The sequence below is a fragment of the Corvus cornix genome, chromosome 2, assembly GCF_000738735.6.
Source record: "Corvus cornix cornix isolate S_Up_H32 chromosome 2, ASM73873v5, whole genome shotgun sequence".
NCBI classification, from domain to species: Eukaryota; Metazoa; Chordata; class Aves; order Passeriformes; family Corvidae; genus Corvus; species Corvus cornix.
In genome coordinates this window covers 23,154,280-23,226,368 of record NC_046333.1, presented here as the reverse complement: position 1 = coordinate 23,226,368, position 72,089 = coordinate 23,154,280, and the positions used below count along the sequence as shown (strand labels likewise).

General features: G+C 39.0%; 1 protein-coding gene across 1 annotated transcript; it reads right to left on the bottom strand.

Moving 5' to 3' along the window:
- Positions 1–25,660: 25,660 nt before the first annotated feature.
- Positions 25,661–66,752, bottom strand: RAMP3 (receptor activity modifying protein 3). The gene is made up of 4 exons (XM_039549245.1): positions 66,597–66,752; positions 50,086–50,115; positions 46,956–47,088; positions 25,661–27,554 (listed from the first exon to the last, which is right to left on the bottom strand). The coding sequence occupies exons 1-4, from the start codon at positions 66,646–66,648 to the stop codon at positions 27,299–27,301; spliced, it is 471 nt and encodes a 156-aa protein (XP_039405179.1). The 5' UTR covers positions 66,649–66,752; the 3' UTR covers positions 25,661–27,298.
- Positions 66,753–72,089: the final 5,337 nt, after the last annotated feature.

Sequence of the window (72,089 nt, the reverse complement as noted above, 5' to 3'; positions counted from 1 at the left end):
TAAAAAAAAAAATGCCCAAAGGTGTAGAAGATTATGCTTCAAGAATATTGTTACAAAATTTCAACAGACACAACTTATTTTGCTTATAGGAGTTTTGGCACATTTTAAAGGACCACTTATGTATGAGTGTCACATGAAAGTAATTTCAAAAATGTGGAGCAAAGCACATTCTTCCCCAGGCAAGATGGCATCTAGATTGTGTCCTAGAAAAATCTGAAGCCTGTATAAAGGAGCCATAGAATCACAGAATGAGTTGGGTTGGAAGGGACATTAAAGACCATCTCATTCCAGCCTCCCTGCCATGGGCAGGGACACCTTGCACTACATCAGGAGTCCCATCTTGGACTGGCCTTGAACACTTCCAGCAATGGGACACCTGCAACTTCTCTGGGCAACATGTGCCTCACCATCTTACCAATTATTTTTTTTTTCCTAATATCTAATCTAAACCTACTCTCTTTCAGCTTCAAGCCATACCCTCCTGTCCTGTCACTACATGCTCTTGTAGTCTCTTTCCATCTATCTTGTTGGCTCCCTTTACGTACTGGAACCCCATAGACTGTTCTGTCCTTTCTTTGCTAAAAGTACAAAATGTCAGAGGTGATCTAGTAGCTCAGTGAATCAGAGAGCAGCACAGAGTACAAACTGTCCTGAAGAGTTACATAAAGAGTTGCAAAGGATATATTTGGTCTCCATGCATTCTCTTCAGTGATTAAAATATTACCTACTGCAGACTGGAAGAAAAAAACATGAGAAATTATAACTCCTTGTTAAGGGATGAACTCATGAACTTTGCATAGACAATGAAGAGGCACATGCAACTATACTAGCTAAGTCACCAGCTGTGGAACTTGTTCTTTTCTGTAAGCCTCTCACAACTTGATTTTATCAGATAGGGAAAGTCTCATCACCTTGAAAGTCTGGATCACAGGATCTAGTTTTCAAATTCTGTTTAGTGGAAAAGGGACAGAAAGAGAGATCATTTCTCTCTTTTGCTATTTCAAAGTCAGTTTAGTGTATGCATAACTATGAGTCAATATGATGTAAACACATTCAGCCAAACAAAGAGAATCTTTCATATCCCAAGCAGGCAAGAAAATGGAAACAGATGAAACAGGAAAGGTATAACATCTGAATGGTCCAAGACACTTGAGACCCAACAACACCCTCAAGACCTGATCATTAGCAAATTACTCCTTATGAGCATTGCCTCCTTACATTACTGAGAAGAAAGAAACCTTCCCGAGGCTACGTTATTGAGAAAATAGAAGAGCCAACCAACAGACAGCACACAAGCACCAAGTTATTAATTTGTTAATCAGTTCAGCACTGATACTGTAATGTGGTGCTATTTCCTTAGTGTATTTTTTAATACATCCATTATTCACTTCATAAGTATATAAGATCTCATGTTAAACTGCTATTCTTTTTATAATGAGAATAATGAACACTGAAAACTTTTTGGAAAGGAAGTCAGACCTTGCTGAAGGAAAGTCTTACTTCTTAAGTAATGGATATATAATGTTTCCTTCTCAGTGTGCTCCAAAATAACTCTGAAAAAGAAATCTCTGTAAGGTGCAGTAGATATGAGGTAAAAGATCATGCTTTGCTTTGGGATTTTCTAGGTTTCTTTGAGCTTTCATTTTTATTATTGTCTGTGAATTGCTTGGAAGGAAGCATGGATTGCAAGAGTTTAAAATTACATAAAAACAAATATGTAAATACACAATTCCAGTATAACCTGAAGATTACAAAGATGTTCTCCAGTTTGGTCTCTCTAGTTAAGATTGCACTTTCTTATACACCTAATGGACAAAAATTTCATAAGAATATTTTTTAGCTTTTCATGTATCAAGGTAAAAAAATCTAAGACTTTCAATGCTAGCTGAAAAAGCCACTAAAATCTACTGTAGACAGCTGGGCACACTCAGACAGAGCACTAGCCAAAACAAGAGATTTTCAAAACTGAGCATCAATATTTTGGACAGGTCATCAGCAGCTGTAAATCCTTGGAAATAATTTGTATCAACTAAGAGCTGCATTGGAAACATCGTTCAGATCCCTCTGTCTTTGGGTTATGAAGCAAAGCACAAACTCTAAGCAGCAAAGCAAAACTCTGATCAGCAAAGTACTCGGTTCTTCGCATTATGAGCTTCTGATATCGATGGCTTCCATTGGTTTCCATCCAGAAATATAGCTCAGGATACGTTCACGTAAAACATATCCTCTCATTTGTCAGTCAGAATTCCAATGCTCAGGACTATTAGGAATGAAAGATACCCAGTCTGTAGGCAGAAAGCTGATAATTTGCAAACAAGATGCATGTTGAAAGTTTCATTGGGACATAGTTGTGGACTTAGCAATAAATCGCACTTTCTGAAAAAAGATCATCTTCATCTTAAGTTGCTTAATGTCTGTAGAGCAATTTGAGGTGATAAGACTGCAATACCTTGCAAAAAATAAAAGCTATTTCTATTTTCATCATTACTATGAACTTAGAGCTTTTATTTTACTTCCCTTCTGTGGCTCTTTGTGTCCTTTAATTGCCTTTGTCTCTCACTGTCTTTGCCTACTTAAGATTGTAACATCTTCAAGACAGGAACCATTACTTAACACTCTGCAGCTTCATTGCTTAACACTCTGGGCTCCTGACAGCTACCTAAAATCTCAAAAGTTACACATATTCTATAATGTCAAGACTAATTCTCCAAGCAGTTTCTGTTTAAAATAGACACAAGGATTATTTTTCAACTAACATAAAATACTTGCTGGTCTCTATCACGGATACAGAAACAAAATATTTTGCATCAATCTGTAATTGTAAAGCCCAAATTTTATCTGATGAGTATAACCTGTATTTGTCTTAGAGTTCATACTCAGGTAAATTGCTTTTAAGTATAGCTAGAGAGACAGGTAGCTTCTATATATGGTGGGAAAGATCACAGCATGGCTCTTCTGCTGGTTTCACTATTTCCAAAATTCAAAAAGAATGTGCATATTTAACAGGACAGGTACTTTGGGTTTTAGCACTTGCTACTGCTAGAGCAGTGGTTACTTCTGCACACCAAATTTTTCTCCCCATAGTGGTGAGAACACTGCATTCAGCTCTTCAGGAAGTATGTACAGGTTTCCATTTCAGCTCTGGCCTTTCCCTTACCCGTAACAAGGGCAATCAGGCCTCAGTCACGTAGTAGTCCAACAGTCCTCACTGAAATACTTGCCTTTGCTAGCACTGCAGACAATGTTTTGCCAGCCTTTCAACCCATTCGTTTTCTTCCACATTTGCTGTCATATCTCAACACCCATAGGTGCAATGACTTACACTGGCACATGTCTGCAGGGACTGTCAGGTGCTGAAGCCTTTGAAATAGGTCTCCCCACCCTTGAGGGAGGACTTGTTGCCCATGAGTGAACATGATTTTATGAGGATTCTGACTGTGAATATCTCCTGAAAGCATTAAAATTGAAATAATGTTTCCCTTTCATGTTTAAAGTTTTGGGGTTTGGCAGTTTAAGTATTTGAACCAATCCAGATGTTAAATATTCTCAAAGGGAAAGAACCATGTTACCTTTGGATCTGGATTTTCTGCAAGAAAACATTTTACTGGATCAAGACCATAAAGAGGGAGTTAAATCTGAACTGCAAATATGAAATATGCAGTACAGATGCAAATAGTGTTCTAATTCTCAGACAGACTTTGTAATTATATTAATGATTTGACTCTGTTGTTCTAGCAAGGCTGATTCTGGGTTTGTGTGCAATTGCAGGGCATATTTTACTCAATTCTAACACTTCCTAGATAACTTCTGCTCATAGAAAATTATAGAAATTCTGACCTTTATTAAATTTTGCCTTGAACAACATACAGAGATGTGACCCAGGAGTAAGATATTAATGAGAAGTCTTCTTTCTAGAGGTAATTTCTAGAAAGTAACAAAGGAGTCAAGCAACTAAGAAAATTCTCAGACATACAACATACCTAACTTAGAGGTAGGTAAAGGTATAATGTGACCACACCACACCTGAAATAGTTTCATATGGTATTGTATACCAACACAAATTTCTCAAATGATATTTGTTTTCTTTTTCTGAATAACCCTTCCTTCTTACATTGTTGATGATTTCTCTTTTTTATAGCTCCATAAACAAAGGCTGAAAAAAAGGTAAATAAAATTGACCAATTAATTTCATTCCAGATTTTTCCTAAAAAAATCTAATTTGGGGGTAGCTATACCATTTGCACATATCTGTGAATTTAAGTGAAGGCTTACAGTTGAAATGATAAGTAGAATCAAAGAATCAGTTCATCACCATGGTTGGAAGCTACCTCTGGATACTCCGTGGTCCAAACTTCTAGTTCAAACTTGATCAGCTAGAGCAGGTTACTGAGGACCAAGTACATAAACAGATTGTTTGATAACTTAACGGTTTAGCTGTAGTTACTTGAAAGTCTTAGTTGACAACAGACCAGAATTTACAGCTAAAAAGCTGATCTTTTCTAGAAAGTAAAATCCTGAAATTAAAACATGGATACTGATAATGGGAATTTTTTTTACTTTTAATAGTCACCACAGTTCTTAAATGGAATACATGAATGTTCAAGAAGTACTAACAGGAAAGCACAAAGTAAATAGTCAAGATTCCTTGCATTTTAAAATGGGTTTCCATATTAAAATCAGCTTTTAATGTGGCCATGATTTTGTTTTACCAAACACGAGGCAAGTGTCAAGCTGCAAACAGGAGAGAATCTGTATTTATTTTCATAGCCAGATTATTATACTCACACCCATATATTTGCTGACAAGTAAATTAACGGGTAATTCTCACCACAGAAGCTGTAGGTTAAATTAATCTTTTAATCCACAAAGTATTGCCCTTCTTTAATTGGATCACATTTATGCACATTTTCAATGTCAAAAACCAGAGATTGTGTTGTATTTTGCAGCAGGTATACCCAGGTTATGGCAATAGCAGGAGTGCTGTACTTGTGCACAGAGCTGCCTATAAGCACTCTCCATGCACCATTGAAAGAGCAAGCATTACTTACAGCAGCTGTTCAATACAGCCATGGAGGAGCAGGAAGACTGTTTCTAATTTTAAAGACTGGAAATTTGGAGCTATAAATAATAAATGCAACAAATCTGGCCAACTCCTTGATTAGGAGCAGCTATGTAATTTACATAGAATATACACTTGGATCAGTTGCTACTCAGAAAAAGAGGATTCATCCTATTCCAATTTAATTTCTGTACTAATCTTAAGTAATAACAGCCATCTAAGATGAGAATATACAGACAATCTTCTATTCTCTTCAGTGAACGATATATGTAGATTCTAAATAATAAGGCCTTAAAATAGCCTTGTTTTGAATGTGTTGTATGTTTTGATACAGGGAGCTGACTTCATCTACTGCTAAAAGAAGGCTAATCTGATTTGCACCACAGCACAAAAACTATATCAGGTTGGAGCCACTACAGACTCTAATGATACCCTAGAACATCCACATTTACTGTAAAACCTGTTTTCACCTACAGCAGAATAATTTTATGCTGTCACAGTTCTACTGGAAAAAGGGAAAAACGTAAAAAGGACTGCAAGTGCAGCCATATGAGATCATGCTACTTAGGAAGAAACAGGATGGAAACCTCTGGAGATGTAGCTGGAAGTGCTTGTATTATAAGAAATTGAATTGAATCTTTTCTCATACAGCCTGCTCTTCACCTTACTCAGAATAAGTCAGCTTGTTCTGAGGGTCTGGGCCAAATTATCAAAATGCAATTCAGTCTTTTGCATACTCTTCTTTGCTGATCACCTCCTATAAATAAACTCAATAAAAAGGGTTACCTCTTGCCTACAATTAGTATTTTCTTTCACTAGTTCTCCAATTCACAATTCAGTTCCTGTTTTGCAAGGAGATTCATTGTGTATTTAAAGAAAAAGAGAGACACATTTGTGTCTGGCACTGCTTTGCTTCCAGCAATAAAAACAATAACTATAGTTCTCTGTTATGCATTACAACAGGACTGTAGTCATTACGTCATTTCATTATTCCATATCCACTGATGTCTGATTAAGAATGATTTTACCCAGTCTATGATTCCAACATCAATTTAGTTCATAAGAATTTGTTCCTGTTTGCATGTTTTTTTAAACAGAACAACAGCATGGCAGATGCTTATCTTTGCAACATTGGTTCAAGAGAACAAGGATCTTGGAGGTAATGCACATCTATCTAACTTGGTTATACTGCAGGGAGCAACAAAAAAGAAGGTAGTTGTTTGAGTCTGATGAAGGAGATAATATATTGAAATAATGGTTCTTTTGTTTCCTTACTTCCCTGCTAATTCAATTAGAATGTAAACTTCCCCTAGTAGTAAACTAGCATAGGATCCAGTGCCAACAGCAAGCCTGGCTTTTTGAAGACACCACATTATCAGACATAAAGAAGAATTGAGTATTTCAAATAAGAATTCAATCAAATGGGATGTTGCTATCCTTATCTGTAGGACTAAAGCTAAGATACTTAAATGATTCAATTTTGCTGGAGGTTTAATCCTTTTGGAATTAGTTTTCATACTGAGATAGGGACCTTACTTCTTTTTGAACTTTGTGCTATAATAAAACACCTAAGTTTGTTACTCACCTAGGAAGTATTGATTTTCTTCTCTTTTTGACAAGTTTCCTTACAACCACAAAGCTGTCCTTTCCATTTTAATAAAACCCATTGGAAATGTTATCGTGGAAATGCTGTTGTACCACTACGCATAAGAATTTTCCTGTGCTATTGTTCTGTACCACTATGCATAAGAATTTTCCTGTGCTATTGTTCTGAACCTCTGGGATTAATAGGTCAGCTACAAACATTTGTTGTTCAACCCCCACATTCCTTAAAGTGGCTAAATAACTATAGGATGCTGTCTGCTCGTGCTGGAGTTAAGTGCATTCAGAAAGTCTGGAAGGTTGAGAATGGATGAATGTATGAGCATGTCTCCTTTTGGGACCAAAACTAAACAACTCAAGTTGACTCAAGTTCAGAGGGATCAGAGATCACCACTTTGTATCTACATAACCAGAACAACATCTTTATCATGCAGTAAACATGAAGTTATTTTCATACAATCAAGTTCTTCCGTACTTGAAAAACACTTTTGTCCTTTAGATAAGGGAAATCTAAAGCAGAAACTGTCCTATTCAGGATCATACATTCATTGTGAGACATTTGTATAATCTTCCTGCAACCTACTGAGCCAATTCTAACTTCATTAACATTGTAAGCTTCTATAAATTGCAATATTTTCCCTTTCTTCTTCACTATATTTTTCCATTGCTTTTACATTGTTGCCATAGGGTCTTATATTCCACAATGTGATGGCATGTACTGCATTCTTTATTACCTCTATAATCCAATGGGTTTGATTTTGATTTCTGTAGTTGCTTTTAACTTGGGCTGTTTCCATTGCTCTTCTAATACGGCGATGTTCTTTGTCTGTGTATTAACTATGATAATGTCATCACTTACACCTATACACTTGCAATGCAACCAAACATTCCCCATTCCTCATAGGCTGCTGAATCTTTTGCCTAGAAAATTTTATTCTAAAGTAGAGAAACAGCAATTTATGGTAATGGTACATATGTCTGTGTCCTCTTCATCAGTTCTGACTTAATATCTACCTCTCTACTACTCTCAGGGAATCACAAAGGTAGTCAATTCTGAAGACTGGCCTGCCTACAGTTTAGATAGTGGTGTGGTAATACAGTGAGAAAGCTAGAGCAAAAAGACATTATTCTAGAACACCTAAGTATCATTCAACCAAAAAAACTCCATGATTTTTATTGACTGATACAGTCAGACACATTTAATCCTGCAATTGCTCAAAGTTACTAATGCTTTACATCTTTTTTCCCAACTTTATGCTGTAAAATGCTGTGTTTTAATAGATGCCAAGTAGTAGAATGTTTTTCTAAAGTCAGATGAAATTGAGATAACTCATTAGTTCACAGAAATGACCTTTAAGACAGATCTTACCCTAAAATTATGATTCCCGCATTCAGCCTTTGACAGTGAATTAAAAAAATGAAATCTTTTCCTGTTTCTGGAAAATCAGGATGTGATTCATAAACAAAAGTGCAACATTTCCACTCCCCATGTGATAGCTAAGAACTGTACTTGGGCTCTTCAGTTTCACATAAAATGAACAGAACCCAAAGCCAAACATCGTGCTTGGATCTATATACTCAGCACACCACTGAAAACCTTTCCAGAACATAATGCTGTTCCTTGCAGACTCTATGACAAAATTAAAGCTGATCTATACAGCAGTTTTGCTATCCCCATGCAGCAGTCTGAGTACAGGATTTAAAGCTTATTTTACAGCTACTTCTGCCCAACTACGAACTGAAAAAATAAAACAGCTCTTCTGTAGCATTTTCTAAAAGAGAACGGGTTCCAAAGCAAAGATACTGTAAACTCCCTGAGAACAGTGAAATATAGTCAAATTACATTTGGATCCAGCTTTTCCATTACAAATCCCATAGGAAATTATAGTTTGCAGATGGAAACTAAATGTCTCAATGAGACGTGATCTAAGTGGTCCAGTGAGAGATTTTTATGAAAAGAGCAACGAAAAAAAATAACAAAGATATTATTGATTTTCTCTTAATTCCTGTTTCTCTCTCACACTCATTCAAAGTCTTACTTTAATTCATAAAGCAACCATTACTTTCCAGGGATGTTTTAATTTCTATTTTACAAAAGAAGCGCAGTATCTTTTCATTAACGTGATATCCTCAGGACATACCAAATAATATGTTTCATTTAATGAATGAAAACCCGTATGTGGAATGAATCTTTTTAAAGATTGCTCTAATGCTGTCTTCACAGATTCAGAGAAATCATCTTCTGTTGTTGGAGAAGTCACTGCGCACACCCTGTCATAGTAGTCAGTCAAGTAATGTGCTAGAATCCCAATCGGGTTGTCAAGCACTTGCATTAAAAATACGTCAGGATTATTGTAAGTGAAAGACCTCAGATCCCTGCAAAGGTCTGCTTTATTAAAAGTCTTTTAAATGTTTTTGCTCATGCATACCCAAACTTACTTTGGTTTGGTACCACCAGTGATAAGAGTGGCAACAACAGCTTCACTTTCCTTCACTGTTCTCTTCAACTTTATAATTTCTTAAACCAGAAGCTCACCTTCAATAAGCAATTGTTGTATTATATCTCCAGAGTTTCCAAACAAGGACTCTTCTCTGCTAAATCAACATTTCAACAAATGTATGTATCACTGCCCCATCTTTGTTCATCACTTAGCTTCTCTTGATTATTGCAGCAACTTCTTGCAAACTAACTATGCACAGGAGAGTTACTGGTTTACTTACTTTGGGGGCCATAGAGCAAGTACATGTTTTTCCATGCAATTACTCACAGTTATAATTTAAGCACCATCCTAGGTATGTAACAAAGATACATTCATGAGCTTTCCAAGGGAAAAAAAAATAGATCAGGCAGATACAGACAAAGAATTCATCTCAGAAACTATGTTAGACCTGTCACATCCTTATTACAAAAAGTCTATTGCCTTGCTTTGATGCAAGAGGAAGTGAGCACATGGAAGACTATAATATGGAGTAACCCATCTGTAAATAGCATACTATATTCACAGTCCCCTACCCAGGATTTATCTGATGCAGAAAAAAGTCACAGTTCGAATCAAGCCAAATAGATTTTTCTGAAGTCCAAATAAATTTTGGATTATGTGTCTGCCATGATGTAGAATCTTCATACTTCACAGGAAAAGGCTTGCAACCCAAAACTCTGCCTCCCAGGGAAGACAAAATTCAGTTCTGCTGCAGACTGCAAACTGTGAATATCAGGATTCTGCACCACACACAAGTATAAAATGCCAAATGATGGATTTCTCAACAGGCAACTAAAATGCTGTAAAGAACTGCAACATGAACAAACCTATAAAAATCTTCAGCATGCCACAGAAGGGGGCATATTGTAGCCTAAAGACTAATACAAAACCAGGATATATGCCCTGTAAGATCTACATTTTTAATTTCTGACACAAGTCACTAATATTTTTTCCCTGTACAGTTTGCAACATAAATGTGGATGTTAGCAGTTCTGTGCACAGCAACAGAAAATATCCATTGAGTTGTCCATCCAAGTCATTGTAACTGTTGTTATCCATACACAACACTTATCATTAATTATCTGGCACTATTAGCTTAAGTTGTCATACCTTTACTGATTCCCAGAAGACTACACTGGTGAAGTAAGACATATCACAGGGTTCTTCCTCATATATGGCAAAGAAGAAAATGCTTTGTTAAAACCATGTAAATATTACTTTTTTTCTTTTAATAATGTAGCACTCTTTGTGAACAGTCCAAGGGAATTTTTATGTTCCTTACATACTGAATCCATACAGCGAACTAGTAAAATACAGCTGTCCTCACTTGGGGGACCACTTCAATAGACATGCCTACAAAATCACAGTGTGCTCTTTCGGTAAGCAAAGTAGAAGCCAAATGAGTGTTTCAGTTATTAGAAACATAAAGTCAGCAAGAGTCAATTGTCTTAAGTTTATTTGCAAAATTAAAAACTAATTCACAAGAGGAAGCTGAATTAGAACATAAAGAATGTGTCTGTATCCAAGAGGGAATGAAAGCATTGGAAGTAGTAGAACAGGGTAAAAATTTACAGAGTTGAAAAATTAATTGGAATATGCCATGAACACCCAAGGGAAGATGGTCCTGGGGACAGGGCACTAGAGCTAAGTACAGAGGGCTTGATTCCACCATTAGCCTTAAAAGACCCCGGTTTTAGGAAGTACTGAGTGTCCAGACTCTGAGAAGTTGGCCAATTGAAGGTAATAGGAAATCACAGACCACATCAGTTGATTCTGGAAGCTCCCTCCTTGGTTATGGGAACAAAATATACCCAAGATACAGTTCTGAATTTATTAAAATATAATCCCTTCCCTAGCTCTGCTCCATGTACCTCTTTCCCAAAAGATATATTAATATATTTCCAAAGAGGTCCTGAGACAGGCAAGAACATCAACAGCAGTACTTGCAAAGCAAATAATTCACTGAGCTATCCAATCCAACCCTCTACACTCTTAATGTTTTTATTTTAACTCCTGCCAGGTTTGCATCTTTTACATTCAGGGAAAGTATGTTTCTCCACATAACTACTCTGTGAAGAGCAAACATTATTTACTATATAACTTCTATATTCAGAAAATAAAAAGAAAAAAACCACAAAAACCCTAATTCATCACCACAAATCTTTATTTCAGAGTCGCTCAGTCAAATCAGTGGATTTACTGCAGAATAAAATTGGCATATTGTGATGATGAATCAAACTCTTACAATAATTTCAGGTTATTTGTGGTCAGTGAAATGGAAATACTTACAAAATCACTGTAGCAATCATCTTTTAACCTTGGTTTCCCTATAATTTGCAGCATGATTTAGAAGAAAAATCACAAGGAAATGTAGGCAGGTGTTAATCTAATGGGAAATGAGGACCGTGTAGATTATGTTATATAAGCAAGCCTGTGACCAGGCAACAAAGAAACAATCTTCACAATTCATGACAAAAAAAAATCAGTTGCCTTACTGAGAAGTTTTGAAAGTGGTGAATAAAAATATTAAAAGGAAAGTCAATACCTGATCCACAGTCACACAGGGTTTGCGTTCTTCTAAAGTCACGTTACTTTTGTAAATATTGTTTCATATATGTGAGTATCAGCATAAATATCTTGGGGAATTTGGGAGTCTGTTTAAACCAACACAGTCCAGGAACATAAATACAAAATCATCAAACCACTTGATTCACAATGCAAGAAGTATTTTTAATTGAAAAAACAAGTTTAAGCCAGAAGAGACATAGAAACATAGAATCACAGAATGGTTTGGGTTGGAAGGGATTACCAAAGATCATCTAGTCCCATTCCCCTGCCAGGTGAAGGGGGATTTCATACTACATCCAATTGCTCGAAGTCCCATCCAACTAGACACTGAAAACTTCCAATGATGGAGCATGCACAATTTCTCTCGGCAACCTGTTCCAAGGTCCCACCCTCCTCGCCACAAAAAAATCTCTTCCTTATATCCAGGCTAAACCCACGTGCCTTACATATAATTTCAAGTCTTCTCAAAGACTGAAACACATTTTGCTGGCAGACAACAAAGCTATTGCTTAATGCAGAAATACTTCAGATTTACAGATCTAAGTGAGCAGTAACTACTGGTCACCAGAGCCATCCCAACCCCATTCTAGGATTGCTGGCACTTCACATACACTGCAAACATGTAAAATGTTAGCTGACTTTTAACCTGCTTGTTCTGTGAGAATAAGCATTCAATGCCTCACAAAGCAGAATTACACTAAAATACCTCAGACAGCTACTTCACAGCCAGGCCAGGCTTGGATGTGTCTAGATTTTTTTTTTTTTTTTTTTTTTTTTTTTTTTTTTTTTTTTTTTTTTACTGTCACTAGTTTTCTTTTGGAAAAACAGGGGAATGTTTGAGGCTGTATTTGCTAAGAGCTCTTTTCCCCTTCTTTAATCCTTCTTTTCACCCTCACAGAAATCTGCTGTGGCCAATGCGCAAAAGCAGCTCCTTTGGGGAAAATTTCGCTTTGGTTGTAGGTACAATTTTCTCTAGACTAAATGACAGCTTATTATTTTCTCCTCCGAGTTCATACTCAGGAAAGTTAGCTCTTCTCCTTTTAAAATGTCTTCTCAATCTCCAGCAGTCAACATATTTATTTGACTAGGAAAAAAACCCCAAATATATAGTGGATTAAAGAGACCAAATGAAAGTTGAAAGTTATACATTAATTACAAGCATTCACACAATTCTTTGCTTCTACGTCAAAGTCACTCTCCGCATTATACATTTTTTTATTTAGATTTCAAGGCAGAAACCTACATGCTCTCCAAAATTACCATTTGGGAATTACCATACTCCTGTATGCCTTGGTAACATTAATATTCTTGATTTCCATACAGTAAGTCATTTTGGTTTTTGCTGCTGCTATCTATCTCAACAAATTCCTGGGGCAATAAATTCCACAGTTTAACCATATTTTGTGTGAAGAATATCACGGGATTAGAATTTTGTACCTATTAAATCTGCTTAATATTTCCAGAGTCTATCTTATGCACCAGAGAAAATGTAGTTAATAAAAAAACTAATCTGAAAACCCAAGACACTTCACAGCATCTACTGCATTTTGTATAAAATCTATGATGTATTCTTTGGCACCACTCTGTCATCAGTGGTTTAAAAAAACTTGGGCAGAAACATGAATGGAGATTTTTTCTACCAACAACATGAATATACTTCCTTCCAACTGAAAACAACTTTGTTTTGAACAAAACAAAGCAAATTATGACCAATTACTACCAAATCTACTGTGTGCTTTTGTTTCCATTCGGCTAAGCTCACTGATCTATGACATCATCATAATTAATAAAGAATAATTCCCAAATACTATCACTGTGCAATTCTCATCTTTTGATCACCAATAAATATTCCCCAGAAAAATGAAAATTTTTTCAGTGTCGTTGGACTGTGCAACTCCAATACTATTACATATGTATTTGGTAAGTGGCAAATTTCTTACTTCTGCAGACTTTTATTTTAAAATAATTATCATAGGCACACAAATAATTAATTTATTATTTTAGGGCTTTTTGGTGCAAATTTCTGTCCCCTTAGAGCTATGTTTCATTAATGGATTATCTTGGTTCATCTCAAAATTCTCCAGTATTCATAACTGAGGGTTTGTTACATACACACTCACACACACGTTTACAGCACACCAGGACTCTACGTTCTGACCACGGTTTCCAGCTAAATAATAGTAGTTCATGCTCTGCAGTAGCCATACCAGTTTATATGCATGATGTGAAAGCAGGCAAGCATGATCAGTGTTCCGTGGCCACTTTTCTTTTTTTTCCCTTATGTAAGAAATAATTTTGGAAGAGTATATAGCCAGGGATATAACCAGTTATCTTCAAAGACCAACTAATACTATTTGTGCGCCTCTAATAACATATGTACAGGTGCAGGACTCCCACTGTACAGACCTGTAAAGTCAATAGAAAGTGGTAGGCTCCTCTATTCTAAATATTTGCCATGGGTTTATAACCTGGGTGCCACCCCTAATGTCCTTGATATTGACTGTATTGGCAGAGATCCAAAACATGGTATCTTACTGAGAAAGGATCAAATCACTCCCCTGAGCTCAGTAGCTGTATTATACACCTTAAAGCAAAGTAGATTTGAGGCACTACAGTGAATAAAGGGTCAAACATATCAACCAGGCCAACATTCCATCCCAGTCCACATGGACAAACTGGTGTGTGGGAAACCTGGGGAGTGCCTGGTTTGCACTCAAACATCAGCGCAAAGAACCCAAACCAAGGTAAGAGACTAAGGACATTCACATGAAGTGTTAGTGGAGTCACTTATGTATGATATGGTCAGAGTGAACTTGCTTGGGATTCTTCTTGTTTTTTGGACCCCCCCCCCCCAAAATACAAGCCAGTTGGAATAAAAACTACCTAACTTTCTTCTGAATTACATTATAAGCCAGCTGCAGTAAAAGTGACCCTATGCCATCATGTAGGTTTCTTAGGAACTGCATTGTCCTTGTCAAATGCTTGACTCCTTGTCAATCTAATCCCAGTCTCAAAGGAGGACTGTAAATAGAGAGCAGTTACTGCACACTTCTGATCCACTGCAGCAGCCAGGAACCCTGCAGTTTCTTAAGAGAGAAACACATAACCCAAAGCTATAAATATTTTTATTTTCCTTCTTTCTCATGCACTTTTTTCACCCAGAGAGTGGAAATAAAACTGAGGAAGCTGATCATATTACCCTGGGAGAGCTGAAATGATTGCTCTGATGTGAACAGTCCAAAGACTGTGGGATCCTAAGGAACAGTATGCATTGGTGACATTAGCAGTAGTCATTAACTTTTGGTCTTGATTATCGGTCCCAGGAAATGTGTGGCTTGCAGTATGCTTCATAGTTACTGCTGCTGATCTAATATATGGTTTACCACTACAAGCAATCTTCCATTTTGGAAGGCATGTGTGTGTCTCAGATACATCATGTTTAGTGGGAGAATTTAACAGGAACTTGTACTCAGTTTTCAAAAAAAGGAGAAATGTTTGACACAGATTTCTGTGATTTCAGGTGTATTTTCTGTTACTATCTGTAAAGCTGTAAGACAAAATATTGTAAGGGACAATATAGTTTCAGCCCTTTTTCTTTCTATGACTGTAAATCTCATGTATTTCTTCCTTCAAAAACAAAACTTTTTAACAGGCTAGTGTCTACATAATGACCACTAGCATACACACTAATAATTTCCACAACGACTGATGACTGATGAGAGAGGAAGGTATCTGGTTTGAAAGCCCTTCTGCAGCTGGAAGTATTCCCTTGCGTTTTAATTCCCTTCGGTCACCAAAAAGGGCAAAATTTCCTCACAATATTTGGGGCTGCATTTGTGATGGCGCTCAAAAGACCAAGTTTGGGTTACTAATGTTGAATCAAAAATTCAACATTGGTCAAAGGCAAACTTTATTTTGGCATTGCTCTCTCTCTTCCATCAGTTTCAGAGCTGGATCCAAATTTTGCTCTATACATGTCAGAGTTCTGGCATGATCCAGCCAAAGGCAGATCAGCAGATCAACTCAACTGATTTCACTAGTGCATAAGTAGATTCTGAAGTCATTTAAGAACAAGTCAGGAAAGAACCATGGAAATGTACAAGCTTACAAGCAACTGAATCCATCAAAGACACTAAAAGTTTGAGCAAAAATAAACAGCTTCCCAGATCAGGGATTATATGCCACCCTAGGAGTACTGACTGGTGTATTGCATTATAATAGATTGCACTTCAATGCATGTTTGCTTTCCGGCTTCTATTCAATTAAAACACTCCCAGGTTAATCAGGCAATTTAACTTTACTGCTCTTATTACCATTAACTTATAAACATTGAGTGACATTTGCCCTGGAGACTGCTCTTATGTTACATACTGCTAATGCATTCCTTCACTCAGATTTGTAGGGGTATATTTAATGGAATGGAATGGGACAGAAGTGTCTCACTGTTGCTGGTAATCACAGGCTTTTGAGAACAATGTCATGTCCCTTCGAGGCATGAAAGCACGTATAGTAAGTTAATCCGTGTTTCCCTGGTGTCCAGGTGTCAGGGAGCAAGGGCAAGGCAGTGGGCCCTCATCCCTGTGGCACATAACAAGGTGTGGTGGCAGGGACCTACCAGGCTACAGGGACGCCTGGGATGTGACCTGGCTGGCAAGATATGGTGGCAGGAAAGACCTTCTAGAGAAAACTTTTCTCTTAATGTCATACTTGGTTTTCATCAAGGATGTATTTTCTCTGGGCTGGATATCAGTGAAAGGTGGTACTTCCCAGAAGTCATACTTTAAAAAATGAATTGGAAACCCTACTGCATGAATTACAAGTGATTAACCATCTACCCTAAGGACCAGATTCATTCTCTATAAATAAAGTGCATTGCAGAAGTGCAAAACAGAGCCAACTTTTGTTGGTTGCTCATTACACTGTATGTCTGGCCATTTTCAAATTCCACCAGACAGTTAGGCATCAATTCCCTTGTCTGTATCCTTGAGCACTGAAATAATGCTTCATAAGAGACACCATGAACTGTATTTTTTTTTTTCATTTCAAGGCTTTTACTTTGGATAGTACTTTACAGAAGGGTAAATGGTGTGTTCCATTTATAACAAATATTTGGAAGAACAACAGCCACATTTTTCCCTCCAACTATGTATCCCGAAAGAATAGCATATATTCAACAAAGAGAATGGTGCTCTATTTTTGTCTGTGAGCTGGGTGGTCCAATTGGTTACTGCACTGGCCTTTCTTCTCTGAACATTTTGATTTTAATAATAGCTTTGGGCACAACAGAACATGAGTATAACAAATTCATCCTACTTGTCCTGACTTGTATTACAAAACCTCTGTACAATATACAGTGTTCTTTAATATACTAGGGAAGTTTAGAAACCAAGGGAAAACATCAGTCTATAACTTTTGCATTCATTAATTTTACAAATACAATAAAAATTTAAATTAATACATACATTGATTATGTGATTTTTGACGCCACACTTGTTACAGGTGCTGTAAAATGTCTGTCAAATTTTACATCAGATGGAAACTGCCATTTTTTTCTCAAGAAAACATGTCTGTTACTTTTTACTTCTTATATACATCCTTCTAACCTATCTAGAAGTCAAGATAAAGGGGAATAGGTAATATTTTCCATCTGCTAACATTTATAAATACCAGCAACATTTCAAAGGAACCTTAAATGCCACTTGGTGTATTTCTGAAGGGCAAAAGTTTTTAAGACTCTGTAGACTGCACTGAGAATGCAAGAGAATTAAGAAATGCAGTGGGGGAGATAATGTTTGACCAACATTTGTTTAAAGCCATTGAGCTAAAATGAAGGTTAACTTCTTTAAAGGAGACTGTTAAGACAGGCACATGCTGTGGTCCAAAAGCAAAGTTCTTGTTCTTTGAATTCTCCAGACTGCAGCACATCTTTGTCACTGGACTCAAAGGCATTTAAGCCAAACAGAAAGGATGCACTGCTCTACTTCTTACCACACCTCTCCCTGAAACTTCTCATCATGGCAACTGGAGTGATATTAATTGCACAAAAAAGGACACCTCCAGCCACTCTCCAGACAAAGAGCTGACCATTTTTGTTACTCCTCTGAGAGCAAGGAAGTACAACCCTGATTTCTTACCAAAAAGTACATTTGCAGAAAATCAGCATTTTCATAACACTCTATAAATACCATACAATTAGAGAATGAAAAACACAGTTTGGACCTGTATAATTAACTCACCTCTTACCAAGTGAAATCAAAACTTTCACATTTGCAAGCCTAAAGTGAGGCATCCAAGTTAAAAGTAACTTGATTTTTAAGTACAGAGAAACTGCAATTCTTAACCAGCCTCTGTTTCAACAGCTGATGATGTTGTACCCCAGAGAAAAAAATGCATCATCTTTCAATTCTACTACTTGTAGCGGGTTCAGTTCATAACCAGGCGGAAACACCAATTGAGTGTAGTGGTTCGGTTCAAAATATCCATTACTTACTGTGCTTCTGTGAGATAAAAATTAGGAGAAAGCAAAGCAAGCACAAAAATTAAAAGAATATAAAGAAGTTTATTAACAGACCTAAAAGGAAGGGAAATAAATCAGACTAAACCTTCAGAACACTTTCCTCCCCCCACGTTTCTCGCTTCCCCCACTGACAATGTAAAAAGACAATCCTTGAGATTTTCAGTCAGGTTACCACCTCTATACTAATGTTTTTCAGTTCACTTAGGGAGAGGAGTCTCTCTTGCTCATGCTATGGAGACATCTCCACAAGAAGTTCTACTATGGCTTCAATGTCACCGCGATACAGCCGCCCGGGTTGGTTCTCTGCTCACATGTGAATGTCCCTTCCCTTGACTTAACAGCTTTCCCCACAATTGCTTTCGAGGGTCCAATCTTGAGCTACTGGGGTACCATTTTAAGGTTGAGCTGTTCAGAAACAAAGGTTCTCTTCACCTATCTCTGGGAGCATCTACATCTCTAGGAACAGAGGCCCTCCTCCTCCCCTGGGAGCAAGGGTCCTCATCAAATTACAGCTACTGTCATTTGCTTATTTCAGCACAAGTACTTTTGCTCACAATTACAGTTTGAATGCTCCAACCCCTCATGCTTTCATGAAATTACAATGGGTACTCTGATATATCATAGTCCATCACCACCCTAGCTTTACAACAGAATTTCAGCTTCTAAACTGAAGCATCTCCTCTTTCTCCTCCCTCAGGGTTTCAGCTCTTCCGGCTTCACTGACTTTGGCGTCTTTACGGCGTTTTCTTCACTTGCCTCCACCTTCCCTCTTCCTCTGACTCGGGAAAGGATTGATGTCTGCAGGCTTCATCTGTTCTGGAGGAAACTTACAGCACTAAAAAAGGGTTAATCTCACCCGGGATTTGCAGGTGGAGTTCGCTTATTGCTGTTGGTCACATGATCTTTGCTGGGCAGCGGGGCAGCGGTCTCAGACGAATTTCGGCCGCACCAGGGGCTGCCTGCACGGAGCAGGGCTGTGGGGGGCCCCGGGTGGAACCACGGCCGGCCCGGCCCGGCCCCGCCCCGCTGGGCCATCCGCAGGCCCCTGCCGCTACCTGTCTGAAAGCCGGAACACGAGAGAGCTTTCCCTGGCTCTGTTCCTTCTTAAATGTGGATCACAGAGGCATGTCAAGCTTCTTAAGTGGCTTAAAAAGTTGCCAATATTCAAACTAGCCAGTTGATAGGTTCTGTTGGGTCATAGAGGAAGCTGTAAGCACCTCTTTGCAAGAGAATCACTTCTGTGGCTGATGAAGCCTTCTTTACTAAAAAACCAAACTATGCTAAACCATGACACTACTCTAGACTTTAGATTTCACTTCAAGTCAATAGACATTCTGTGGTTAAAATGGTAATACAACAGATAACATTAGATTCTGACCAGTGATATTTGCGAAAAAAAAAAAAAAAAGAAAAAGAAAAAAAAGAAAAACTGATGAGCAATGGGGGTTTTTCAATACAGAATTGACTGCATTACGATCTCTGGAGTACACATTACTTAAGTTGCACTGTTTTCTACTTGATTAGCTGTGTTTGTTCTCTTGAATTTAACGTTCTTAAAACTTCTGGAATCCAGGACAATTAATCATAGCAATCCACAGCAGGGCAAAAACATTTGACACACTCAAATCAAACACTGTTTACATCTGGGAAATATCAGCAGCTGACGCAAGTCTAGGTCTTTGCTTTCCCAAGTATTCATCTAACTATATCCCTGCTCTTCATTAGGGTTTGAGTTTTATTTTCTAATGAAAGCCTCAACTGGCATCATAAACTATCGTATTGGATCCTTTATGTAAGCAAATACAAAACTATTGATTTTTCCTTAGCAAACCCTCCTGTTTCATTAGTACACTTTTGTAGTATTCGAAGTATTTGTGACCTATTGACAGTCCTTGATTTCTGTTTCTAAACTGTTACCCTCAAGTATACATTGACAGTACGGCATATTATACAAAACATCATATCCTTCAGTCTTATAATCTACCAAAGTATTCAGCCATAGTCAGAAGCATTTTTCTTCACTTTTTGCAACTAAATAAAAATTTCATAATTATTTCAGATTAGATACAGCATGCAGATGGAGAGGATCCAGTGATCAATCACCACATCTGAAATACTGAAATTATGCTTAATGGTTTGATTTTCATATGCTCTTTGCAGGAAAAGAAAGTGTATATAGTAGATTTATCAGAGTGTTTTTTGTTAAGTATTAAGGCTTTAGTTATTAGAAAGGACTGCCAGTTCTGCTACTCGGCTCAAGAAAATACTCCTAAAACATGTTATTTTTGCTAGCAAAACCAAACTGTTGAAAGACAGAAAAAAATGGATAGTCTGCAGATATTCTGCCAATGTGATTGTCAAATACTGGTGTTTATCCAAATGTTTTAAAAAGTAGTTTTAATGTCCAGATTAATACTTTAAAAGGGTAAAAATTACTGGCAGAGCTGTTCACTTTAAAATAAACTGGGACAAATTAGGCAGTCCAAGAGAACTGGGATTCACTCCCTGCTGACAGGAAAACTCATTGCAACCACCTCATAAACATTATACTCTAAGCAAATATCTGTCCTTAGAGACTCAAACTTGTGGGAATGCACTTATTCAAAATCCCAGCACAGGGATCCCAGTACACAGGTCTCTATGATTCTGATCCTATAAAGTTTCTATAAACTGTGACCTCAATTACGAATAGTGGTCCTTAAAAATTATGTCCTCTGTCAAAATACAGAAAACTCGAGTCTTCCCAAGTGAGGCTTTTCAGTCTGCAGAGTGACTCCAGATAGCCCCACACAGCACTCTACTACAGTGCCCCACTAGGACTAAGATTTCCTTTATAATCTGACTCTGCTATTCCTTCAGGTCTGCTGGCTCAGACCCTGACACAACTGTGTCCAATATTTTCATCTAAAATAAAACAGAAATCAAGGCACCAGTTGTCTGTGTTAATACCTTCATGCCTTTGAAAAAGTATCCATGCTGACCTTAAAGAAAATAATGTACTTTTATACAAAGTCAAATTGCAAAATAAACCAAAGCAATAATAATAATAAAAAAAGTTAAATAAATTAGTAAAATTCTTGATACTTCATAAAGTAATTTGGCATTTTTATTTTTTTCCTTAACCTTATCTTTTCATTCAGGTTAAAATTCATGCAAAGTGCAGAGACCACCTTAAAAATCAATGTGTAACTTTGCATGCATTATTTTATCTAGAAGTGAATATTTAGTTTAATTAGATTTCTACAGCTCACTCAAATCCAAGTCTCATTACAGTTATTTGAAATAAGAATGACTGAATGTGCTATTGATTTCAAATTTAGCTCCTATCCAAGTTCCTAACAAAACAATCTGTTTGTTCAATTCTCATAAAATACATATCTTTGCTTTTACAACAATTGATCAGTATTATCTGTCAAAATCTGAATGTTTTGGTGTTACAGGAGTCTGATCAGACACAGGCATGCTCCAAGACTGATATCAGTTGGTCTCCCCAGGTGTCTTGGTCCTAAAGAAGCTGGGCTCTGTGCTCTTGCTAAGGGCTGAACCATGCTGAAATGTGCCTCCAATGGCTTCTCATGCACATAAACCAGTGGGGTTTCCTCTTTGCAGTGACAGGCACCCACATAACTTTCTCTATTTTATATAGAATGTGTATATGTATCAAATGTTGAGCAGATATACTACTCACACATAGTCGTGGAGTCTCCATAATGTATACAACAACTATTAGATGGAAAATAGCAGCACATCCCCTTGCAGTTACATAACAGTCCTGCTGAAGAGTAGGGAGAAATAAGGTACGTATTTACACATACAATTTGTTTTTCTCCAGTTGTTTTCGAATGACAAGCTGTTTTTATGAGGTGAGCAATTAAATGTATCATAATTTCCTAGGATATTAAGCGATTTCTGCCAGTGGAATTATCTGTGTTCCCACTCACTTTCTCTGTACCTATGCAGTTCCCTGGTGCGCTCTCCAAGAATAGTTCAGTTACTTTCCAAGTCACTCAAGATACTTCACTTTTAAGCAGCTATGTGCTAAAAAGCTTCTACTGTTATCATTCTGAATCTTTAATAGTATTGAAACTGTCAGGCAAAAATTGCATTCTCCTGCTGTTCTGAGCAGCAGGAGAATGAAGATGACAAAAGACCCATGTTAATGTTAATCGTAGATCAGAAATACAATGGCATTTTTCAGAAACATAGGGCTCTGCTATAACAGGCACAGGCCCCTTATTTCCCCCTTCTAGTCCATTAATTTTTAAAAAATAATAACTGCAAATAAAAAAAGTAACAACAAAGAAAAACTAATAGCCAAATGGACTGAATCAGGAAAATTCTCCCTCCATGTATTTCCCATTGGTTTTCTAATTGCTGTCGTTTTGAATCATTAGATTGTTGTAAGTATGTTCCACAACTCAGTATTCTTCAAGTAACTTGTGATCATTCACTTTCTTATCCTCATAGCATCCTTCCAAGATTATTCCCTACTCAGACAGGGCACTGAAGAACAGAGGTCTAAGGTGCTTGGGAGCATGATTAACATCCTCTATAATTTAGATGTCTACATTGTAGCTGACACTACAGTGAAACTGTCACTAGGATCCATTTGATGGTCCTTTGAGAGCATTTCTGACCATTAATCTCACCAAAAACAAGTGTCTCCCTTAGAATGTGATGAAAATGCAGTACAAGACCCTATTTACATGCAGATACCTACACCCTAGATAGAAAAACTTAAAAATAAGAAAATATCCCACCCTGAAGGATTTAGACAGAACTCAGTTATATCTGAATGGCAAATCTTAAGGAGTAATTCCAGCTGTGCTGCTGCCAGCCATGCAGGTTCCAATAAAACCCCCAGTAACATGCCTGGTAGTCTTGTCTGTATACACACACTCCCACAGAACTCTACAAAGGCACATCTTTTACAAACTCATTTCAAGCTGTCTCCATTCCAGCAGTCAGGCCATCACACCAGCGATGGCTTCTGCATAAGGCAAAAAAGGCTCATCCCTCAAAGCCAAGTACGGCACCACATTGATGTATCTCCAGACACTTCTGAGCAGAGTTAGCTCTCACAGCCAACTCTAAGCAGGGCGGTACCTCTATACTGCCTGTGACCACCTGGCTCTGCCTCCACTGAGTGTTTTGGCACAGTTGGTGTTGACAGATTATGCCCATTATGCACCATTACTATTTGTCTCTTTTCAAAACATTCTGCTGAGACTTTAGCCAAAGACAAGGTAGTAGCCTCAATGCTCCTCAGATTTCCTACTGTGCAGAAAATTTGCTTTTCTTATCAAATTCACAGAGCTATTTGAGGGTCTCAGCTTCTTATTTCAAAGTTCTGTTAGAGTAGCAGAAACACAGACTCTTTAACTAAAATTCAATAGCTTTTTCTATTTCCACTTCTGAGTATTAAGACAACACTGCATGCTTGTAGGTATTTCTGTCAAAGCACATACAGAGCTCCATTCTTCTTGTATTCAGAAGCAACGGCAGCCTAATTGCTAAGACAAGGACTAATTGTCCTTATCCTTCCATCCCACTCGTGAGTTAAAAAAATACAATGTTTTCTGGTTTTCCTATGGAACTCAGACGCTGCAAATACAGGTCAGGACTTTCATTTTCTGAAATACCCTCATGCTTTTGACAATCGAGGCTTAAACAAAATAATGTCCAGCACTGCAGTATTACATTTTGCTGCCTCTCAAAATTCATACTTTGCTTCAGTTTCCAAAAGATCCCATATATTGGAGCAGGTAGACACCTGCTGCCAGGATCCACACATGACATTTAGACAAGGAAGAGACACCACCTACACCAGTCAAAAAAGGGGCACACCTGTTGAGCATTCCTGTACATTCATCTGGATGCCCCGTCCATGTAGAAGGGCATTTACACCATACACATTCATTTAATTGTGGGGATGCCAGAAATGAAAGAGGCTGTTAATTCCCCCCACATGAACATTGGACAGAGGCAGAGAGCATGCAGGATTTCCTCACCATTCCTTACCAATATTCCGAGGGATATTTGCTACTAATCTGCTTATGGTGAGGTCATACTCTTGGAAGAAAGTACTGAATTTTTTGTGTTCTTGACCATCTCTGTCCTTGGCCTGAAGCAGCTCTGTTCCTCCTTTGGCCTCCTGCTATTTTTCTTGAAAGAGATGACAGCCATCTCTGCCTTTGTCTTGGCCCTGCTACTCATCATCTTCTTCTGTTAACTCTTTGCTGAAGCTCTTATACCCCACGGAAATACACACTTCCCCAGTTGTTACTGAATGCAAAAAATCCCACAACTCACAGCAGTCAGCAATGTTGGGTAGCTGTCACTTCTCTTTTGGTCTAAACGTTGCTGGGATGAACCACTCTTCAGTTCTAGGAAGGATTTTGAACAAGTTATTTTCTTTCTTTTTGAATTTCTTTATTCCTGAGACTCTGTTGTGATATCAAATTAATTTGCAATTAATAAATGAGCCAGATTCTTGGTAGCAGATGTGATTTTCTTGCCAACGGAAACACCCATTGCGGGGAGAGGTAGCAAGGTCCATACAGTAGAAAATAATCACTAACTCACATTAACACATAGTACAACCTATGTCAAAAGAGTCAATAATTATCATTCTGGGTCCCTATTAATGTGCACAACTGTTAAGAACTGACTACTGCAGCTGCTTTTTTCCTAAAAACACTATAAATATTTCTCAGATTTTGACCACTGAGACTACATCAAATAACCAGTGTTGCTTCCCATGCATGGTTTCAACTTCCCTGCCCTTCTTCAGCTATATAAATATTAATGGAAGATCACACCTGGATGAAGAAGACACACAACAATGATTAAATTTTCACCTCCAAAGCATGGACTAGTGACAGAATCCTCTACCCCTACTCCACAGCACATGAAGTAAAATCTACTATTTCTATTTCTTTGGATCTCACATTTTTAAAGACTCTTTGAACTAGAGATTTTAAACATGGCATTCTTTTAAAGACCACAGTACACATCTGGAAGTATGAAGTCACCAAGCTTTCTTCTTCACTTAGTACCCAGGCCAATCTGTTTTATAAATTAAGCTTATGAATTATGATGACTGGTATCTCTCAGGTGACCTGTTCACCAGGTGAACACAATTTCAAACAAGTTAGAAATGGTCCAGAATTTTCCCCAAAAATGGCAATTAGGTTGAAATCAATGTGGTTTTATAAAAGTCAAAATTTTTGCTATGTGGTTTCCAAACCAAAGTTTTGAAACTTGCCTTGAAGCTTGCTGAACTTTAGGTAAAATGAGGATTAAAATGAAACTCCATGCAGAATATAAGATTATTTGGGTTTGGCCACACAAAATCCTTAACCAAACAATATTTTGGATAAAATCAATGGGTTGGGCTTTTTAATTGAACACTAGTTTTGGTGGTCCAAAGCATTTTAATACAGAAAACAACAGTTTAATAGAAAACTAAACTGAAATCCTTAGTACATTATTTCACTCTTCTTTTTTACAAAGAGCAATTTCTGCTAGCATCCAGAAATTGAGAAAGAATCTTTGGAAAAACACACAGGAAACACTTTTGAAATTGAATCATTCCAAACTTAGGGTAATGAAAAAACAAGTTGGTGCCTTCAACCCTCATGAAAGGATGTGAAAACAAACCAGTACAGCTTATAGGGGTTATTTATTTATCTATATACAATGTATGTAGATAAATAATCTAGTAAATTGAGCACTTGTAATTTGATTCAAGCACAGAAACGCTTCTCATACTCACAGACCTAAGTCTCAAACATGGAGCCAGAATCTTAATGGAGAAAATCGAACTATAAAATATATAAAACACAATTACTCGGACATTCAACTGTATTTTGTGTGCATAAGGTATGGGAAAATGAAGAGTCACTTTTAACAGATACTGCACACTTATACAACAGCACTGGACTGAAATGCATTTTGTGAAAGGAAGGTTTGCAACGCAGACAAGTTCTTTTGTTTTGAGCATATGATCTTTATTTCAATTATTACATAACTTTAAGATTTCTGAGTTGAGTTTTTTCTCCTTCCTCCTACTTCTATTCCAAGTCTTGATGTTCATACTTTAGTTCCCACACTCTTCACAGGACGAGGAATTTATGTACATTACTCTGAAAGGCACCTCAATCAACATGACACCTTTATATTTATTTGTAAGATATCACTTGCACAAATTGAAGTGAGAGTGAGGAGTATACAGTGAACACAAGTCATCAAGAATAATAATTATAAAAGAGGAAAAAAAAAGAGTCTGGCATATGATAGTTTCTTCATTACTCCTTAGTATATTTATAATCAACCAATTTCCTTTCACATTTTCCAGCTCTATAAAATAAGACCTGTACATCCTCCCAGAGTTTGTTTGTAAGACATACAATTCCAAGTAGCCATGCTTAAAGGAGTTTTATAAACTATTTTATAATGTGGCATGATAATTTCCCTGTGCAGATAGTCACTGGACACATAAACTGTTTCTTTGCCAGAACAATACTTCCCGTTTTTGATAATGATGAATTTGACTAGCTTCTAGGAAAAGCTGCCACCTGGTTACATCCAAGATCAGTTCCTTTGCCAGTGATCTCTCCCAAGTCACAGGGTTCACAGATGAAAACCTCGAGTGTCCTGCACAAGACCTGAAGAGATATCACTTCCCCCACGGTCAGTATTACACACATACAGCTTTGCATAACTCTACCAGCCAGCTTTACCCATAGGAAAGTAACTTTACCCCTTTTGCAGACAAGGGGTCCATTTGCCTGGGATCTCTCCTGTTTCTGGGAGCTGCCTGTGAATTCCATGTTGATGAGGCTTGATGGAAGTAGAGTTTTCCACCAGCAACACTCATGGTCAAGACAGAAGCAGTGACTTGCAGCAGCAGCAGCAGCAGGCAGCTCTTTGTCCACAGGAGCACCTCAGTATCTCACTGGTTCCATTTCAGCAGATCTGAAATCTTTATGCCAAGTTCCTCTCTCCATCCTCCTTTCTTAGTGCTTAGGGAAGAAAGAAATGAAGAAAAAGAAAGCCCAGAGGAAGAACTTACACCAGGATATCACTTCTCTTGCTGCACCATACTACCAGTGTTATCATGGCACATGTCAACATGACTGGGATCAAGATCAGTGTTATGAGAATTTCATCCGGTGGATCTTCCCAGTGAACCTTCTCTGAAGTACAGTTTGAAAAGAATTGTTTATGAATTCCAGTGATAAAGCCTTCTGCAAGGGGGTTTGGCCAAAAGCAACTTGCATTGTTGGCTTCACGTTCTGTGCACTGGGTAAAGTTGTCATAATACCTGCAAGAAGAAAATTAAGAGAAGTTTAAATAGAATGTATATGCATATTCCACTTAGAGAAATCTATGGAATGCACCACACGAAATCTCTGAGAGTGTGTCTATCATGTAGATACTCTGCTGAAGGACCTCTAATGGAAGCTGTGGCTATTCACTGCACAGTTAGACAGAAGGAGAACTGACTCCATGTACTAATGCAACTGAGAGACTTCATGTGAAATTCTGAGATCCCAGATGGACAGTGGTCAAACCCTTGTCTTTTGGGTGCTGTTAATACAGCCAGGATCTCCTAATGCCACTTAAGTACAGAAGTCCCTCATTAGAGACACCTACAGACTCTTTAAAAAACATGCACACAAATGTGCCAAGAATAGGATATTCTGAACAAAATATGGGTCATTTATGCCTCAATTGCCACTGGACATGATGTTGTGGCGACAATTATGATGTGACACTAGGACTGAACCACAATATGCAGTACTGTGTAAAAATTTTGGTTCTGTTGCACTCTCATGCAGTAAGAAAATAATGGGAAAATAAACACAAAGAAAATCAGCTTTTGACAAAAGTCCTCTTCTTTCCAACTCCAGCAAATGCCCAGCAGGGAATAAATGAATAATTTCTAATTACATGTTTGCTTACGAAAGGCTGGGAACTCCTTGTAATACCTAGCACTTTATTTCAATGCTGCATGTGCTAAAATTTACCTGTCCAGGAATAACTTGTATTTATGAGAATTGGCTACCCCTCAGGAAAAAAAAAAAAGGAAACAATAAGCCTAAATGAGTAATCATATGGATTTTGTGGTGTTATAAGCCAAAGAAATTCAGAAAGTGAATGGATATGGGCAAGGAGATCAGAAATTAGGAAGACGAAGAGTGTCTGGTCAGTGCATGAATAAGGCAAGAAATAAGGAAGCTGAATTATTTTCTGTTGCATTTCTTTTAGTCCTGCATGACTCAATAAACTCCCTTCAAAGGGGAATTAAAAATAAAAAGGAGAGAGCAAGAATCCACATGACACCTCCAGGGACAGCATCCTGTATTATTATAGCATTTGAAGACCCTACTCTCCCTTACAGTCCATATATATATGGTAACTCCTGATGAATTACTCGTTCTGACATTAAGTCCTACAGGGGACTAATGTTGACTCAATCCTTTGCTGTAAAGTAGAGGAGAAAAGACATTCAGTGTTTGGGCCAAGAATGAAGTCTTCTGTCTACTGTGTGTCTGTAAGGGGAAATGTCTGCCTGCTCATGCTACAAGCACACAGGTTGGGAACACAGCCTGCTGAGCATCTAAATTCTCAGGGCTGTGTTCACAGAAGAAGAAAAAGTCTCACAGAAAGGCCCTTCAGCAAGTCCCTTGCAGTTCTCATTCTCAAGGAGTTTGAGCCAATACTGCTTCATTCATAAGCTAATACACTGGACAATCTAACAAAGCCAAACCCTGGCATGAAGATGCATATATGCACAATGTATGTATATTTTAAGCAGAGCGACCAGAAAGGAAGCTTTTGTGACATCAGCAGCCACAGGAAAACAACAGGAAATAAGCTAAAAATAAAATACAAATATCAGCTGTTTGCTATTTTAGAAGTGTCGTTCTTCTGTGTGACCTGGTGGCATCCATTCTTTATGTCCTTGAACTAAATTAGAAGCTGGAGATGTCTAGCTGAATGTGGGAGATACAGTCCCAGAGGACCTAAAGAACAACACATCTAAAGGAAAGGCTATAAGGTTCAGCAGTCTACAATGCAGAGATGGAGGAGCATCCAGCTGCCCAGACAAGTCAGTGCTCCACCTGGCACAGACACCAGGCCAGACTCCAAAATGCTGGACTCTGTTCCAGCCTGCTCTGGGCCATGCTCTCATGGGCACCCTTGTGCCATCAATGGCTGCTGTTACAGCCACCTCAATAAGAAAACCAACAATAAATCCAGGTGATTTCAGCATAAAAGTATCCTAAGCTCAAAGATTTGATGATAATTTTTTTTTTCCTCTGTGTTTAAAATCCTATAGAAAATTCAGTATTCTAAGAAGAACTCTATAGATTTTTTTTTTTTTTCTTAAATGTTAGCTGGTGTAAACAAAAATATTTCCCACTGATTTTTTATTGCAAATATAACTTAGCTAGAAAAAGCTGGTTAAGTGTTGCCAAAAGGCCAGATAAAAATATCTTGGGAGATACATTGTATTTGAAATACTGAATCCCTAAGAGCCAAAGTAGCATAAAAATGTTATCATAATAGTTGGAATTCCTTATAATTTTTCCTTAAAACCTTCTCTCACCAAAAAAAAAAGGAAAAAAAAAAGCTACCCGCACTACAACTCTTTAGTTCATGCAATTGTGAGAACATAGATAAAGGAAAATCTCAGCTGTTGGTGAATTGCATGTCTGCCAATAAAGCTGAATTCACTTAAATATTTATGTAGTTGAGTAATTTAGAGTTTATGCACTGGAACAGAAAATTCATATTAAAAAAAAGATCCTCTGAGTGGCACTGTGGAACAGCTGCCTCAGAAGGAAGCAAATGCATCCTCATTACTACAGCATGGATGTTTTTGTAGTTGACCAACTGGTTTGCAATTTGTTGGCCTTTTTGAAGGGGGAGATGGGGATTAATAGATATTTAATTCCAGTTCAATTCTCCTATGCTTAGATCTTTTTATGCCTTAGGTAACTCTCTTTATTCAAATGATAAAGGCTGGAATAGGAAACCTTTTCATTCTGTGTAATAAAATGGTTACCACAAAGATGCCCTGGCCTCTTACTGGAGATACTTCAAAAGAAGTGCATTAAAGTTACACAACTTGCAAAAAGGAAGAACAAGAAATGATCGTTTCTATTTATTCCCAGAACAAATAACTGGAGAGCACATTGGAGCTCAAGCTTCTTCACCTCTCGGATTGTAAGAGGGTGTGGGAACATTCTTATTCTTTGTGCTGAGTCACAATTTCATCTCTTTTGAGCTAGCTACAAGGGACCTAGGTAGTACTCAGGAAAGGGATATTCACTGGGAGCCAGGTCACAAGCTTTGTGACAAATGGGCCAAAAAAATTAATACAAGTTTCAACTCAGCTAAGTAGTCCAATACAAAAAAAAACCAAATCTAAGCATAGTCTGAGCAGCAAAATTCATGTAAAGATGTGCTTTACCCTGATATGCTCAGGACAACTGTAGTTTCTATTGAGGAACCAACTCCTTGGTCATACTGCACATTATTGAAAATACTTTTAGAGACCATGCAATCTGAAAGGAATTATTATAACACATTTGTCATGAAAGACAATTTTCAATATTCTAGAATAATACTTCATTTTCAGAGCACACACACTTTTTCTCCTGTACTTCATGTTTCCACTAAACCAGCTAATAACAACCATGTAGTTGGGTTTTTTTGTTGAAACTGTGGAAAATTTTATTTTGTGTCTTACCCATGAGAAAACATATTTTTACGTATTACCTATAACCAAGAACCTGGACAGTAGACAGCTTTTATGAGGAATGGTAGTGGACACATTTGCCTTAGTGGGACCGTGTTTCACGGAGAGTCCACTCAAACTATTTAAATAGACAGCTGGGTTTATTACATCTCATCTATCTCAGGGTACACCATTGCCTCTCACTCAGGGCACTTCTCATTCTAAGTGGGGGCTTGAATCTCATCCATAGTTTCCCACATCTCCAGAGAGGAATGTGGTAAATTCTTGCTCTTTCTTCCTCAATATTCCTGCATGGGAAAACTGCAGAGATGACTGGTTTACAAAAACACAAAACCCACAACCCCCTCCTCCAAATTTTCATGAGACTAAGAAAACAAATAGATCGTTTAATTAAGAGTTTTAACAAATAAGCATTTTCTAATGCAAAATTGTAATCTGAAAGAATCCCAAACAATTCTCAAAAAGCTGAATAACATATATATGCTACTTAAGACAAACATTTGAGGGCATTTTCTGGCTGCAGCAAATAGACTCAGTGTCAGTTCCAATAGGAGAATTTTTCCACCTCTCCAGCACTCATGGACAGACCACCACAGAGACACTCAGCACATAAGCAGTCAGGAATGTTTTGCAATGGCTTAATGAGAAGGGCCAGGTATTAAAAACCAAAACACCACACTTTCACTACCCCATTTTAAATAAATCATCTTCATGAATACTGATATAATTATAGAAGGGTAGTGCAAGATACATATAATACACGGTGAGTAATTTTTGTTATTTTGAGTCCACTAAGTACTCAGAGAATACAGTGAAAATTCTCTCTAGCATAATTGAGTCTTGATGCAAACCAGGTAAAAGATATACCAGGGACACTCACTCCTGCTACGCTACAATCCCAGACAGCAATCTTGAGGCACTGTTCCAGGCCACTACAAGTCATGTGGTGTATTTTAATAAAGATGCTTTAAAACTATTTGCTTCCCCCCAGATGATTCAACCAAAAATTTCCTTATATACAGTCACATATTAAATTGAATTATCCTTGTAACCTCCACCCAATCTGGAATACGAAATGCTGAAATAGTAATAATACTAACAAGAATTATTGTATGATGAGAAAGGCTTTTCTTACCACATTTCCAGATGGAGGCAGAAAGTAGCAAAAAACCTCACAAAAATAAAAAGTCTGTTCTTATGTGAGATGCAGCCAGACTGTATAGAACTTCAGGGTGTAACAGCCCGGATGAACTTCAGATAAGAATCCGAACCTTAAGATGATAATTTCCTGAAGTTTTACCATCATGTTAAAATGACAGCTTTAGTTTTATAGTGAATTATGAGCCTACAAATATGGTGGAATATTTCTGAGATCTTCTCAGTCAACATCTCTCCAAACAGATTTGTGTCTGTATCCCACCATTCCTTTAATCACGTATCTTCTCCCAAGATGAGTATTCTCACAGTCACATTTTTACCTCCCTAATCAGATCAGATCTAATGTTGTGCAGCTCCAATACAGAATTCAGCCTGAAGAAAATAATGTGCTACAAAAACATAAGGAAGGAAATGAATGGGAGAGTAGGGAAACTGGTTTAATGACAGCATTATAAAATATAGTTTACTCTCATGCCACTAAATAATAGACACTGTGACAGGTTTACTCCCTTGGGCTGAAAATAATAAACAGATTCTGGTATCCTTTGAAGTAATTACAGATCTCCACCCTTAGTTTCACATCAACAGCTGTCTGGAAAATGCAAAATGGTTTAATAAACCTAACTAAAAACTCAGAAATGCACACCTATTACTAAATTGTTGTTAATTGCCTAAAGATACAACCAGAAAATGTAAATATAAAGAGCAACTATAAACAGTTACTTTACACACCTAATATCCATCTCCAATGAGCAACAGAAACCACCACTACATTAAGCAAATGCAGAACAAGGAGGTAAACAAAGCCTGACATCAGGTACTATGTTATTAAGATCAAGTATTTAGTAGCACCAGAATTTTACCAAGCCAGAAACTTCAACTGGCAAGCAGGGTTTACCTTCCACCACTCCTGGCCTATATTTTAATGATTACTTAGTTGTAAACTTGGCCCGTTTTTGGAGAACACCTGCTAAGAGGGGAAGTAATCTCTGAAGCCATCACTACATCACATCTTCAGAAGCCAACCACATAACTCCCTTGAATTAGACAAAAATCAGAAGAGTAAGTGAAGGCAAATCCTAATCCCACAAACACTTAAGCATACATATCCAGCTTCTTATAAGCACAGCATCTCGTAAGTAGCCGTCATTGACGATGTGTGGAAGATGTCCTTAATATCATGAATAGAATCATACATACATACTCCTTACAGTCAAACACATCAGGCTTGTGATTCTGTCAGGGAAATGCAAGTTTTAAAACCTCTTACTTACGGATCAAGTTTCAAAGTTTTTGTCAAGTTGGTCAACTACTGAAAGCCCATCATTTCCTCAGGTTTCTCACCAAAGTAGACAGCATGTTTCTGGGGGCAAGTATTGAAACACATCACGTTTTTGTGCACATCAATATTTGAAATTTTTACAACTAAAATTTTAAACCTTGTACTAGAACATGTGAAGGGAAGCAGAAAACATTCCAAAATTCAGAACCAAATCATAAGACCATCTTTTGATCTCCACTAAACACTTCTCAGTGCTGAAAATGGCAGATGCACAATCTCTGCTACCTCATATGCTTTTTCTCTATTATAGTCAGTTATTTCTCTACTCAATTCAGATTACTTCATAATGAGAGAGCAAAGGCAATACCTGACTAAGATCTGGATTTTTTTCTTTCCCATCAGCTGTGCATCTCCCCTCAATGTCACTAAGAAATGTGATGTCACCATTTTCTGGTGCATATCCTCCTTCAAAGGCTAAGCATGACAGAGATGAGAGCCCTGAAAAGCCAGTAACACCATTTTAAAGCATATTCCTACTATTTATTGTCATGTGCAACTTCAAACCAAACTTTTGCACGCTTAGAAACTATGCTGCCTTTACAGTCAGTGGAAACACTTAATAATTGTAGGGCATGATGCACAAGACAACTTCCTTTAAGCTTCTCCTGCCAAGGAAGGGAGTCCAGGACAACTAGTACCTTGGACAGATGAGTCCCACACCTGTTCTGCCTAGCAAAAAAAGCCTCACAAAAAAAAGCCAGCTAGTAGAGAATTACACTCAATTCTGCTACTGTCAGTGATGGAGAGACATGCAAGCAGTATGTTATCCTTGTATCTCTCTCAGCTCAACTCCTTCCCAAAAGCATTTCCACCTGAGTCACCATGGATTTGCATGATCCCTACTCCAGTCAGCGCAAGTGCAAGTTCTCTTGGTGCATGCAGGCATTTGGGTCAGCCACTGACACCAGTCACCTGTTGAGGTGGTTCTGCTTTCTCCCAAATATATCAGCCACTTTGTTTATTCACCTTGTAAAGTTTGCTACAAATAACAACTTATTTGTCTCCACTTTTCTCAGAATGTTCCAACTCCATGACAAAACCATCATTCCACCACTGCTTCCAAGATTAAATGCTCGGCCAGCTTCAGTCCAATCATCCAACACCTGGGCAGGAGCCAAAGTCAGGACGGAAGTTGCTAGCCCAGAGCTGCTCTGAGCTCATGCCGCATCATTTCAGGGGGTTAAGGCTTTTCTTTCCGTCTAGATGAACCAAGCTGGCAGGTGAACAGAGAAAATGTGGCTCTAATTCAGACTGGTGCTCCACAGCTGGGCCTCCAGACAGCCACTCCAAACAAGCAACCATGAAGATAATCATTTTTCTGACCAACAGACAAAAACTCACAGGGAAAGAAATAACAGAAGAGCTCTTCTTCATTCCAGCTTACATCTACAAATAACTGCTTCATATTCCATTTTTATGAGGATATTAAAGAGTATTTAAGTGTCACCTGCTGAGTGGAAGCTGTTATTAGATTCCACTTAGTCCAAAGTAGCACAAGCCTTTTATAATACCACAGCACTATTTCTTCAAGTGGAAAGAGGGGAGAGAAATATCTGGTAATACACATCTGTGAAATAGAAATCATCAGTCAATCAGGCTTACACTCTGAGAAACACCCACTGTAGCATCTCCATAGATTGAAAAATAAAATAATAAAAAAAACCAGACCAACAATTAATCTGCTTCTAAGTTGAACTTTTCATCATCATTTTCGTAACCCTCCTTACATAATTTTTATGAGCATATGTAAAGAACATACATTTTTGCTGATTATTTATGGAAAATGGGTTTTATATACACTGAAAAAATTCCTGTAATTAAAAAGCCACTTGTTTTGGGAGGAGAGAGGCTGTTGTGTTCTGTTCCAAGCAGAGCACAAATAATGGGAGTCAAAAATCAGTTGACTAATTATGGATCTTAAACTTCAGATTATGTCAGCTACTGGACTAATTAAAGAATAAATCCTTTTTGCAGTCTTGCAAAATAAATGTATTATCTGAAATTGCAATCTAGGCATGGACAGTTTACAAATAAGACCAAAACTGATGAAAAATTAACCACAAAATCAGATGAACAGTAACAACATTAGAAATTGATTTAAAATGTAGCATAAAGACCTGTTAGGGAAGAAGCCTAAAACAGAAAAGTTCTGCTGATCTACTATTCAAGTGCATGGTTATGTTTTGGCATGACTTTGACAGCACAGCATGTTCACCACTGAATGTGGGGTTTTTTCCTTTCTTATGTCTTCCCCTCTTACTTGTGGTGGTAAAGATACATTCCCTCTCCTTATGTAACTTCTTCTTGTGCTCCATGGCTTCCCAAGACTGTTCCAACATCTCATACACACAACAGAAGCAAATGGTGGACCCAAACGGCCTTACTCCTTATCCACAACTGTGTATGAAAGATTCAAGTGTTGCAACACTCCCTGGAGTTGCTTAAGGGTAAGCCATCAGCCTCCTAAGCAGGTGAAAAAAAATTATGTCAGGGGATTTTGGACAACATCCAGCCAGACTGTCTGCAGATCAGAAGCAGAGGGACCTTGAGACTGTCACCTGGGAAAGGCAGCTGTTTCTCAGCTCCTGGATCTGATGAGTTTATTCAACTTCTTCTTGGGCCCAGCTAAACTCTACCTCAGTGTAATAAGTAATAAGTAAGTATAAGTAATAAGTAATAAGTAAGAACAGTGTAATAGGGCACATCACCTGTGAAATGTTACAAACGCTTGCCATAAGAAAGCTGTTACGGGGTCTAATAATATTTAAGCACTGTGAGTAGCCAAGTGGTACGTTTTTTTTCTGAGCCTTTATCAAATTCCTCTTTGGCTGATAAAAACAATGACATATTTTCACTGTGATAGTAAAAAAGCTATCTGTTTTCCTGCATAGAAATAGCCAGCAGCAGAAACAAACTTACATTTTTGCACCTATTTTTTGTAAGTAGTAATACTAATAGTAATACCTTACCCCTGCACACCACAAATCAGCCTAGATATATATTAGATAAATATACTCCCCAGTAACAGGAAGCAAAAATCCATGATAGATTACAGTGCACCATGATAAATTATACATAATATAGAACCATCTTAAGATCATTTTGCTTCTTAAGCTACCTTCCTGCAGATAAAAATCAGACCCAGCGCCTCAATGATAACTGCTAGTCCCACAGGCAGACATAGAACCCAATTCTAGATGCCAAAATGCTCATTTTAACATTTCTATGTTTATGTTATAATGACACCTTAATATGAAATGGTACATTTTAGCAGTCAGTGAAATGTATGAAAGATGTTTGTATATCTGAGAGAAATGTAAAACATCAATTTCCTGGAAGCTGCAAAGAATTGTGCTCGTAATTGTTCATCAGTGCACTATGCCTTGACAACCTTTGATTTCCACTCCTTCTATACTCAGCTCTGACTTAGCTGCTTAAGAGTGCAGAAGACTGCATTTCTTGTCTTGGAACTACTTTCTGACACTATTCTGTAAAGATAAACAGAAATGCCAGAGTCCTGGCAATTAACCATGTAAAATACTTTTTTTTAAAGTATCATTGCATAATAAACTTTTGTAATTGAAACAAGACCCTGAATACAGAACATAATAGTATTAATTCATACCTATCGTGTTGTCAACAGTTAACCACATGACTAATAACACACACAGCCTGGCACAAGAAATTCTATTTTTTTGTCTCTGCTGAGTTAATCTCCATTATTGCACATTCATGGTTGATCCATTTAGAAAACAAAAATGTAGAAACTGTTTTGCAAACCAGAACAGAAGAACCAGAAAAGTTTGTATTAACTTTTCATTTTTGTAACACATTTATATTTTCATTTTCACTGCCTCTAAAAATACACTGTCCATTACATATGCATTGCATAATTCATACCAGTCTATCAAGTTATACCATATTATTTTACCACCAAGCAACTTTACACAGAAATCTTGTGCGTTGTTTTTTTTTTTTAAATACAGCCTTTAATAATAAGCTCCATGAAGACTGTTTTCTATTACTGATCTTACCTCAATAAAACTCAAAAAGGTCACGAAAGTTGTTGAAAGGTATATCAGCTGACAGTCCTGAGATTTAACAGCAGACTGCTTTCTAACATCACCTCTAAATTGCTTACATTGTTTTTTCCAAGTGACTTAGAATTATTATATTCTTGCATCTTTAACTATTTGTTAGTTAACTTGGAAATAAAAGCACTGACATACTGATGCCACCTTGTGAGTATAAGCTACCACCATTAGTCCAAGGCATCTACTGAAGTACACATCAATTTGACTCACATCACCCTTGCTAAAATATTGTAACTGGGGTCTTCAGGTGACCTAGATTTCATCAATGTTGAAAACTCTTCCAGAACTTTAAGAAAATATTGATATCAGTGACCTCTGGGCAAATGCCAGATTTCACTCCCTTTTTGAAAAAAAATACTCAGGGTAACAGGTGCTGTAACAGGTAATGTTACAGGTGTTAAAACTTGCTGAAAAAAGCACTTGAAAAACTGAAATCTGATATTAAAAACTGAAAGTTTTTCAGCTCTTGATAATGAAAAGGTAATTCTCTACCTACTTAGCAGCAGGCTCAGAAGATCCTTCTCTTTTTTCATACTAACAGAATTTTCCCAAAGATTTGCAAAATTATTGATAAATTGAAGAACAGAAAGATTTGAGCTCTCAAAAACCTTCAAGAGATGGATAACGGGCTGAAAAAGCACATTATTCTGGCATGATATGGTCATGATATGTTTTTTAAGGGAAGACCCAATGTCTTCTGTGGTTTAACAAAGAAAGTAAGTTATCCCTGATGAATAACAAATTCCAGTTGTTTTTTCCCCATTCCACTGCACTGTAGCCCTGAATACATGGCTTTTGTAGACTGTGATTACAACATGTATTGTGGTATTGTGGTATTGTAGTTCACCAAATCTGAGTTCTTGGTAGTTAGTGTATTTAATTCAGCAGCCTCCCAAAATATTGGCAAATTTCTCCTTATCCTCTACAATAAACCCATTTACTGGTTTCAAGTGAACTCTTCAAAGCAAGGTTTTGTTTGCAAAAAGCAAGATTTTTCAGTGTCTAAAACAAAAACCCAAGAAATCTCATCAGATGAAAAACTGATAAGGTTTTGCTAGTTTGTAGCATAGCTATGTCTCTAACATGCTGCAGAACAAATTGATGGCTTTGCATTTATAAGCAAAGTGGTCTGCAGGTCATCACAGAATGTATAAATGCCAGTGTTCTTAATACAGCAATAAAATTCAGAAGTCAGAGTACTTGACTAAAAATTCAACATTTGTGAATGCTTTTCACCACCCTTCTGCATCATGTAAGATGGCCACAGAAACACAGTTTTAGAAATGCATTGCTGTAATTCTGCACTAAAGAGAGAAAAAGTATTAGAAATGAGGATCCAAAGCCTTTCCAATACCTCACCTGGAATTATCAAATATACTTTATTTTCACAGCCATGTATTATATAAAATGTCTGTGCCTCTCCTTTATAATAAAAGTGAAAATTATAACTGCACTAAAGAACCATAGTTCAGCCTCTGCATCTATCAGGAGGGAAGCAGTTATAAGGGAATGAAGTATTCCTGCCTCATGTCAAACCCTGGCGTCTGAACTCAAACTAACCACTTTATTCATATTCATCAGGACATACTCTTATCTACACAATATAAACTAAAGCCAATACATTTCATATGAAAGTAATGAAGATTCACCTGAAATACAGATCCTATGAAAGATATTCTACTATAGCCCCAATAAGGGACCAACTGTGCTTTGCATTAACTTCACAGCAACTAGGATGGCTGACCCCAAAACAGCACGTGATTGTACACATCCTCAGCACAGCCCTGTACCTGGCTACTCCGTGACGCTTTATAAACTTCAGGTTTCTTTCATTCCCAATGTTTTGAATAATAGATGGCAAGCATTATTATTTCTGCAAAGAAAAATTGCTAGTCAGCCACCAGCATGATGGCAACAGAAGTGCTTGAATATGACGTTCTTTTCCATTGTTTTACTTCCTCACACCTAACTGATCTATAAGCTGCTTTGCTTTGCTTTTGAGAAGAAAGGCATGAGTCACAGAAGGAAAACAGTATGTTCTTGAAGTAACTGTTAACCAGCCTGGTTTTGCCGCTGCTGCCATGACCTCTAGGAGTTTTTAGATGGCTTTTTTAAGTACAAAACTACTGTAAGTTTTGATATGTAAAGAGGTAAAAGAAATACGCAGGTAAAAAAGATTAAATATCAGCATAATCTTCATTTCAGTGAGAGCTTAAAAAAAAGCAGCATCTGTATCTGTATGAGAAGCTCAAAGGAAGACAATCCTACCAAAGACCAAATGCTGGCATCTACCACACCAGTCCTTTTTCTATACGCCACCGAACACTAAATGGTAAATCAGCTACACTGACATGAGGGCACACAAAGTGCAGGTTTACTCAACCTTCCTTCACAGAGACACTAAACTGACAAAGAATATTTTCTTCTATAAGATCTGGACTAACAAAACTAGGAGGACTTACAGCTGGCTAAATAAGGGATTTTGGTCCCCCTTCTCAGTTAGATTTTCAGGGGAAAAAAAGATACTACTTTTCAGACACATACAGAACTTTAGGCAACAACATTGCAGAAGATTACCCAGAGACAAGGCAATACGATGGCCTTTTGTTGTGCAAGTACATTTGTGATTTGCAGCATTTTTATCATTACTTTGGCCAAGGTAAACCATAACCAATGTACTAGTCTGTCTACAGGGATACAAATTCCAGCACAAATACAGACGCCTGCCTTCTAAATGACACAAGTGAGGAAGGGTGGGACTCCCTCTGATCAGTGGTGTTCTGGATCTAAAATCACATGTGCTTGTCACTCAAACATCCAGTTTCCAGCAGCCTCCGGTTGTCTTTCACGTGAGAAAGTCACATGCAAAAATCCAGAATTGAGACTTTTCTGATAATATTTAAAAGAATGAACCAAAGGTGTCAGCTTTCTAATTGTGAGACCATTACTGTGGGAACACATTAGCTCACACGAATCAGTGGCTCATCTCAGCTGTAAAACAAACCCAGTGGTTTGTCTGAGATTTTCACTATTTTCACAAGGGATTTGTATTGAGATTTTATACTAGGGAATATGCTGACCCTATCTGGAAAGAAATGGAAGAGGTTGTTACCCAGGAAATGAGAAGGCTGAGGTACTCAATGATTTTTTTGCTTTGGTCTTCACTGGCAAATGCTCCAGTCAGACCGCTCAACTTGCAGAAGGCAAAGCAGGAATTTGGAGAATGAAGAACTACCCACAGTAGGAGAAGATCAGGTTCAAAAACACATAAGGAGCCTGAAGGTCCACAGGACCCAATGAGAGGCATTTGCAGGTCCTGAAAGAACTGGCAGAGGAAGTGGCTAAGCCACTATTCATCCCATTTGAGAAGTCACAGCAGTTCAGTGAAATTCCCATTGGAAAAGAGGAAGCATAACACACCTTTTTATAAAGGAAAATTTAAAAGGAGCAACTCTCCTCTGAAGACAGGCCGATACATTTAGGGTTGTTCAGATTAGAAGAGGCTTTGGGAAGACCTTGTAGCACCTTCTAGTACCTGAAGGGGGCTAAAGGGAGCTGAAAGGGACAGTAGTGACAGAACAAGGGGGAATGGCTTTAAACTGAAAGAGAATAGGTTCAGATTAGATACTAGAAATAAATTCTTTACTGTCTAGAACAGGTTGCCTAGAAAAGCTGTGGATGCTCCATCTCTGGAAGTGTTCAAGGACAGGCTGGATGAGGCTTTGAGCAATCTGGTCTAGTGGAGGATGTCCCTATCCACAGCTTGGACATCATGAATGATCTTTAAGGTCCCTCCCAACCCAAACCACTCTGCAATTCTGTGGTTTTCACAGGACATTCCTCTTCTGTATTAGTTTTGTCATTAGCAGCTGCATGCAATTGCTGATTGGTGTCTAGATCAGGCTTCCTGCAGTGGTCAGTGGGGAAGATGAAAAAACTTAGATAACCAACCAAGAAAATTACTCAGTTTGCAGGGTTCCTACATACACACTCAGCCAGCAGAGGTTCTTAGCTGCAAGCTTTAAGAAGCGAGGGCATATAATTTCATTCTGGGCTTCACATGTTTCTTCCAGAGTTTGCTTTCCCATTGATCTTAATGTGATCTGGCTTTCTTTTATGTAATATTTTACTAAGTTTCTTTGAAAACTAGGCACTTTTATGATTAGCTTAGTTGGGCCAAAATGAAACAGGCAAAACTCCCACTGACTTTAAAATTGAGCAACAGGATTACTTTTCCAGATTACATCAAATTTAGTCACACAGATTTTTTTCCTTAATTCATTTTTTCAAATCCTCAGCATCTGTACAGAACATGGGTGGACTCCCTCATCATCCTCAATGGGACAGAAAGTGCTTAGAGAATTAATATTTCATGTAAAGTGTTGAGGGAAAACTACACTAAGGCTGTACAGAAAAAAAAGAATAGCTATTTACAGTGAGAACAGACTTTGGGCCATGCTCACAGCAAAGCAGGGAGTTTCAGCAGGTACACACATACCTGCAATGAATCTGCTTCAGATGTACAGTTAAAGAAATAATTCACTCTCCTATTCTGATATGAACCGAAATTTAAAACATCAGAAAAATCAGACTTTTAACATCTTCCAGGTGCTGTAAAGCAATGTCACACAGCCACAGCCTCACAGCAAATTAGGGACTCCTAGAGCTGTAAAAACAGCTAAGAAGAAATGTAGGGATTGGAGGAAGAAGTTTGCTACAATCAGTTCTTTTTCTGAAACAGAAAATCCAGACCTAACATGTGTTACATGCACTACTTTGCTAGAATTCTCTTCCAAAACAAATTGCTATTTCACCCTTGGACTCCAAAACCCACAGCTACTCCTTGGCTGGTAAACACCGAATGACTGGCTGGGGGCTCCCAAAGTAGCAGGTATGCAACCGTAGACACTTGTGAGATGAGGGCTGCAACAGTAAAATTGGCTTGAAATAAGAGAATGGCTCACCTGTAACAGTTGATACAATCTGTTTATAGATGTAATGGATCAATACTAATCTTTTAAACTAAGAGTTTATGCTTTCCCATAATATATTCACTCACTCTTACAGGGTTTAAAAAGTGACTATGGGGCAGATTGTGTGACATTATTCAACAGTGCTATTATTCAACAGTGCAGACATGGCCACATCCATCTCTATGGCCTCAAAATTACTGAAATGTTAGTAACTACACTCAGAAATATGTGGAAAATGGGGATGCAGAAGAGAGAAGATTGGTGCTTGGGAGCAGGCCGAAAGCTTAACACTGAAAATCAGCATTAGTACATTTTGGTCCCACATTTCCATAGGGGCTAGGCCTAGGAGACACACGCAGATTTGTTTAGAGACTGTTTGTTCTAGCTAAATTGTTTCCAGGATCCAGTTAGAAGTATTTGAAAAACTCTTTCATGAGCTAAGAATAGAAAGTAATCTTATCAATTACAATAAGGAACATGTTTTCAGGTTCATGTAAGACAGCTCTGGGCACTCCCATCTTCGTCTGGCCACTTGCTTCAGAAATTAGTCATACCTGGCCTCTCAACTGTAGTCCCACACCAGGATTTATCACAGCAGAGTCAAAAAAAGTCTGTTTGTTAATAATGGACTTTGGTTTGTAGCCAGTAGTTGATTTTACATATTCAGCTGTAGTTGCTAAATATTAAGAAGATAACACAGAAATATAATACATGTATTATTATATGTAATACAGCACTACTAACATACTTGTTACTATAAGTAGATAGAAATATTACACGTGAAAAATAAAAACCTTTCTGCAATTTCCAGTCTTCTGGCAAATGAAAAGTATATTTGCTTTTGCTAATTCCCCATATAGCTTTCACCCCACTTTAGTCTCTGCTTATTCACTTGCCATGTACCATAACTTTGAGTCTTTTAAACAACCTCATTGTATTTTCATCTTCAGAGCTCTCTCTGAATAATCTAAAGGCCTCAGCAAAACTGTGACTAGGTAAACTCCTACTCTTCTGTCAATGAAGACCTCCAGCTGTGTTTTAAAGGTTTTACTTTTCTTGTAAACTATTTGTGGTTGGCCTTCATACCCTGATGTCCAAGCAAGAACAACTGAAACCCACCACATCTAAATGACTTAAAATATTTTAAAATTGCACTTTGATCCCTCATCATATTTAAGCTTTCAAATACTTTTGAACAATTTGACCCAGAGTACTTGTATCCTAACTAATTGCAAATCCTCTGAGAAATACGCAAAAATTAATAGGGAAACTTTCTCCTAATAGTGCTTCTGTCAAACCTTACCTGAGAATTTACTGTTTATATGTGATCATTTTGTATTTCCAGCAAGACCAGTATTAGCTATGGAGGCTAAAACTCTCATATTGGTTTGCAGTACCAGCTGCCAAACACAGGAGCCTTATCTGTTCAAAATCAGTGAAAAGGCTGCTTTTTAAAGAACACAAGTTTGTTAAGAAGGTCAGAGATGTCAGAGAACTTTACAGTTTAATTAAGTTACAGCAAACTGGAGTCACTGCAAATTCTCTCACAACTGTTTGGCCAAACAGTGAAACACTATAGATAATTGCTATTTACAATCCCATAACCAAATGACAGCCATTTATACCGAAGAGCTAAAACTCCTTCATGAAACAAGGAATTTAGAAAATTAGCAGATTTCCACTAACTGTTACATTTCAATATAAGTTGCAGAGATTTCTAAGTGAAAAGTGCCATGCAAAATTTACTGCATGAAGAAACAGTTTCTTTTATACAAAGCTCCCAGTTTTAACCCACTATCTGATCAGGCTGATTAATTGTTACTGCTGGAGGCTAGATACAAAATCAGCACAAACTAATACTACCATGTTTGAACATCCGAATTTTAAGTGCCCATGGCTAGATATATGAGTTTTTCATTACTTTGTCAGATTATGCCAAAGTGTTTCTGTCCCACCTTTCAGGGCTCCTCCAATGAGCTGGAGAATTAGCCTGTATGTGTCCCTGCCCACAGCAGGAGGGTTGGAGCTAGAGGATCTTTAAGGTCACTTCCAACTCAGGCCATTCTGTGATTCTATATGCTTCTTATAGAATGCATGACATCAAATAACAATGTCTGCTCTCAAAAGAGTAAAAATCTTAAAAGTCTGCTGCTTCTTCAGTGCAATGAACCTTTATGATAAGTTTGTAATCAGACTTCTAATGCTTGATTAATCCTTGATTTAGGAAATAAATTTCAAAACAAATTCCTCCTGCTACTCTCTTCAAAAGTAGAACTTGAAACATTAAAAAAAAGGTGTTTTTTAAAATGAGTATTATGTAAAAATGTAAGATTTTTCTTCTATAAGAACCTTGAACTCTTCTGGTACTGCTTTTGAAGAAAAATGAGCAAAGCCTCAGACTCACCAACTTCTTCAGAAAAATTGTCTCGTAAAGGGAATGAAAACTACACCAAAGAGTGACCACAACTGGAAAGGATAAAATCAAGGTGGATTCTTAACTCTAATTAAAAGTCAGGAAAACTCAGAGACTTCAGTCACCTCCTAACCTTGAAAAATTCTTGCACCAAAATATATAAACTATTGAAGAAATTTTAGCAAAAGTCTTCCAAAAAGCTGCCTGTTTTTTCACCTGTATTAATAAAGGCACAGTCTAATATTTTGGCTCCTATAGGTACTTTTCACTGCTGCAAGTAATCCCATTAGTTGAGGTTACTTATCAATACAAACAAGATACCAGCAAAGAACTCTTGTGATTATAATACAATTGTAATGAAGATAAAATGGAGCAAAATTACAGTGTTTCCTTCAAAATAAATAAAACATCTCATACCTAGATGGGTTATAAAATTAAATTTATTGCTCCATAACATACAGATATTTATTAAATAAATTTAGCAGTACCAGCACTGCAAGGATTTTCTTTTTCTTTGTATACACACACTTCTCTGTCAGATTTGACTGCAATTTCTGCAAGCTGGCTTAGAAGAGCCAATCTTCTCTTTGTCTTCCCGACAGCTGGAGAGAGCTGCATGAGTGCATCTTTCACTCCAATACCGTAAGATTTAAGAATCTACCTTTTAACAGATTGCAAGATTTTAAAGACATAAAGGTGTACAAATAAACATGCTAAGAAGGAATAGCATCTAAATTCTTAATATGCTTTCAGATTATGAAACATTATCAACAGATGGGGCATTTCAACACAGATGTCAGTGGTAAGGGAGTCAAGGGGAACTGCTGCAACACAGCACTGCAGTCCAACATTTCATTATCTGTAGAGTCTGTCAGTGATCAGCTAGTTAAAATATTGCATAACATGACACGACACTAAACAGGAGACAAGATCAGTGATCCTGTGAGAACATATCTGGGGCTCAATGACACTGTAACAGGTGTGGTGACAGCTGGCTTGGGGCTGCTCTGCCTCCACAGCAGCCTCCAGAAACAGCACCAGCGTGGTTTTGAATGCAGGAAGATGTTCTGCTTCAGGCTGGCTCGTACCACACCAGCTCTAGTTCACTTGAGTCTCATTTTCTGAAGTGCTGAACACCTGCAGTTTCCTCTGATTTCAGCTGGTGTAGAGGGTACTCAGCGCTTCCGAAAACCAGGCATTATGCATGAGCAGGCATGATCTTAAGAAGCAGATGCTCCACAAAGCCAAAAATGCCACCAGTTTCACAAGCCCTGTGAGTTTTCTCCAGATCAGAATTTGAAGCGTGCAGCTTTATAGAGAGATGTTTAAATATCTTCAGTAACTATGGAACAGGAAAGAGATTAGAGAATAATAATGCCACCCTCACTACTGTCAGTCTTGCAGTATTTTAGACATCCAAAGAGAATAGGTGGTGCTCACTCTCTCCATGCTATCTGGCAGGCAAAGAAACAAATGACAGCAGGTTCAATAGGACAAATCATTTTAAATTTGGATAGGGCAGTTTCATATGAGGTGAATTTCTGAAACAGTGTCATCTTACTGAAAAAAGGAAATCAGAGGAGGGAACTGCATTGCTGTCAAGAGAGACATCAGCACGATTCTAAAAGCATTACTGCTTTAGTGGTTTCACAGAAAAAAAATTACTTAGGGAACATTTGCCTAAAATGCACAGAAATATAGATTAAATGTAAACACAACTGTCTGAGGTAAATGCAACAGCAGCTAGTATTAATTAGCCCACTGGTTAGTTTTCACTAAAGTGGACTATTTTGCACACTCTTTATGTTAAGAGCTAGGTCTCTCTGTGTGCACACGGCCTTACTGCAAGGACTTTAGAGCTACAGCTTAGCCCTCTGCAAGTGGCAACAAAATACAGAAAGTTTTCTATTTTCTGGCACAAAAATATTTTATATGCATTAGGGGAGAACTATTAAAACCAAAACTAACACTTACATGATAAATTCTGTCAGGTTGCACCACTTTTTTGAGTCCACTTTCTTCATCATCTCTTCAAAGAATCTTCCACAGGCAGGCAACTTTTCTAACATGAGAGATTCATTGCAGAGCTCAGTCTGTTGACGTGCACCTAGGAAACATCAGAAGCACCTTTAATCACAAACACTGAAATAGAAGCACAAACACATCACTCAAATTTGTTCATGCAGTTCAGCTTGCCACTTACATTCTCATAAGCTTAGCATTTAATTTCCTAAGCAATTATAGAAAATAGATAAAATACATATTTACATAAATATGTTAAAAACATAACCTGGTATAAAAAACTAAAGGTTAACATATATAGTACTGCCTTTTAAACCTAGCATAGAGGAACCTATCTAATCACTTTTCTGATCTTACTTAGGTACTATCATAACTTATTACCACCCATTTGCATTTTTAGTTAAAAGCTAACTGAATTCCACATTTCAGTGTAGAAAGCACTTTTCAAGCTTACACAGATGCATCCCATTCAACTAACTATATTACTGTGAAATTACTTTAACATTGGAAATATCTGTATGCCTTACCAGCTAAAGGGTGTGAATCTCCACAATCACAGCTTTTTCTTTAGTATATATACTAAAGGAATTGTCTAGAGATCAAGTCCTATGAGGAACAGCTGAGGGACCTTGGGGGTGTTTAGTCTGGAGAAAAGGAGGCTCAGGGGAGACCTTATTGCTCTCTACAACTGCCTGAAAGGAAGGTGTAGCCAGGTGGGGTTTGACCTCTTCTCCCAACTAACAAATGACAGAACATCTCAAAGTTGTGCCAATGGAGGTTTAGATTGGATATTAGGAAAAATCTCTTCACCAAAAGGGGTGGAACAGGCTACCCAGGGAGGTGGTTGAGCCACAACCCCTGGAGGTATTTAAAAGATGTGAAGATGTGGAATTTAGGGACAAGTATTAGTTGTGGACTTGGCAGTGTTGGAGTAACAGTTGGATTCAATGACCATAGAGGTCTTTTCCAACATAAACAATTCTATAATTCTGTGAACTACCTACAATATCCAAATGCTGAAATTACAGCATATAACCACTTGCAAAGAAAGAGTTAACCTTGACTTGAGCAATCCTGTAACTTTCTCAACCTATAAAGGCAACTCCATTATATATAATCAGTCAAATGTTTTTTCTCATCCAGAATGTGCCTGCATGGGAGTACAAAGGTAATATTTTGTTATTTATTATAAAATTGAAATTCTGAAAAAATTCTCTTCAGACTAATGTGCTTGATTTTGAAAAGCCTGAAACATTTTGTTTTGATCAAGCCATAAAACGTCTTGCTTTACCTCTACAGATGCCATTATTTTGACCATTCTTCTGTATAAAAAATGCATTAACATTGAAAATTACCTGTAAATATATGTATATAAACATATTTAATACAAATGCCTAAATTAAATTAGTCAGAAAAAAGCGTGTGTATTTCTTCCTTTCACAGCAGCTCAAATCCAAGAAAAATATTTACCTGAACAAAACTGCAAACCTAACAAACTGGTATATCAGGGAATCCTCCTGAGAACTCTGGAGGAACACCTTTTTTTAAGAATAAAGCCAAGAACAGACAGTTTACTCCTAAAAAAATTTTCACTGAGAACATATTTACACCAGGGAGAGGAGGTACTTCTTTTGCTTCTATTAGTTACTTTGAAAGCAGGATCCTATCACTGCTGAAAAGAGCTGGTGGTTCTACTTTTATATTGTAAAAGCCAAACACATTGCCAGATGAACTGAGGTCAAAACCATGCAGGACTTTGCTTGATAAGAAGTACAGAGAAGTCCTCATGGCCCCATTCCTTACTATCCAGTAAAAAAAGTCCCAAACTCTAAGGCAAGATGACTGGTCTCAGGCTTCAGATCATAATCCAGCCATCACTCAAACTTGAATATCTCCATTTGAATTGAGGCATGTGATTGTAAAACAGGCTTGAGTGAACATCGTTTCACCCAGGAAGGAGCTGGCTCCTTTGGAGCCTGGGCAGGAGCACCTTGCAATTTAACTTCAGCTATCACAGCTGACTCCTTAGCTGGTGGTCACTCTCTCCGTGATGCTGTATGACAAATGACAGCCATCTCATCTGGACAAATGAACACTTTGCTTTCACGTATTTTCCAAGAGCAGCAGGCCCATGACGGGACAGCCTATGCTGCACCTGAGACCATATGTTTACAACTTCCTACAGACCATAAACCTCTCCAGGCATACAGCTGACTCACTGGGACCTAATCCTTGCTCCCTCATCATGTCTGACTGTCAGTGCTCTTAAAGCTGATGTGAAGCCTTCATCCATGTCAGCAAAAAGTCAGAACTACAATTAATCACCAGTGGCAGAAATGGCAAAAATTACCAGAGAGGGCCAGCATAATTTCATCTGTGGGAAATTAACGTTATAGCATGGATCTTGCCTACTTAAGTGTTCCTGTCAATTCATCTGGCAGCTGCAGTTACCAGTTATACTTTCCACAGCGAGATCTGCAGATGAATGCTAAAGTTGTGCAGAATTCAAAACCAGATATGAAAATTACATAGCTGGCAACCTGAATCCTGCACTGATGCTTTGACAAAAGTTACACAAAGCTGTTTTTTCTGGCAGGATATTCTAAACAGCCAGCTATCATTTGATTTATAATCAAATCCAACAGACTACAGGTTTTTCTTCCGCTGTGTCACGTGTGCTGACAATTTACTCCAGCCCCTTCCCAGAAAGGTGTTTGAATAGATTTGCCACAGACTTGTATTTTGGTTGTCTCTCTTTAAAACTTCGATATTTTGCAGGGTCATAGAAAAAAAACCTCTATCAGAGTTATTTGAGCACAATCTGACAACACAAGAGTTTCTGTCTAAATCCCTGATCAAAAGAGTTCAAAATCATGGATAATTCTACAGTTTCACTATCACTATTGAGAACGGCCTTTACAAAACACTACAGCACTCTCTTTTCATACAGCCAATGGACAAGACCAGTTGAAAAAATGCATGACAACTGACTAATTGAGATGAGATAGGATGGAAGTGTTTCTCAAATGGCAGCCATTAGCAAAACAGAAACAGAAGTTTGAATTTTTGAAGTAAAACTCACCTGCAAATCCAAGCGTCATTAGACCATTAACTAGGAAGGGAAAAAAAAAAAAACAAACGAGATGAGTTAGATACCTCCACACACTCTTATCTAAAATGATTAGCGCAATTACAAGCCAAGTAGCGGATAACTATGTTTCAACAGAATATTCAAAATGCTTATTCAAACATTAGTTTCTGTTTTCTTAGAAAGTGTCTGAATAAAATAATGAGCACTTAGAGAACATTGTTTTTAAAATTCTTTTTTTCTATCCTTTAAATGGCTGAGTCAGACTTGTTATTGGTTTGTCTATAGCACTCCTTCCTCTAGTTTCTAATATTAAGGATTAGGGACAGGGCAATTTTTACTTTAAGCTTCTTAACGGTGAAAAAGTTCACGAAGATGATGTATACACTCAAAACATAGGTGTACTGCACATTCTAACATGGGGAAAAAAAATCCTTTCGTTGTTAAGCAAACACAGCCATAAGAGAGTGTGTACTCTCCTCGTTTAGAAGCATATTGCTGTGTTTAAGTCTCCAGCTTTTGCACAGTGAAGTCACACATTTTGAAAAACATTACAATCAAAACCTATAAGCTTCTTATGCAGAAGTTCCACTAACACAGGTATGTCAGAAGAGCATCCAAATGGAAACAGACTATACCAACAGAAGAAGCCTTCTGATTAACAATTTTCAGTATATCCAGATGGATTAAATTAACAGAAGCCCACCGTGTTTGCACAGCTCCTGCCACAACCAGGATTTTGTAAATATAGCTAAGAGGGACATGGCTTCAATTATTTTTGATGTCCCACTGAAAAATAAAAATTGCTGACAAGTCTTTATAGTGTTAACTTCACATCAGAAATTAAATGAATGATTTCACACAGATGGGTGCCTCCCTGTTTATACAATACATGGCACCCCAGTAAAACAAATCAAGATATACATAGCAGCTTATCAGTACCAATCATTGATCTAGACCATGGTCACTGGGATGTGCCAAGCTGTCAGTTGAGTTAACTGAAAATTTTTGTGTACATGCAGGCAAGAATTTAGATCCTTCTAAGGAACATATTTTTCTTCCAGGCAAGCATTAATCTTAGTTATTAATGACCCAGAATGCACTGTGAAGAGCAGGAATTCACACATCGGAAAATTGTGCTGCATCCAAACACACAGAGATGAAACTCCATAATACACTCTGATGGCTGTATCTCTTTCACAAATAGAGCACTTTGCTTTCCAGGCTATTAGCGGATGGACAAATAAATATACTTGATTCCCTGGGTAGGTTTTTCTTGAATCCTCATTTGAAAATGTGCCTTATCGACCACAGAAAACTGAAGATCACATTAAAAGCACACACTTTACTATGAACCCAAGCCCACTCACTCTGGGTAAAGGGTTCTCCCAGGATGCATTGTCCAGTTATCTTAATCTATCACAGTTTGGCTTCCCTGGTTGGCTGTCAGCCTCTACCCCTCGTCACTTCCCCAGAGCTTCCCCATTGGTCCCCGTTCCCTACTCCCGCCTTTTCCCCGCCCCTGGATAAAACCCCTGAGTTCAGCATTGTTCTTGTCTTTGCCCTTGAATCTTTAGCAGTGTAGAAGCAATAAATGCTCCTGCTGGAACTCATGCAGAGGCCCTTCCCATCTCTTTGCAACTGACTTAATACTGAAGGCTAGCCGTGCGTTTGTGTGTGCGTGCATGCATGTGACCCCACAGAGCCAAACAGTACTAGGCACTCCCCTGGCAGATCACAGACTGCACCTCCAATTCTTATTCTATCAATTCCTGTCACTGTGCTCTAGATCTTTCATAGTTGTGGCTGCAGTAATCCTCATAAGACCACAGCAATACAAATGAAGAGAGGGTTTACAGCTAGAAAGAGCCAGGCTGACCCAAGTGTCAGTGAGGTAAGCTGTGAAAAACCAAATACTGAAATAAAGGCCTACAGATTAGTGCTCACAAATCCTGCCACCCACAAGAAAATGTGCTTTTTGCATTTTTTCATCTGCTCATAACAAAGTAACACAGGATGTTTTTCACTATTCTCAATGAAATGAGTCTGGATACCTTCAGAGAAAGGTAAAACAGCAATTCAGATTACCATGTGCCACCCCTCTATTTTCTTTGCTCTGAGTTACTCAACTCATAACAAAGATTTAATCAGGAGACTACAGCATGCTGGCTATGATAGCTTACAAAAAAGCTTTCCAGTAGCTCTTTTAAGACGGGGCAAGCTTTTCTTGAAAGGCTGATGCCATGATGTCTCTCATTAGAAGATTCATAGAGGAAACAAAATGGGTCAGTGTTGAAAGGTGTTATCAAGATCCCAAAATAAAACAGTTGCCATGCAATCCCACCTAAACTAACATTTAGTGAGAGAAAAGGAGGTTCAGTTTAACTGTACTAGCTGCCTGAACTAGCTGCTCACCTTTTTTTCTACATACACGATAGCACGTATGATCATCCCTAGCATCAGCTGAATCAGATGGGAAAGGAACGACCAGGTTAGAGCCAGAGCAAGAGGTGAAGCAAAGTATCATCAAATGAAGGATGAGGAAAAGTAGGTCTGAAGGGGTTTTGGAAAGAAAAAGAGAAGATAAACAAAGTAGGAGAGAGTAATGGAAAATAAGAAATCTGAGGGAAAAAAACCCAATGTTTTTATTCACAACCTACTTCAAAATCCTGTATATGAAAAATCTCATCCTAGACCTTCACTAGAACCTCTTACTATCTACTCTCTACTCTCCTTTTGTAAAAAGACATTATTCTGACACTAAAAAAGGAGTTCAAAATGAGATTCACAGCAATATGTAAATTTACAACTGGAGTACATGACAGGGTAACTGTCCTGTAATTCTGTCAAGTATATAAGCTTTTCCTGTGAAACAGAAAAACATTTCTCAATGTTTATTTTTCTTCTATACTGCTATTTTTCATTGATATTTTTCCCAGAGGCTTAAAAGAAGCACTGAATGTCTGTCTTACAACTACTTCAATAAGTCTGAAGCAGCATATGACTTCCTATATGTTCTTCACCTTTCTCCAAACATGTTTTAAGAATAATTCTGAAAATCTTGTTTAAGTATATGAGTGGAATGTTAGAATTTTCCCTTGTCTGAATGTTTCTTCAAGATGCTGCTATTAGTGACAGGATAGTAAGATTTTTTGAGTGGCTCCCATACTTTCTCAGAATAATTCCTATTTTAACAGATAAAACTGCCGTATGCACCTTTTAACCAGCAATTACAGCAGCATAATACTGTGCATAGTCTTCAAAATGTGATGTTTATTCAAAACATCATTTTCATCAATCATAATTTTCATAAGCAAAAAGAACATTTAAGGACCTCAAGTTAAACCTCATGTCAAGAGCCTACATCTGTATCTCTTTTTAAAGGCAGTCCTACCAATTACCATCATTTAATCTTTATCTACATCAGGACAGATCTCCATTAAAAGTTATGTACTAAGCAAACAGCTGCCTCTCTGCAGAACTTAAGTTTCATTGATAGCAGCACATAAATGTGCAAGAACTGTCCTGACATACAGTTCACAAAGGCAAGTAAAACCAGAGTTTGAAATGGGAACTGCTCCTCTGCAATCATGCATGTATGATTTGCTGGAAACATAGGTGAGAGATTAATACTCTAGCAATATAATTTTGTCATATTGATCAAATCTCAATACCCACATTTTTTTATAAACCTGATTTTAAATACTGAACAAGCCAATCTTACAGCAGTCTAGTGTTTCTCCAGGTATTTAAATGCTGAATAAAGCTACCTGTTGCACAGGTGCTATTAAAGATCATGTTAAATTCAACAATCTTTTATGCAAATCCCAAGTCATACCATTACAGATGCTCTAGCAGGAATGCACAGACACTTCAGGGTATCTAATGCTAAAGACATTCCCCATGGAAATGACTTCTCCTATGCTCTTACACAATGTCAAGAGGCATCCTACTACATCAAAAAACACTGGTTACAATTCGGGTAGGGTTCCTTTATTATCTATTTCCTGGGCATTCATAATTTCAAGAGATTCATTTCACTACTGTCCATCTGAATACAGAAGGACAAGATGAGCTAACACAAGCATTACATGGTTGCCTTACAAAGCCTTTTCTAAAAGTCCTATATTGGGGTCAAGTGAAATGTACGTGGCCAAAACACCACATACTCTGAATAGGCTAAGAAATCCTACAACTTCATGGGAAAGCCCAGAAAGGTCCCTGTTTAGAAGCCACTATAAAAGTGGAAGGAAAGGAAAAATAATCCTCTTGGTACAAAAACTAAACCACCTGTCACTCTTTAAATAACTCTCTGCACAATATACATGGCTCAGAAAGTCATCTTTTGTTCTCAGCTACCAACTGTCCTTTTGACACTTCTTCATAAAAGCAGTGGGATGCGGAGAGGGCGACAGGGACAGGACACAAGAACACCATCACATAGTGTGAAAGCAGCCAAGGAAATGAGGCAACTGAAGTTCAGAGACGGGCAATGACAGGAACTCAACACAAAGGAAGGATGCCAGGAATAAACAGAAGCTTGCAATAAATATAGTACTTGAAAAAAGTGTCTTCACTTGCATTCAGAACTGGCCCAGAAATAAAAACGTGTCTCAGTGTATGGAGTGGCAGGAGTAAGGTAAACTTACTGGCAGGGTGCACTGATCTGTCTCCAGGTCCAAGAAGTTTTCTAGAGAGTTAGCATAACATGGAATTCAGCTTTGCATTATCTCCTGCTTTGATGCTGAATCCTTTTTAATACCCTTTTTATCCCTTTGTGTCAATGGTATGGAAGATACATATATAGCCATGGAAATGTAACATCCAAAACTAAAAGTGCAGTTCATTGCTTACTTTATCACAGCTTGAGGCACTACATTATTGCTTTTAAACTGTGAAGGCAATTTCAGACTGTTAACTATTTGGGACATTGGAGTCTTCTTCCTGCAGAGCGAGAAAAGCATGAAAGAAAGCAATTTAAGCCTTTTCATTTCATTGGTACAAATCAACAGGGAACGTTACTGAGGGCATCAACTGTTCAGACCCATGGTGGTTCAGAGTTCCCCAGCTTTCCAGTGACTGCAAGGAAATGTGACCATTATTCTGAACTCATGCTTCAGCTGAGAATCTTTCAGAGTAGCAGTACAAATTACTGTCCTTTACATTGTTTTGTGAAGTTCTTAAATCATTGCTGGCAGCATATTAATAATGCTCCACAATTTCTGAACAGTCTGTCTACTTCCAGAAGTGCTGGATGGCTTTTCTACTACTTTGAAACCGGCGTGTTTTATTTAAATAAATATATAACCAGTATTTTTAATAAAATATTTATTTCTCTATTCATAATTATTTATTTATCAAATAAATAATTAAATAAACCATACCAGTTCAACAACTGACTTGTGAGGGGATTTCTTAGCTGTACACTAAGATCTGTATTGTACTGGAAGTTGCATGGCTCAGCTTGAAATTCAACAATGTTTTCTTCAAGCCTTTTCTGTTCCATTACATTTTTGATGAAGCAGTGTGTAACTGAAATATAAAATACTTTTTTTATATAGCTACTGACTTTCAGACAATGAATAAACTAAATATTCCAACAGCAGAATCAACTGCTTGAAGTAAACTCTCTTCACACATTTACAAAAGTGGTATACACAAATGTGATCCTTTCAGAAAGTAAAACTGAGGAAGAGTAAGAGGAGTACATTTGCTTCTAGACTAGGAAGAAATCTCTGGCATTAGAAACTGTTTAAAGATGACATTTAGCAACAAGCACAGCATCACCAGCTGGTCCAGGGGAGTGATTGTTCCACTCTAAGGTTATTCTATGGTTCTATGACGTAAGGTGAAAGGAAGAGAGTTCTAGAGGCTTACACACATCAGGAGGTCCCTACAGTTAGCAGAGGCAAGCACAACTTTCCTAACAAATGCAAATTCACCGAATTAACTTCTGTGTGTGTTATCTAGGACATAAGGCAAAGACTGTTATTCTCCATGTATCTATGGGCCTGCCAAAGGTTTTGTGCTCCTTGTTTTCATGTAACTTCTGCCTGCAAGACCTGGTCATCTGAGTCTCGGCATACAGTTGCCACATACATGTTTAACATCCAGAACAACACCAGACCACAGCTCTTCATGATTTATGACTACAGATAAGTACACTTCTAGCAAATTGAAGTGACAGACCTTTTTTTCACCCCCTAAACATCTCTACTTCTTCAGGTTCACTACAGACTTGTGAGGTACTGCTACTGAGGTCTCTATTTTACAGGAACTATGGAAATAATGACAGAACTAGGAAAAAATCTGCCTAAGGTTTTAAGCAGGAACCAGCATCAGTCTTAACTGTGAGCCAGTAGCAGTCGGGTGCCACTACCTATTTCACTATCTCCTCTCAGAAAATGTTACCAAAGCAACTGAAGAACATCTCCCTGACCAAGAGATAATTGTGAAATGTGTCAGCTGTGCAATTTATGGGAAAGGTACATCAACTAATGAGAGCATAATTCTGATTCATTGACCTCAACAGTGAGATAGCTTGCAATTACTATTGAGAGACACACACACCCGAGACCATGTAAGAACTGTGGCAGCCCCTGAAGCTGGCCATCTGCATCCAGGATCTCAGCTTGCCACTGTACCACCTGATCACCTGGAAGCACATATTTGATCTAACAGCTGCTTATTATTGCAACCCAGCTGCCTGTCATTAGTCGAAAAGGCAGGAAAACATACAAGAAAATGTGACGTGACGTAAGGTTTCTCTATAATAAGGAAAAAAGTCAGCACAATACAGACTTTATTCCATACCTAACCACCTGTGAAAGAGTGTAAAGCACCAGTCCCCCAAGGCCAGCAGAGGGTCCAGTTTGCGCCTGTGAAGCAGTCTGAAAGACAAGTCAAGCAATCTTTTTTTTCTTTTTTTTTTTTTCAATAACTTTGGGAAGGGGAAATGACCCATGAAGATTTCACAGACAAGGGTCACTGCACACTCCCTCCTGAGGAAGTGTTTAAAACCATGGGATACTTGAAGACATTTAAAGTTCCTTCTTCCCTTGACAGGCAGGACATTTAAATCAAGATACTACCACCATAGAAGGCCCTGGAAAAATATTTTTTCCCCTTTTCTGACCAGACAACAAAAATCCCCACCCTGCACATCCACCTTTTCTTGATGCTGCATGTACTCCTCTTGCAGATTCCTAATGCTGTTACACACCACGTTGAGGAATTACATCAACATGATTCCAGTGAAGTCATGTTTTCTTTCAATTCTATGCCTACCATGAAATATTAAGTTGGCCTGACCATTCAAATGTGGGTTGTTTTTCTCCAGTAGCCCAGCTTGACTACCAGGGTTCCAGAGCCCTGGATACTCACCTAACATGATCACAGAATATTTTAAATGACACATTGCCAAGAAGAACTCACAAGAACAATAAAACACTTAACAAAATTTCAGAGCTTCACATGTCTATTTATACTGCTATATATGTCCCTGCTCATAGTAGGTGTGAGTGGCTTTTCACAACAGCACCCTTGTTCCAAGGAATAAACACTGAAAACAGATCCTTGCATGGCAGCATGATCCCTGCACACCATAATTTTTCCTGGGCATATACAGGTGTATAGGAAACTGCAAAGCAACAGATTCTGGCATAGGAAATTACTTAGGCCAACCTAGAATGATCTAGTAAATCATCCCACCAGGTGCCCATCAAGCCACTCAATCACAGCCTTCCTCAGTTGCACACGGGGAAGGAAAATATAATGAAAAGCTCATGGGCAGGGATAAATCACTTAACAGCTACTATCATGGGCAAAACAGACTCAACTTGGTAAAATTAATTTATTGCCAATTAAAATCAGAGTAGGGTAATGAGAAATAAAACCAATTCCTAAAATACCTTTCTCCTACCTCTCTCTTCTTCCCAAGATTAATTTCACTTCTAATTTCTCTGCCTCCTCCTCCTGGAGCAGTGTGGTAGCCCGTTAACCCCCTGATTCTGTGATGCCATGTTCCCCCGTTCCCTCCCTGGCCACTCCCTCAGTTTCTCCCTATTGGCTCCTGTACCCCAACCCCACCCAGGGACCGCCCCTGGGCCCCTCACAAAACCACCCCACGTCCAGACCATGAGGTCTCTCTCTCTGCCTCCAAGGGTGCTGGGACAAGATGTGAATAAAGCCATCTTACCGCCCCCATGGGAGACCCTTCTCTACCTTCTTCATCACCACTGCTAGCTGCCGGAGCCAGATCGAGGGGCTGTCCAAAATGGACTCTGGGATGCGACTGATCGCATGGCCCTAGGAAACCCTCACTGTGCTCTCAGGGAGCTGCAGCCTGCTAAGCAGAGTCCAGCGGCTACAACAGAGCAGTGCAGGGGGATGGGGAATGGGGCTGCAGTCAGTTCATCACACATTGTCTGTGTCACTCGTCCTTCCTCAGGAGGACTACTCACACTCTTCCCCTGTTCAGTGCTGTATCCCTTCCACAGGGGACAGCCCTCCACAAACTTCTCAAACATGACTCGTCCCCATAGGCTGCAGTTCTTCGTGAACTGCTCCAGCCTGGGCCCTTCCACCTGGCCTCAGGTCTTGCAAGGAGCCTGCAAACTTCCCACAGGGTCACAGCCTCCTTTGGGCATCCATGTGTTTGGGTGTGGGGCCCTCCAGGGGCTGTAGGTGGATCTCTGCTCCCAGATGGTCCTCCATGGCTGCAGGGGCACAGCTGCCTCACCCTGGTCTTCACCACACGCTGCAGGGAATCTCAGCTATGGAGATCTGTTCCTGGAGCACCTCCTCCCCCTCCTTCTGCACTCACCAGAGTTGCTTCCCTCACATGTTCTCACTCCTCTCGTACAGCTGCTGTTCTGCAGCAGCTTTTTTCCCCATCATAACTATGTAATCCCAGAAATGCTCCCACTGCCACTGATGGGCTCAGCCTTGGCCAGCAGTAGATTCAACTGAACAAGGTTGGTTATTCTCTATTCATCTATAGAACAGCAGTGTTTGTTTAGTTCCAACACCATCAGTGGAGCCTGCAAAACAGTTTACCTAAATCGGCCTGCTTTCACAGCCTCAGAGATGTTCTTAGCCTGATATTTTCTGTGGCTTTGCTCCCATATGGCAGGCAAACTTTTTCATCTAAAGCCTGAAATCCTCCTAAGGATTTTGGAGTCATGCAAGAAATAAGTAGAAAGGGGAGTAGGTAAGAATGAGTACTCCCCTCCCTCTAGTTTTGCAAATGTGTCAACAATACTTTTACTCATTAAGTTATTGTACTAGTTTGAAAACAAACCAGTGGGAGGCACCAAGTCAGAATAACAATTTAATGGGGAAGTTAAAAAAAAGAAAAAAACTAAAAGAAAACACTGGTTCAAACTGACAGAGTCAAGATACAACCTGAGTCCCTGTTAGGCAGGGTGGTGGTAGCAGTCTGGTAGAATGGTGGCTGCAGTCCTCTGAAGTGGTGATCCTGTAGAAAAAAGGGTCTGCTCTTCCTCAGAAGGTCCAGTGGTGGCTGTGTAGTTCCTGCCCTCTGGAAATCCAGTGAAAAGGTGTTGTCTCTGGTGTTCAGAGTCTCAGATTATGTCCACGATGGGATGCTTGGTTCCTCCCTCTGGGTGGAGCATCTCACAATGGGGTGATGAGTCATGAGGCCAAGTGTTGATTAGGCTCATTAACAGAAGATAGTCCAGAGGGAGTTATCTCTGAGTCATGCGGCAGGACATTGATGGGCCATTAACAGAAAGATAGTCTGGGAGGAGGAGGCAAGGAAACACTGCCCCACCTGATTTCAACACCTCATGAGGATGGTAATGGAATACACTGCAACCCAGGACAGTTATAAAGAGCCTGATTTCCTACAAGAGGTGTTCATTTCACATTGTTCCTACCAACACTTTTTATTTCTTCAACAAGTTATTTTTTTTTCTAAATCACTGCATGATAAAGTATGAAGTAGCTGGGAGGAAAAGAAAACCTAAATATTGCACAGGCATATTTGCCATGGAACAGCATGAGCTGTATAGCATCAAGCATCCTTATGGTGCTGCAGTGCACATTCCACCTGTTCTGTACTGCTCCATCAGAAAGGTAAGACAAAGAGGAGTTAGAACGTACTTAAACTTACTGAAAATAGGAAGTCTAAAATGTCACATTACTACACAGAGAGAGATTCCTGTCCCTATTTCAAAAATATTTAAATCCAAGAAAAGAGCACTAACATTTCTTTCCAAAAATCTTAAAATACAGAAAGAAAACAAGTATTTTGAGGAGCTTAATTTTCTTTTGACCTTTATTTTGCGATGCTCTGACTTCTTTGCTATTTCTGGTTTACACTGGAGCCAGTTAAATCGAAACTGGACTGATGCTTATTCCAGCAACATTATCTACTTCATTGTGCATCACTAAGTGTTTCATAGTAAAAAATTTCCACCCCAAACATAGCCTTGGAAGTATGTTGAACAGCGACATTTACTAATGGCAAAGGCTACCATTCCTGAATGCAAATCTAGTCTAGGTCCACTGGTCAAAAAGAAGAGATTTACATTATTTTTTAACATGATACACTAAGTTCTGACTTTGAGTTAGCTTGAAATATGGATTTAGCTCATAAAAAACTAAATATTGATCTGCTTTTCTAAAAATAAAATAGGAATAGAGGAGATTTCACACATACTGAATGACAAGTGATGACTCCATGGAAATAAAGGCTTTGAGCATCTCTTCACTGAAAGCCAAAACAAATTTATTTTTCCTATTTCTCTTGGAAACATAAACTTAATGCTCTATCATTGTACGTTTACAATACACATTGCTAAATACATTTAAAGAAACCTCTTCTAATATTAAACTGAACAAGTTATATTCTTGGTACATGGAGATCCTTGAGGAGTAAAGCTGGAACAGCTCATGAACTCCAGAGATGTGGAAAGACAGCACTACACTTGCAGCCATTTGCCAAAAAAAAGCATGAAGAGAAAACCTCTTCCACAGGCCCATGTGGCTACCAGACAGCAAAACCCTGATGCGAAGGCTGAGATCACCTTCGAGCAAAGGGCCACCTCCACTCCAAAGCTACAGAACGTGTGTCTGGGTATCCTGGAGACAGCCACGGCTCTTCAGACAACACTAACTGCAAGCACTCGCATGACGGTCACGGTGCCACATCAGGAGAACAGCCCTGAGGACACTCCAGTCACAGAGCGTGAGCAAGAGAGAAGATTACAGATCAAAGCTTAAGTCCAAGTGCTGAAGTCTCAGAAGAAAGCTGAGCTTTGTGTCCTATGGATGACCACTTGAATTACTCCTACAAGGTTCCATTTACTTTTCCAATATCTCTTCACAACATCCTATAGCTGTGAAATCTCTTCCCCTTTCTGCTAAAGGCAGGAGGGCCACCCAGAACAAAGGCCACACCCCTGTCAAATCTCAAACTATGTATTTTGAGACAACAACAATGCAATAATATTTTATAAAAATCAGAGTCTCTAGCATCAATCTCTCCGGACACAAAAGGATGCAAAAGAAATCTGTCACTTGTGACATTTGGAAACAAAGTGATTTCACACAAGAAGTGACAGTCATTACTGGCCAATGTTAATTACACTACAGTGTTAATTCTGACACTGCCCACAGATAATGCTCTACAAAATAAGGGCAAATTAGTCACATTTATTAGAGTGTGAAAATCTTAAGACAGATGCTTTATTGTAGGGCCCAGTGCTTCTGTAGAATCCTTTGCTTACCCAGCTTAATCTGGTTAGATGCAAACAAGACGTGCTTTCATCAGCCTGGTGCTCTGCTAGGGCCCCAGCAGCGCCCACCACATCTTCCTCTTCAGGTGAGAGTCCCCCTGGCTCAGAGCATGGGGGAGCAAGTGACATCCCATCTGCAGAATGCCATCAATCTGTCTCCGTACAGGCAAAATTCTGTATTCCTGGAGATAAACTGAGGCCATGGGCTGTTATACAGACATGCCCCTTGTCCATGACAATATGGTAGATCATGTTAAGCTGCTCTGAAGACAACAAGGGATCCACTGTACCCTTTGGATCATTTATAACAGTGCCACTGCATTTTCTTTCTAGGTTTTTAGCAAGGTAAAAAGCTGTCTCCTCTTTTCAGACTGGTTTCAAGGAAGCCAACACATGAAGGGAGATTAAGCCTAAAACTTCTGAAAGGGCACCTTCCTCCTATTCCACTTTCTACTCCTTTCTTTCCTCATACTTGCACATTTCCACAGAAGACCCAAGACTCTTTCAAGCAGCTTTCAGGTTGCTCTACATATACATTCACATTAAAATAATGTCAATATTTTCTGTTTATATTTTCCAGTTTATGTCAATGCAAGCCTGGCTGTGAAGAGATTCTTATTTTAGAAAAGGCAGGCTGTTTTCATAAAACATTTTTACAATTCTATTCTGAAATAAAATGGTTCATGTGACAGCTTTCACTAAACTAAAAGGGTGTGAATTAGAACAGGTTTCATCATGCTTGTGAAAATTAATCTCTCTCTGAGCCCTGAATGAGAGCACAGTTTGCTTTCTTCATGCGTCTCTCAAGTACTAATTTCAATAGCCAAGACACAGATGGTAGCAAATGGTGTTTTGTAAGGGACTACTCACTGCATTTTTTTCCTTGGTAAGGCAAACTGAAAATTGATTCATTTGTCTGCAATTCAGGCCATGAATCATCTCAGTTACCAGCAGACAGGTGGGAGAAACTGAAACACAAACTGTACGAAAACTACTGGTGGTGCAATGTTTAAACACAACTCAACTGACAAAACCTCCCATAGCTCCCCTTGAGCTCATGCTCAAGACCCTTTCCTTAAAATTGTGTCATTTGTGTGTACCTGCACCTATAGCAATACCTGTCTGTCTCAGTGTAGAACTCTATCTCCACTTCATAGCCTCTGGTGATTTCCTTCATAGGCAAAAACAAACCTACAGGCAAAGCCCTGAGGCACCAAAGACATTTCAAACCTTAACAAGGATGTAGATAGTGAGATCTTACCAATTTAGGAGAAAGAGTTTACTAGCTAAGTGGTTTCCAGGATTAGATCTCATTGTTGTAAATCAGTTTTTAAAAGCCCTTTTTCTTCTCCATACTTTCAGCCTGGAGTTACCTTCAAAAATGGAGTGCCATTCCTCCTGGGGCCTGGGACCAAGCCAGCTGAGATGGCATTCAATGCTCTGTGCTACCACCTGCAGTCCACTTGCCACCACATGGACAATCCTACCATTCATCCACTCAAGGACACTGGTATGAACCTGTCCCCTGCTGCATGTGCAGACTTAGGAAAGAAGCAACACCTTCCTGAATAAAAGAATCAGGAGACACAAACACGGTGACGGGTGGTGAGAAGAATGCCTGGATCCAACAGCAAATTGGAACACAGGCTGCATTTTACACCAGATGCTTTGCTTTCAGGATGGACGTTGGTGGGGTTTGCTGCCTGTCTGCCTGCTTGCCTAGTGTGAAAAATCATGTCTTTAGAAAATGAAACATCATTTTGGTAGAGAAGTGTTTTTGTTAGAACTCTGTGGGTCTATCTCAAAATAAGATGTTCTGCTTTGCAAAGGTTTATTTGTTTTACACACACACACTCGTCTATTAAATTCAGAACTCCTACAACGGTATTCCCTTTCTTTGTTCCACCCTTTGCTGCTGCAGAAAAGCATGATATTCATAAGAAAATAATGGAAAACAAATCCCTTGATTTGATTTTCAAACTTTAACCCACTAAAATTGTTTCCTGTTGGATTTTTTTTTTCATCATTGGAATCCAAACACTCCAGGAGTTACAGATGCCATGTTCCACATAAGGGGAGCTCAGGACCTTACAGAATTTGGACTTTTATACACAGCATTTTCATTATTGTTTGCAGATGAGGTATAGTCTTTAAAACAGAAAGTAAAAATGTAATTGGGGCCAGGCTTTGTTTCCAACTGTCCAGTCACTCACCTCTGACCAAAATGCTAAGCTTGGCTACCCCCTGTGAAAACAGGATTATGAAATGGAAAAACCTACAGACAATCTTTGAAATCTGCATACAAGAACTGTGCTAGATAAGAACCATACCAGCTGTCTTGATATAGGTTTATATTAATATACTGAGAAAGGTTACTCTAGAATTTTAAAAAATACCCAGCTTTACTCTCGTAGCATTTTGTAACTCAAATACAAGTAGTACCACTGAAATTCAGGTGTTACATAAAGAATGAAGAAGAAGTGTTTGGGCAGAGATACCGAAACAATGACCTGTGTAAAAAACCCACTTTGTCTGTTAGAAGCCCTTAAGTTTCTTCTTTCCTCAGTTTCCATACATAGAAGTAGAATAAGAGAATTTGGCATGATGGTAAATACATCATTATTTCTTAGATTATTTCTTAGGTGCTTAGACTCCACAGTTAGTAGCTGTCTTCTAAGTATCTTAGAATACTAAGCAAAGCAGAGGATTTCACCTGACAGCTGGTGTTTCCAGCTCTGCCCCATTCTGGATGTTATCAGCACTTCACAGAGAAAGCAGAACTGATGACGTGCCTGTGTACCAGGTACCTCAGCTGATGCATTCTTTCCCCTCCACACCCAGCAAATGCAACTTCTCCTACAATCACTGAGTGAGCGCACTGCCTTTTTTTGCCATGCTCACTAAGGATAGACAACACAGCAGGTAGTTATGCAAAGAAATAATGTGTCAAGAGTCCTAGGCAGAAAGATACAGAAAGTAGTGGTCTGAGGTTACAGGAGTACAGACCCCACCCAGATGGGCTTCTCACTGCCTTTAGGGAGCTAACACTGAGGAACTGTGGCAAGAGTTTCAGCGTAAATGATAGAGGTCATAGCTTAAGACAGGTCTCTTGTTAATCAAAAGAAGCCACTCAATTAAAGTAAAAATCTTTCCAAAATAACTGGTTTTAAAACTGTGTTTGTATTCTTCAAGAAGAAATTTAGTTTTCTACCACTTTAGGCTTTTCTCATTTAAAAACCTGATTTCACATCATAGAACCTTAGGGTTTTCCTACTAGGAAATCAGTCTCATTTCATTAGTTGTTAATTATATCTACCCTTTCCAATTCCAAGCAAAAGTAATGCATTATCAGTTAAGAGATATCCTTAAAATCTTTTGTGTGTGTGTTATTCTATTAAGAATGGAACTAGCACAGTTAAAAATGTCTAGCACAATTGATTTATCTGTGCCTCTCTGGTGAAAAATGCCTTTCTGTAGCTCCCTGAGCCACAGGGACACTGACCTTCCCTCTACTCAATCTCTGAAAATAAATCTCCAGTGGTCAATTTTGCTTTGCAAAAATCACAGTAACATCAAGACGTCTCCCCATACAAAAAGATTATTGCCTAGTTCCCTAAGTTCAAGACTGCATAAATCTTTCACGTGTCAAGACAAGTATTGGCCATTTTTTTATCCCTTTTCAGCTGAGAAGTAACAGAAATCTGAGCAACTAAGGTAAGATTTTAGCATTCCTCAAGCCACAGAGAATCAGAAACTTGTGCATGTGACATGTCCTTCTTTTGACAGATCAGGTAAGGACAATGCTACTGAACACTTGAACACAGTCGATACAACTGCCCATTTGTTTGCAGGTCTTTTCATAGAAAGATGTGCAATGTTTACCAGCTTTGTACTTTGGAAGGGGTGTAAAATAGAAAACAAAGTTCTGAAGTCCTCAGATACATCTTCTAATGGTACCAGGCCTGATTTTTTGTCCCTTAAAGTGTGACTCACAGGGAATCAATTGCATCTCTTAGTTTACTGTTGAGTGAAGAAGATTGGAACAGACTTCTGGCAACTTTTGATGACTGCAACACATTAAATCTGAGAGCCCTAAAACTATCTACCTAACAAAGAACAATAAAATAGTTTTTCTAGCAGCTGAGGCACTCATAAGGGAAAGAGCTGAAGGATACCTGTGCTTGATAACTACGTGCTTGGAACGCAACTACTCTAACAGGAATCAGCCCTTCAGTCTGCAGGAAAAAACCTTCCCCAACAGCCAAACACACCTCCCCAGAATCCATACAGGATCCCAGACGGAAAGCCTGACTAACGCTAGAAGTTTGAGATCGTTTTTCCTGGGGCCTGCGTGCCCTGTTCGGGGACTCCCCTCGGCGATGGGTGGCTGCCGTCGGCGCGATGCTGGAGGGGACCAGCGGTCCTGACGCTGTGCCCGGCCCCGCCGCCCGCCCAGCGCTGCCGAAACGCTCTCGCTGCGAAGCCGCCGCTCTGCTCGGGATGGAGAGCCCCGGAGGGAAAGCGATCCCCGCTGCATCCCGACCCGCCGGCAAGGGACGCCCGGAGACCCCCTCCCAAAGGGACGATCTAGCCCAAAGTTGGGGTGCTGCCACCTTTCCCGAACTTCAACCCCACGCCCCAGCAGAAAGCAGTGCCCTCGGGGGCCGCGCACACGCGAGGATGCTCAGCCGGTCCCGGTGCAGCAGTCCCGGGGCGGGAGCGGCCACCCCGCCAGCCACTTACCCCAGAGCAGCAGGACGGGGAGCTGCCGCCGGCGGCTGCCCTGCGCCTCCATCCCGGCGCGGGCGGCGGCGAGCGGCCGCGGGGGACGGAGCCCGCATGGGGCAGCCGATCCACAGCCGCACAGGGCCCGAACCCGCCTCAGCCCGCCCGCCGGGGACGCTCCTCTTCATGCCTCGGCGTCCAGCCCCGAGCGGCGGCGGCAGCGGGGGCGGGCCCGCCGGGGAGCCGCTCCCCCGCCCCCGGGTGCTCCCAGAGCCGGCAGGGCGGACCCGGCGGCCGGGCCGGGCCGGGCCGGGCCGGGCGGGGCGGGGCGGGGCAGGGCGGGGCAGGGCAGGGCAGGGCAGGGGCAGGGGCAGGGGCAGGCACGTGTGAGTGTGCTCTGTGTGCAGCCACACGAGCGGAGCCGTGCTGCCCGCTCCTCCGAAAGCTACGGCAGTAAGGATGCCGCTCTCAACCCATCCGTCTTTAGGGGGAAGGCACCTACCCCGTACGGGGAAGGCTCTGGTCTTAAGTGTCAGAGGGATTCAGGGACTCTTCACCCCTTGCCCTGGGAGCCAGAGCAGCTTCTCCCCTCCTATCACAACATCCTGGCGGTGGGGGTGAAGGCATGAGGAGCTGGAAGGCCACCTGTGTTAGCCCACCTGCGTGAGCCCACCTGCAGCCCTTGCATGGCACCAACATGATTGAGTGCTCAATATTTACTGAACATGGGCAGCGAGCTGGCCTGACCCCACATAGACCCAGAACAGCTTGAAGTTCTAAGATGCTAAGTGTATTTTTATGTTGCCATTTCATCTTTGCCTGTCTCTTTTCAGAGATGGTACAGCTCCTGATTTTCATCAATATTTAAAGGCTGTGTTCCTGGAGCTTTCTCTCTAGGAAATCGGCCTCTCCATCAAGAAACACCAGACTGGGAAGTTGCTTAAGGCAGCTCTTCTTACCTAAAAATAATTGTATCGCTCAGTAACAAAGACCCAGTGTTGTTCTAGGTACCTGGACACTCCACCTCAATAACTGCCTTTTAGTAGAAAATTAAATCACTACCATTATTAAAGGTCAAATGTACCATAAAATTTCAAATTTCAAAAGAGATTTTCAAGCCACACACAAGAACAAAGGGTACTTTTATGTATCAGTCAGGTTGTTCACGTTGACTTTGTATGTTTGCATAGCACAGTGCTTCCAAACACTTTTGGAGAGTGGGACCCCAACACAGTAGCAGAATTATGCATTGCATGTGCCTTTGTAACCATTGTTCCACTACACAACCTTTGTCTGATTTATGTTGTTATCTGGGCTGAAGGAAATGGAAAACTTTGGAAACCACAGAGAAGGCCGGGAATCCAATGGTGAAACAGCTCTGCAGACATTTATGTCAGTTAGAATGAACCTCCTATCACTTGTGTGCCACTTTTTCCACTTATCTGGAAGCAAAGCTTGTAAAATACCATAAACCATAAATAAACCATAGCTCAGGGAGATCATCCTTCAGCAGAGGGGCTGTCGTTTCTGCTTTGTAAGGAGTGTTTGCAAGCTGCCCCTGCCAGAAGGAACTGCAGCGAAGTGACAAGCGTGAAGGCACATACACCACAGACTTGTTATACCATCTATAGCATCCTTTCTAACAGTAAGATCTTCATTTCCATCACAAATTCCATTTCTTGCAAATCTGAAAATACAGTTAGTATTTTCAAAAATTTAGACGGATCTCCAGGAGGTTAACCATTATGCCTTATATGGAATATTACATGTTTAAAATGTTTTAAAAATTACAGTATATTATACAGTATAAAGGCAATATTTTTTGTAACACATATGGAGATAATGCTGACAGGTTTTTTTACTTCAATTGTATTTGTTTTCTTTGCCTGTTTCAGATGAGAAACTGGCAAAGTGAGTGTTACTTCTTCCAACTCTCAAGATTCAGCAAGCACTTCCCATTTTGTGCTTGCAGGACATAGTTTGAAGGTGCAAACAGTATTTCTGAGGTAGGACAAATAGGCAGAATTTATAGGTGAATGCACTAATTCAGCCTGTTGCACTGGATCACAAGCCAGCTATGCTAGGTGATATCTTCAGCAATGTGGTTTAAAATGAGTAAGTCTGATTCACATTTGAACAAAACTGTGACAGCGTTAGAACGATCAGCAAGAGGGTTCAAAAAACTTAGGCTCTTTGCAGTTTTTCAGTAAGATTGCCCACTCCCCACCCCCCTCTATTGCAGTAATGCAAATAGATTCACTCCCGAATGACTGCAAAAAACCTTTTTTGTTCTGCAAATCTGCCTCAGTAGCATTATGTACCTACACCAGCAGTAGAAATCCAATTCACCTTTGAATAAGAAATACCAGAGATGTCCTTTGCTGTACAAAGCTCTGAATCCCATCCCTGACAACACACACCAGGAGTGATCTCAGAACCACAGTCTGTTGTAATTTCAGGACATACAACCTCACACTAACCCTGTCTTGGGTACCCTGAAGACAGTGCTGTAATCATGTTACTTCAGGTATTGTTCTGAAATGCTTAAGTCTGCTAACAAGACACTGAGTAAAAGAAAATACAGCGACAGACATGTAGGTAGTTGTTTCAGTATGGAAAGTTCCTGAGGAGTCCATGGTGGGAAGAGATGGAAGAAGTCAAGTTGCCCATGACAGATATTATTGCCAGCACTAGAGTGTTCAGAATGGTGCAAGATAAAGTAATAAACTTTCCTGCTCCAGAGTTTAACTGATTCAACAGAAACTGAAAAACAATAAAATAAATTAATAAAAAGCTGAAGACATTACACTACAGAAAGCAACATTGCCTTTCATTGTCACCTCAAGAACTGGCCCAGAGAGAGAGGCTGCTTGCCTGTATAGAAAGACTTTGCTCAGTGTCAGATGAAAAGCTTTCTTCACCTTTTCCTAGCACAGCAATTTTGTATAAAAGAAACATTAAGATTTCAAGACCATGTTTTAATGGGATTGCTTGCTGGACTGAGGTTTGAAAAAGTAGGTTCAGTTCGCCTGTGGTTTTAAACTAAAGTAGGTCATCCTTCCTATTTAGTGCTCCTAGAAGCATGCCTTTCCTGCTCCAGAAATTAAAAAAAAAAAAAAGGATCTGCACATTATTAAAATAATTCCTGTCTTTTTACCATCAATATAGGAAACGTAAAAACATGCTAAACCAGTCCCCCCAGTTAAAAAACAGCTTTTTCTGCAACTCAAAGGCCCCACTGTGGTATATTGGCTGCACATAATACCCAAATTGAGTTTACATCAGTCAAATCTGATGAGCTGAAACTCTTTATGTCTACATTACTTGAACTGAAGGAGGGGAAAAAAGAACATTTTTGTATGTAAAGATCTTAGACTTTTGTAGATAAGAGCAGTCATGGAATAGAGAAGCACACAAGTATCTTGCCAGCCTTCTAAAGCTTAAATTTTAAGCTGTGTGTGGATGTGCTCTGTGATTTCAGCAGGGTTTCCATGTTCAGAGCAAAGCATCTAGGCAGTGTTCACATGTTCCAGACTACACTCTATTTCAGAAGTGCTGAGCTGTGAGTATTTAGCACCTCTAAGACCTCTAAGCACCTCTTATTTTACATACCTGGGTATGACATGACAGCCTTTCCACAGCACAGCATGTGGGCCTTGTTTGAAGGAAGTGGAATATTCAATTACTTTGTTTCCATACTAGTTTCTAGTACAGTAAATTGTCTTGATAAAAAAACCCCACACAAACTACTTCTGTACCCTTCACGATCAACATCAATACCTACCAACTAAAAATTTAAAATTCCACAGGTGTTATGATGCAGGTCAAGGGAAAGCAGACAGATTTTATTGAATGATGGCAAATGCCTCTTCCCTCTCTCTGGAGGGAAGCTCCCTATTCAAGGGTCCTCCACCAAGGCACCTGCCCCTTGTTTTACAGCCAGCAGTGCAAAATGCTCCCATCAAAGGACCCAAGTGCAAATCTGTAGGAACTGGGATGTCTTGCTCATTCCTATGTGTTGTTCTTTTACCAAAAGGAGTATCCCAAGACCACTGGTGACTGTACATCATGCACATCGTAATCTTCTCTTCCTGTTGTGCACAGCTGTTCTTCTTTTTCAACACCAGCCAGAAGCTTTGTTAGAACAGAAAATCTTCGTAATTTGGCCCAGGGATGGGAAACAAATCATGCCTTCATTTTTAATGTAAATGTGAACATTAGCAAAAGGCACACAATGCTCTATTCCTTCTAGACTAAATAAAGCCAAAACTAATTTAAAAGGTTTTAAACACTTCACTGTCAGTTATGTTCTTGAGGCCCTGACTTTTTACTCAGAAATTAATTTAGTTTTTCGTGACAGGCTGGCTGAGCAGTTTGGAAAATGCTGGGAAAGAATATACAGACTGTTTCCCATACATGGTTGTGTCTCTGAAAAAAAACTCAGCTTGGAAAATCAGGGAGAAAGATAAAAGAAGAGAAATGGAAACACACACCATTGGTTGGGGTTTTTTCTCTTTTAGAAATAATAACACTGTTAGAATTTATTTTCGTACAAAATATTACAGAGCTGAAGGCTGACATATATCTGAAGGAACATTCAAGGATCATTTTATAATCATTGGAACTCAGCTGACTCCACAGAGATTGGTGAGATAGCAACATAAACCTACTGCAAGAGAAAGCAGCAAAGCCTATTTGAGTTCAGTCTGAGCACAGGATTTCTGATTCCACATGTGGGCTCTGATCAGTGCAGTTATGCACCAGCATCTCCTTAGCATGACAACAGACTAATTGTCCTTCCTAGGTGCATGAATGACTGGCATTAGGGCTGAGCAAGACAGATCCTAGGACACTTCTTAAATGAGAAATTCCATAAATTTCCATTCCATGGAAAAATGCAGCACTATATAAAATGGAAAATATTACTATAGTAAATATAACGTTATTCGGCAGCACCAAATGAGTGCAATACATAACATTTCTAATTATCTAATTCTTAGTATAATTGTCCTTCTAAAGTAAAATAGAAAATAAAAAAAATAAATCATAACATGTTTTCATTAAGGCTGAGTTCAACCTGCTATTGCATTCACAAGTATTTCTATCATAATAAATCATCCTATTTTAATCTTGTCATCTTTACAGTCCCAAGGCAAGCCCAGTTCATGCACAGAACACTTACATCTCTTTCACTGACACATCTCACAGCATGTGCTACAAATTGCATAAAATGTGAAAGCAGGCACAAATATTGCCTCTTGCTGTTTTACTTGACCAATTTCCCTTGGAGTGCCATGGTGCAGAGCCCCAGGTTTCATTACTTGAGGAGAAGACCCCTTTGTCATTCACTTTATTAGTACTGCCTCCCTTACTCCTGACTGAGAAGATATGCACAGTAAATACTTTTAATTATTAACGAGAAATTTGGAGAAAATTTGTTGGCAGTTGCCTGAAGAATATCACTGATTGTCACTGCCATTGAAAAAGGGGAAGGGAGGAAAGAAAGGTGAT

Bases quoted from the DNA above. Each gene is read 5' to 3' on its own strand.
- RAMP3 (XM_039549245.1), bottom strand. From the start codon at position 66,648: ATGGAGGCGCAGGGCAGCCGCCGGCGGCAGCTCCCCGTCCTGCTGCTC. The intron at 50,116-66,596 runs GTAAGTGGCTGG...TTCCCTTCCTAG, and splicing joins CCCCGTCCTGCTGCTCTGGG to TTAATGGTCTAATGACGCTT. The intron at 47,089-50,085 runs GTGAGTTTTACT...GATGTTTCCTAG, and splicing joins AATGACGCTTGGATTTGCAG to GTGCACGTCAACAGACTGAG.